The 72,089-nt window shown below is 41.3% G+C and overlaps 1 protein-coding gene and 1 long non-coding RNA gene across 3 annotated transcripts in view; both read left to right on the forward strand.

Annotated features, from left to right (window-relative positions):
• The first annotated feature begins 10,286 nt into the window (after window positions 1-10,286).
• On the forward strand, window positions 10,287-32,941 carry LOC124229775 (uncharacterized). Its single transcript, XR_006885986.1, has 3 exons — window positions 10,287-10,559; window positions 28,072-28,127; window positions 32,861-32,941. It is a non-coding gene; the product is annotated as an uncharacterized LOC124229775 (long non-coding RNA).
• Window positions 32,942-49,514: 16,573 nt separating this feature from the next.
• PDE4DIP (phosphodiesterase 4D interacting protein) overlaps window positions 49,515-72,089 on the forward strand; it is a 137,189-nt gene continuing 114,614 nt past the window's right edge. For both annotated transcript variants that reach the window (XM_046645178.1, XM_046645179.1), the window contains exon 1: window positions 49,515-49,836. In XM_046645178.1, coding sequence (XP_046501134.1) covers window positions 49,696-49,836 — 141 coding nt within the window. In that variant the 5' untranslated portion in view covers window positions 49,515-49,695. The remainder of the gene's footprint in view (window positions 49,837-72,089) is intronic.

Raw genomic sequence — 72,089 nt, forward strand, 5'->3', positions numbered from 1 at the left:
GGAACCAATAAAAGAAATGTTAACATGAACAAGTAACCTTAGTGTACAAAAGGAAACAATATCGTATTTTAGCATCATTTTAGTCCAGATGTATAATAATATCCAAATCTATAAGATCTTTTTGCTTCATTGCTATGTAAACCTTGACTTTGTAATCTCCAACTAAATATTGCAACTAAAATGTACAGCTTTATTGTAATCTCAACAAGAAAGATTTTCATGGATTGCAGTATCTTCTAAGGAAATGTTCTTGGTAGTAATTAAAAGCGCATTCTGGAGAGAGAATGCTTAGGCAGTGTATTCTACAGAATGGTCTTACAAAGGTACTACTTATCACTCCCTTAATTTTCACCATAAATCTAGTTTCCTGTTGTGCAGCCTAAGTAAGTACTCTGAATTCTTTGTCCTTTACTGTAAAGAGAATAACAGCTTCTTTGTGAATGAGAGGGCTGGGTCTCTAACTCTACAGCATGACCTTGGATTGAGAGAAGGTTCAGGAGTCTGTATATCAGTTATCTATTGCTGCATAGCAAATTACCCCAAAACTTAGCAGCTGTGATGGTTAATTTTATGTGTCAACTCGACTGGATCACAAGGTGCCCAGATATTTGGCTAAACACTGTTTCTGGGTGAGTTTGTGATGGTGTTTCCAGGTGAAATTAACGTTTGAAATCAGTAGACTGAGTAAAGCAGGTTGCCCTTCCCAGTGTGGGTGGCCACCATCTAATCCACTCAGATTCTAAGTAGAACAAAAAGATGGAGGAAGGGAGAATTTGCTGTTTCTGTCTGACTCTTGAGCTGGGATATTAGTCTTTTGACCTTGAACTGGGACTTACATTATGGGCCCTCTGGTTCTCAGAATTACACTGTTGGCTTTCTTGAGTTTCCAGCTTCTAGACAGCAGATTGTGGGACGTCTCAGCCTTGGTCATCACACGAGCCAATCCCTTAAAATAGATTTCTTCTCAATACAAAGAGTGTGATTGCCAGGCATCATTGGGGACCATCATAGAGCCTTTCTACCACAGTCTGCATCCATTACCCGAACTCCTGGAGAATAGAGTTTATAGTGGAATTTAGAGTTATAGTGGAATCCTTCCTTTTGGAACGAGTCTGGTACAAATCAAGCACAAAAAGCAAGGAGGAGTGTAACCAGAACTGAGGCTGCAGACTATGCCAGGCGATGGATGTCATGTTAAAGAATTTCATCTGAATCCTCAGAACAGTAAAAACCTCAGACTCTGCTTGCTGAGTCAGCCCTCCAAGCATCCCTGGAAGACACTGCTGGCAGTGACTGGCTCTGGCTGGCTTCTTGGATGCCTTAAGGGTTGAAGGGATTGATTTCTGGGCAAATAATGTAACCTGTTTGCAGCACAAGAGGTGTACCAGTTGAGAAGCTCTGCCTTAGATGACCTGTTGGAGACCACCTTGTATATGTAGTTTACAGTGATGGTCCCTTAGCCACTATTCATTCACTAAAGTTTGCCCAAGAAAGGATTCTAGCTGGTGTATCCATTGTCCCTCATATGCACTACTCTGTAACAGTACTTGCCACCAAATTAGAGTGTATTTCTAATATAAATTAGCAGCGCTGCCCTCAGACTGGTCACGGCTTAGTAGAGCCAGCAACTGGGGGCATATATGCAGTCAAAATAGCTTCATAGTAATATTAATGTCATTAATAAAAGTAGTAACTATTGATTTTTAAATTAATAGCTTTCACAATCATTTTTAATTATTACATCATTTCTTTCCTTAAGTAATAATTAGGATGTTGTGCTTTGAATGATTAACAGAATTTCAGCATGTAAAGTGTATAAAGAGATTTTCATTCAGAATTAAATCTAGAATACTTGCCTGTATTTGAGAATGAATGTTCAGATATTAACAAAAATCTGAAATGGCATACTTTATTTGTATTACTGACATCTTATGCTCGTTAGATATTACGGTAACCCACATGAGCATAAGTTTAGAGATGTAAGAAACAATACTGAAGTCAGTATTCAGCTATTGGGTTTTGTAAAGCTGACACCAAATGGCAGATTTTAGCTCAATAGTGATGCCGAACTTTGGTGCATCTCTAAATTTTAAACCCTCTTTTTACTCTTCTAGTTTGACACAGGGGCTAGTTTTTCTCAGCCTCCAACTTCAGCTCTTCAGTGGCTGCAGCTTTTTCTCTTTTCCGTGCTTCAGTGAAACCTTAAAAGACTTCCGTGTACCTTACCTCCCTCCAGCCCTGAAGACTTCCCTTCCCTTTACCCCATCCTCCCAGGACAGTGCCCCACTCTGTCAGTCCTAGTCTCATAGGCAGAAACTGGATGTCAAGGAGCTCCAGAAGCAGGGCCTCATCCCTAAAAATAAAGCCGTCGCAAACTGAGCTGAAGAACCAGGGTCCTGCCTTCAACTGGGCTGGGCCCCGAGTAATAATACATCAATGAAAGAAAACCAGAAGCAGAGTCTGGCCCTAGGTGAAGGACTGTCAAGAGCCTGGCAAATGGTTTCAGTTATCCAGGTTGAGGTTCAGAGCTGTGACTCAAGTGTTCTGCCCAGAGGATCAGTTAAAAAAAAAAATGGCACAAGGGACCCAAGACTAGTGAGGCGGGCTGGTCCTGTGAGGCAGGTGTAGGTAGAGAGGGAGGAGGCAGGCCTAGGGTGCCCTGCCACTAGGAACCAGGTGAGCTGCCTGAAGGAGCATACAGATGGCCTGATAGATAACATAAATGAGTGATCAGATCAGGTGCAACACCATAGTGGGTAGTGTTGGTGACTGTGGTTACCTGGAGCGTTTATGTCCAGTGTAAGTGCCAAACAAGGTACCTTGTGAGATCAATTCTGTAAGACAGGTTCTGCCAGCAGGTGGCACCTGTAGATGGTTTGCACTGTGGCAAGACCAGGTTTGGTACTTAGGATGCGCAGCTCTTGCCAAAGGAGAGGCTCCAGCTGGATGAAGTTTCCTAAGCAGCTTGAATTCACCAGGGCCTGCATGGAGGATGTAGCATGGCTACTTTGATTTCCAGAACCAACTGCAGTCCGTGTGATTGGAAGAGCAAAGGGAAGGCAAGTTTGGTCTTTGAGTTGAGTGGGCAGGCACCTCAAACTGAGAGTTGGGCCTCAGGGTTTTCTTAAAAGGACAGGCTAGTTACATTAGCAGCAACTCATGACGTAACTTGTTCTTTTTTCCTCCCCACCATCTCCCTTTTCTGTATTTTCTACCATCTCCCCAATGCCCTATACATCACAGAAACTTGCTCTTGAGGCCTGAAACTATTTGGGAAGAAAGTTAGAAGAACTGGCCTTGGCTCAGATAGTCACTTTTGCCTTGTGGCGTCTTAAAAGTGCCACCCGATGTCTGTCAGTTCATAATGCAGACAGCTGTTGCCAACAAAATCAGCAGAACAGAGCACTCTAGAGTACGAGTTTGCCTCTTGTCACACTATGTGGATGAACAACCAGGCCCCGACTAGAGTGAAGCAAGTGAAGTGTTCCCTCCCAGGATTGTGCAAATGCGGGGCCGATGCTGTCTTTATTTAAAATTTTGACATTTTGTTCATCATGGATTTTTTGTACTCATTTTGTTTTTTAAAATACTGCATTAAAATATCATTTACCTTGATTACTGAAATTTTGGCATCCCTTAAATTTTGCACCACAGATGAGTGCCTTCCCCCACCCTAGGTCCAGCCCTGAAACGCCTTCACAGTTGAGCCAAAAGCTTGAATCACTTGTGATTCAGAAGTTGAATCATGGGCCAGCCCGGTGGCATAGCGGTTAAGTTTGAACGTTCCGCTTCACTGCCCTGGGGTTCACTGGCTTGCATCCCAAGTGTGGACATGGCACACCTTGGCAAGCCATGCTGTGGTAGGCATCCCACATATAAAGTGGAGGAAGATGGGCACAGATGTTGGCTCAGGGCCACTCTTCCTCAGCAAAATGGGAGGATTGGCAGCAGATGTTAGTTCAGGGCTAATCTTCCTCAGGAAAAAAAAAAAAGTTGAATCACAAAAGCTTGAAACCAGTTCATCAGCACCAGGACCTTCTAGCTTTGATTTTCCCTGCCCTCCATCTCCTGAGAACTTACCAAGGCCAACAAATAGATGATGCAATCATTATTTTCTGTATATTACAATCTTTTCTGTATATCACAGCTGATTTAGAGTCAGCTAGTATTTCTGTACCTGTTGTTATATCACAGACCTAGCCTAAAAATGAGATACTTTTGTCTAATTTAAAGATTATTTTAGTTGAAAGGAATTGTAGTGATTAATGTTGGGTGTGTTTGTTCTTTTACTGAATTATATCATCTAGAATGGGATTTACTCTTAACAGCCACTAGACTCACTTGGACTTTGCAAGATGTGTTTAAAGGACTGTTGAGATATGCTCATTTTTTATGTCGGATTGCCAGATGTTTGGTATGGAACTGCACAGCTCAGTATTTTGGCTTTTTAGATGCTAAGATGAAAATTAAAACAAAAGTGAATACACAGTTGTTGGAGTTTTCTCATGAAAATTTTTTCTTGATTGTGTGAGGCTTTCTGAGGCTGTATCTCAGTATCTCTGAACCCTGGCCAGCTGGAAGAAACGACAAGCATCTGTTCTAAACTGCGAGGAAACTGACTTCCAGTAGTTGTGATGTAGAAGAGGGACTCTATCTTTGTTGTATAGTTCATGTTTGTCCTGGGAGTGATTGTTGGCTGGGCTGTCCTAATTGTACAGATTTGAGCCACATAGCCGACAGGGCTAGCTCCTGATGGTAGTTAAAGAATTCAATGCAAACACTTCAGATTCTGTTTAATAGTGACAAAAGCTGACCTGGGAGAAGTGGTGTAGTTTTCTAAATCATCAGAGTAATTTAATAATTTTAATTACAATTAGGGGACACAGTGAAATATTTAGGGATGAAGAGTCTACATGTCACTTTCAAATGGTTCATCAGTAATTGTGTGTTGGGTGTGGGGAGAGAGAAAACAAATGTGGCAAAATGTTAGCGATTGGTGAATCCAGTGAAGGGTTTACAGGACTTCGTTGGACTATTTTCCATATGTTTAAAATTTTTAAATTTTTAGCAAAATGGAACATTTTAAAAACATTTAAGTTATAAATAAATGTATATACATATATACTTATATATGTATATGAAAATGTATATATACATATATGTGAAATGTAACATTGATTTTTAAAAACTTCATTTTTAAGATCCCATCTGTAGAGGAGACAGAACACCAGAGAATCCCAGTGTCTGCCAGAATTTTAAATCGAGAGAAATCCATCTTGTTCTACTGGGGGACAAGCCAGTAGATGGTCTGATACACAAACAAAGGCAGAGACCGTAGCTGTATGGCTGCCTTGTCCTCAGCAATATGTTTTCTGATTCAGAAATTCTGAGCGCCACACCAGGATCGTGCGCTGCATTTAGTTATCTTCCCTATGGGTTTCGTAAGAGGCCCAGATTGGCTGATGCACGCTCGTTGGCCTTCGACTGGAACTGCTTGTCCCATCCTAGAAAATGACAGGTTTTAGTGATGGTGCAATTGTCATGAATGCCTTGAAAGGTATTTGTGAATTTATTCCAGTATTTTTTCTGGTTCCATAAATTTATTTATTAACCCTTACATCAGTCCCTTCAATTTTTAAGGCCCTATATCTATATTCAAAGCAAGGAGAATTATCCAGGTAATTTGTACATCTTTCCTCACTCTATGCCTCTTCCTAGAAATTTACATGTCGCATTTCTTGCCTGATTTCCCCTCCTCCAACATCAGATACACATAAATAGTGGGTGTTGAAACGACGAATGGGATTGTATGAGTAAATTATCACCAGCTGTCTGAAGGCTTGGTCATAATTTCTTTCCTTGAGGTTTTTGTTACAGCTGACAGACAAGGCTAACTGGTGAAGGAGATGGGTCTGAATAACACATACACACAGGCCTCAAGACAAGGGGAGGAGGTTGGAAGATACAGAGGGAGGAATACAAGATGGAGGAAATAGCCACTTATTTTTGTCCCTAGAAGTCAGCCACGAAGTGAGGCAACCAGCTTGTTCAGCTTCCTTGCCCGTGCCGTGGTCTCATAAGATAACTCAGAGAGCTGAGAAATGGAAAATCTGGGTCACTGGCCTAGCCCTAGAGAGCAGTTTGGAGCCAGAACTGAAATTGAAATTCACAATTTCCATATAAGGTTGGAATCATGCCTGGTATGCAAACATTAATTAAAAAAATAGCTATGACTTACTGAACTCTTAAAATGTGCTGGGCAATGAATTGAACACTTTTCATACATTGTCTGTTTTATTCCCACCAGTACCCTATTAGGTAGTTATTATCATTAATTTTGCTTTATAAAAGAGGAAGCTAAAGCATAGAGTTTAAGTAACTTGTCAAAATCACAGGGCTGGAAATTGATCGAGGGGGTGGATTTGAACCCAAGTCTCCCTGACTCAAGGGCTAGTAATCTTAACCACTCTGTAGTAATGCCAGTGACATCAGCTACTCTGCACAGCTTTTCCGGATGAATGGGGCCCTAGGCAGTCACTCAGGAGACAGTGGGAACAGTTCTCCTTTTACCGATGAAAATTTAAAGTTTTTAGTAAAAGCACTATCTTTTGCAATCCTAATTTATGATAAAGTTTTGTGTTACTACCATCCTTCAGGCCCCTACTCAGATGCTATCTTCTTTATAAAACCTTCTCTAGTCAAATTTAATTAATCACTCCTTTCTTTGTATTCCTCTTTGTACCTTTACTTAGCCCTTACACAATCTGATTTGTATTGTGGTTTGATGAATGCCTGCCTGGCTTTCTACCCTAGATTTTAAATATGTAGAACAGATGCTGAGCATACGCTCTGTAAGTGTTTGTTGAACTAATGTTGAATTGAATGAACTAAGGTAACCAAATCGACCCTGAGTTTTATGTTTGTGGGAATAAATTAAGTCCCATGAGCATTAGCTACCTCTGAACTCCCACCTGTTCATTTAGGAAATGAAGTCTTTTCCAAAGTCCGCTTTCCGCACCCAAGTATTTCTGCTTGTCCCAAGGGTTATTTCCCAATCTCTCCTGAACCGCTCCTGGTTCTGACCTCTGAGGCACAGCTGCCACTTCGCCTGCTATGTATAGTCCTCGGGGGCTGCCCGTGCCCGGCTCCTGCTCCTCAAAGGGCAGATCTTTCCATTCATATACATGCAGCCTTTTCTCTCCAGGTTCTTTCCATGGCCTGGGGACTAGGCACATCTCTCCAAGCCTCGGTTCTGCCCGTTATTAGTTCCTTTGTTGCACTAATAATACAGATAATGGACTCTATGGGACAGAGTCCATTATGATCTCTATGGGACAGTTTTTCACCACATGGAACTCCAGTTTTATTATACCTGGGAACCTGCTTCTCTCACTGGCCTGTCATTTAGTTTCTCTAAGGCCCCATTTCCTCATTTATAAAACAAGGTTGCCTTGCTGGGACACTCTCTTAATGCCGCTTGGTTTCTCTTCATTGCACTTACCACCATCTGGCATGTTGTAGTTATTTCTTTGTTTATTGTCTATCTATACCAGTAGACTGTAAACTCCGTGAAAGCAGGGTCTTTGCAGTTGTTTTTTTTAACTACTGTGTCCCTAGTGTGTGGAATAGTGCCTAACATATAATGGTCCTGAGGAAGTATTTTTTTGAATAAATAAATGAATGAGATAATATATCAGAATTATTGTGTACCTTTTAAGACTAGTTTTCTATTTCTGCATATATTTTTGCATAATATGTGGAATATATATAGATATGTATCTAAAACATCTTATAACTATTAAATTATTTCTTATCTATTAAAAAAAGAAAAAAAATTAAAATGATAAATGCTAGTGCTGTTGAGGCTGTATAAGAGGATAAAATTAGGACGTCCTTTTACCCTAAAATTCCTATGCCTTAAGTAGTTATCCTAGGGAAATAATTTAAAAGAATAGAATAATGAAGGCAGGAAAACTTCATTAAGGCATTGTTTATAAGAATTTAATATTAGAAACAGCATAATCATGCAATAATAGAATATTGTTAAGTAAACTATGGTTATATTGATATTATAAAATATTGTACAATCAGTACAATAATGAATATGAACACTCCTAACAACATGGACAAATATCTGACAAGTGAAAACAGGAAGACGTAACCTTATGTCTAAGCTGTAATCACGACCATACAGATCAGTATGTAGCACACGTGGCAATGACGAGACGGAACGTGGAGAAATTGAAACAGTTGTGCTGGAGGAGGGGGATATGAGGGAATATTTTTCTTTTAAAGTACAACACAAAAAGTTTGTTCTTTTGACAATAAATGTAATTTTAAAAACAACAAAGAAAGTTCTCAAGAATATGCTCTAGTGTGTTTAAGAGAGAGTCAGTGTTTGGGTTAGAAGATACATTTTTAAAAGATGGGAAAGAAACAAACTTAAGCATTACCTCTGGGTATTACGGGTAGTTTATTTTCTACATACTTTTCTGTATTTTTCAAATGTTTTACAATGAATGTGTTATGAACTTTGTAAGAAAGTTATTTTTAAAATAAATGAGCATATTTTCTAGTCTCACTTCTGAGACCCGCAGTCAATCTCTTAATGCTGTCATTTCTTGAATGCAGCAAGTCTGGCTGTAGACAGAGCTCCTCCCCAAACTCAGTAGCCCGTAATTTGATTTGAGACAGAACTAAATATAGCCCCAATTTTGGTAAGGAGGATGGAAATCTGACTCTGTCCGCCCTTTTTAAAAAAATTTATTTTCTCTGCTTCAGAGGTAGCGGGAGATTCTTTTCAGGACAGGTGGCCTGTGAGCCTTGTCTCAGGTCAAGCTGGGCCTTAAAATGTTTCCTGGAAACATTCTGAGCTCAGGAGCAGTGTGGTCTCAGGTGTGAGCTAAGCGTTGAGGTTGGAGGATTCCAGACTAGGGGACTTTTAGACAGTTTCTCTGAACTCTCAAATGTTTTAATGTTATCCTGCCCTCCCGACCCCTATTCTGTACTGGTAATTAGGGGAACTCATCCAACAGATGGGAGTCAGGATGACAGTTTGCCCCAAGAACACAGGCTCCCCATAGTCTCACCAATACTCAGGCATGCTAGGGGCCTTCCTGAGTTAAGCTCCTAGGACACCTGAGACAATCAGTTTGGTCTAGAGAAGCCTGTTGGTTTTATCTTCAGAGAAGATGTCTCTGGGCCCACACCATGTAGAAGACAATCTGTATCAGAGCCTTAGCAGAGACTCTGAGCCTGTTTGGGTCTCAAATTTATCATCTGTGAAACAAGTGTAACTAAATCAACATTGCCACATGTAGGTACTATAAAGCTTTCTGCAAATCAACAAAAGGTCAATGCTAATAATAGCAGTGATTATGTCATTTAATAAAAAGGTTTTATTTTAGAGCTAAAAAGGAACGTCAGGGCTGTAAGCACTTTAATTATAGCATGTCTGACTTGTTTAAACTTTGTTACATAAATAGATGGTATGGAGTCTCAGGCAGTGCCATCACCAAAGGGCCCTTTTCCATGATCTTGCAACAGTTACGGGGAGATTCTGAGTCCTGATGACCATGTCTTGAAGTTTTTTCTAGTGTTCTGGGAAGTTCAGGAGCCCTCTATTCCCTTGAAGCTTGTGGTAGAGCCCAGTTGCCTTAGCTTAGGAAACTGAGACCCAGAGAGGTAGGTCTGAGATGTCTGAGATGGAGCAGCTAATAAGGCTGCAAGGTTTTGCTAGGATGAGGAATGTTCCTGTCCTCAGATTAACGGAGACACTGACATGTCAGATCTCTAGGAAAATAACATCATGTCCTATTACCATCTAGTGTGTGCATCTGCATTCAGCCAGGATTGCACCTGAAACCTCCCCAGACTCCAACTCTGGCTCCGAGGTTCCCTGTGGATGGGCTGATGCAGGCACACAAGAGAACATCCTCTCCGAATTCTCCCCACAGTTGGGTGGTTTTTTCCAAAGCCCCTCAGTGGAATGAGCAAAGGACAGAGGGCTTGGCACGTCCTCTTGGCGTCCTGTAAGCCCTTTGCCCTTCTGCCAACATCATCAAGGCAGGGAAGACAGGAGTGCGTGTTCAGGCGGCTGCAACCTGGGCGGGCTCAGCCCCAGCACACTGGCTGTCGGGAGCCCCGCCTCCCTCGCGGTTGACAGCTCAGCTGGTGCCGAGCAACTCGTGCCAGCCAGTCGTGTCTCAGCCTGGGAGTGTGTGCGCGCTCCGCCGGCTGCCTCTGGCCCCAGCTCCCAAAACAGCCCCGGGCGCCGCTCGCTCCACGTCCTGCTTCCTGCTGAGAACAGTCCCTCCCTTGTGCCCATCGCACCGTTAGCTGGAGGTTCGGCCACGTCAAATCGGTTTTCCAAAAAAGCAGGGAGTAGAGCTCTTTCTTCGCCCACACAGAAAGAGGAGCTGGGGAGCAAAAAGCTGCTACACTTTGCACTGGAGATTCGTGGGCAAGGCTTCCCCTTCTCCCAGGCTGCTTCCACTCCCGGGTGAGGAGCGCCCTGTGAGTACCGACAGCACCTGGAAAATGGAGCAGACGTGGACGAGGTAGGTGAGCTGCTGCTTTCTCCCCGCATTCCAGATTTGGTGTCCCGTCCCCGCCCCTGCCCCTGCGTCCTTCTGGAGAGGTCGTCCCTCGCCGCTAGGGGCCTTTGACAGCTTCTCTTTTTTATCGCCTTGCTCTCCGTAAATTCCCAGCCCACTTCTCCTGGTCCTACTGCACATGTTCTGCTCTCTGGTGTTTTCCTTGCTTCATGAATCTTCCTTCCACTTCTCCTGATGTTAAAAATACCCAGTGAGGCTGCCTGGAAGTTTTCGCAGAAATGCTTCTCTGTCTTGTCCTTGCTCCACAGATGAGAGCGATTCCGAGGGGTGTTTCTTTAGAAATACCTTCGATTTTCAGAGACCTTGAAAAATTTCAGATTTCCTTCTCCCCCTGCCACGTTCTCCTTCCCAACTTCACCCTCCACTAGTCACACAAAGGCAAAGGACTCAGTGAGTAGAGCCTAGCAATGCACATCTCCAGAGTCTCCAGTTGGAGCTGACTTTGGGAGAGGAAAGGAGAAAGAAAGGGACCCGGGTGCCCTTCACTGTCAGGCTTTGTGCAGGTCGGGGAGAGAGGCTGCTTTTAGGTTAGAGTTTGGAGATGCCCAATGAAATTGTGTTTTCTCAGTCCCCCACTCTTTCACGCAAATATACTTTAAAATGGAGCTCACTCAACGATAAGAGATGATGTCTTGAGACAAAGACTTCCTTTTTGTTTTTCAGTGGGAGGGTGGTTGGAGAGACTGTATTCAGAGGTGTTTCCAGAGCAGATGCTCCTCCATCTCTAGGATTTAGCTTTGCAGAATTGGGCCAAATGAGTGTTCTGAGTCCTAAGAGAGGGCAGACTGCACCAATGCACGAGATAAATTTGGGGCTTCACAGTACTTGTGAAAAGACTTGGGGGAGTTTAGCTGATTGGTCAACAGGAGTGAACTGTGTACTGTGAATTTTAAAGAAAGGGAAGATTAAAGCTTAGAGTATGTTGATAAAAGTATACTGTCTAGATTTACAAGTGATGATTCTATTTTTTGCTGTTTTCTGCTCTCCTCGGGCCTCTCCTAGAGGACTGTCTTCCTTTCTGGGCATCACTAGACTAGAAGAGTGAAGGAGCGCAGTCAAGAGACATGAAAGGACTGAAAACCATACTTTTAGAGGTGACCAAAGGACCTGGCGACCTTTAGTCTGGAGAAGTGAAGACTTAGGGAGCAGAGATGGTAATTGCCTTCAAATGTTTGAAGAGCAGTTGGGGGTAGAGAGGAGATGACTGGAATCTCTTAGGAGGACAGAACAACTGATTGGAGCAAGTTGTGAGAAGGCAAGTGATGGCTCAGTGTAAGGGAAAAGCTTTCTAACAAGTGGCTACCTGGGCAGTAAATAGATTCCTGAGCCTGGAATTGATCAAGCAAAGGCTCGATGACCACCTGAGGGAAACGAGAGTGAGGGTATCAGGGATTCTTGCTCTCTATCAGTGTTTTTTCACACTTTTATACAAAGTATTATTTTTTAACTTTTTTGAACTTTATATTTACACGTAACAATTTCAGACAAATTCAGAAATAATTTAGAAAAATCTCAAGTCGTACGTTTATACTTCAATTATATTTCACAAACTGAGTATATTCATGTAATGGGCATCCAGATCAAGAAAGAGAACATAATCAGCGCCCCTGAAGCCCTCATGACCTCAAAGATAAGCTTTATCCTAACTTTTAACGCTGTAGATTAGTTTTACTGGTTTTGGACTTTATGTAAGTGAAATTATCCGCTGTGTACTCTTTTGTATCTGGCTTCTTTCACTCAGTCTTGTGTTGTCCGATTCCTCCGTGTTGTTGTGTGTCATTGTAGTTCATTCCTTCTTGCTTCTATACAGGACTCTATTGTGTGTAAATGTATCAATGTATCCATTCTATCGTTAATGAACATTTGGGTAGTTTCTAGTTTGAGGCTGTTATGAATAGTGTTGCTATGAGCATTCCTGTGCATGTCCTGGTGGTGAACATATGTACACATTTCTATTGGGTAAATATATAGAAGGAGAATTGCTGGGTAAAGGAAATGCATGTTCAGCTTTAGTAGATGCTGCCAAATAGTTTTCTAAAGTGGTTATAAAGAGAATAGCCAAACAGCTGAGACACAATGAAGAGGTGCTCCCCATCACTAGTCAGCAGGGAAATGCAAATTAGAACCACATGCCATACCACTCATACATATCTCGATGGCTGAAGTGAAAAAGACAGAAAATACCAAATGTTGGTGAGGTGGAAGAGTTAGAACGTTCACACTTTTTTTTTTACTGCTACCCACAATAAGAAATGTATTTACATTACAACCAAGTATGCTCCCATATGTAACTGAAACAAAAGTTTCATGTAACAATACTTAACTTTACCATGTGTTTTTTACTCTGATCTTTTCCACCTTATTCTTTTTCTTTAAAAATAAAATGCTGATGGGACTCAATTTGTTTCACCACCTAATGGGTCACAGATGGAAGAATCCTATAATCATATACGGTGACTGATGTCTCAGATACTTCCTCACTCACGGCTCAGATCAGTTCACAAACATTTATTTAAAATGGGAGAGCCCAATACAGGCGAGGCACTGTGCTAAATGCTGAGGGTAAAGCAATGAATGAGACTAGGTTTCTGCCTTTGGAGGTTTTGCTTTCTCGTTGCCTGTAATTCTCACAGAAAAAGGCTGAGGCAGATGAACACACTGGCTGCTCCGGGAGCACAGTGGAGAAGCACAACTTGGGGGATTCAAAGAATAAAAATTAACTGTAAAATGACTATTTATTAAGCTTGCATTTATTAGTTTGTGTGTTAATCCCTTTGCATACTTTATTTCACCTAATCCTCACAACCCTATGAGGTATGTGGTAAATGTTATTATACTCACTTTTAAGTCAAGAAAATTAAACTTTAGAGAGATTAAATAATTTGCCCAGGTAACACACATAGCTGCGGAAGAGCTACAGTCTGGAACGATCTAATTCCAAAGCCTATGCTCTTAATTGCTTCATTTGAGTTGAGTTTGGTAGGTGACTCAGTTTCTTAGTTGGTTTTGAAGCCAGCTACTGATTCTGACTATTCTTAAGCTTATGAATAAGTTTAAGACTGTGATTCTTGTGATTCCAAGTTTCATTCTTGGCAGCTCTGGAAAGGCCGCTTTCTGAGGGGTTCTTCACATGAGCCCCCATACCCAATCTTGCTCAGTCTACTCACAAAGGACAAAGCACAGAGTATTTGAGTTCTGAAAGTTAAATATCCCCTACTCCCAGTTGTGCATCATCTGCCCCACCACAAGTCAGTGGGAATGTTTTTTCCCAGGACTCTTGCCTGACTGTTGCCAGACTCTAGTTAAATCATTTGGGGAAAGCGTGGTGGAATAGCAAATTTCTCATGAATACATTGGCCCTACAAACAGCTGGTTTTGTCACTAATCAAACTGATATCCAGGAATAGGGTAAGAGTTATCAAAGGAATAAGTTCATGGAGATGATGAGGAACTTGATGATGAGGGTAGTTTCGCCCACCTCATAAGTCTAGTATCAATCTAGTGCTCTAAATTTTTAGCATTCACCCATCTGGACGAGCAACTCCTGAGGTGGTTGTAGGTGTTTCAGAGTCCCTGTTTGTATTAGTTTTCTTTTGCTGCTGGAACAAATAACCATAAACTTAGTGGCTTACAAAAACACAAATTTATTATCTTGCAGTTCTGGAGGGCAGAATTCTGAAATCAGTCTTCTAGGCTAAAATCAAGATGTCAGCAGGACTGTTTTCCTCCTGGAGGCTCTAGGGGAGACACCATTTCTTGCCTTTTCCAGCTTCTAGAGGCTGTCCACATTCCTTGGTTCATGGCATCACTCCAGCCTCTGTCCATTCATCTCATCTCCTCCTCTCATTCACACTCTCCTGTGTGTCTCTTACAAGGACCTTGTGATTACATTGGGCCTACCCTGATAATCCAGCATAATCTCCCCATCTCAGAAGCCTTAATCACATCTGAAAGTCCCTTTTGCCATGTAAAGTGATATATTCATGGGTTCTGGAGATTAGGAATGTGGACTACTTTGGAGGGCCTAGTCTGCCACACTGTTAAATGCTGGAAAAGTCATTACTAATTCTCTTCCCCTTTTAGGTGGAAATGTTCCTGTTTCTAGCATATGGGAGAGCTGAATAAAAGTCAGGTGGATCATATTTGAACCTTATACAACTTCCCTGAACAAATAATCCAAGAAAAAGTGAACTTGAACTATTAAAGGCTACCTGTAAGATTGAAGGTTAGGAAAGGAAAGCAAATTAACTAGTCTGTTTTGTTTTACATTACCCTGTAATTTGATTTAATAAAGTGCAAGCATTAATTGTATTTGCCTGCTGTGGCTGTGAAAATTTGGAAAAGGGAAGTAACATCCGAGAAAAATAGTGATTTGGTCTCAAAATTCAAGATTTATTTTTGTATTTTATTTTTTTTATTGTGGTAACTGGTTTATAACATTATATAAGTTTCAGGTGTACATCATTATATTTTGATGTCTGTATAGATTTCATCATGTTTACCATCCAAAGACTAATTACGATCCATCACTACACACATGTCTATCATTCCTTTCACCCTCTTCTCTTGCCCGGTCAGACATGATATTTGAAAATATGCTGCTAAGAGCAGTGTCAAAGAGCATACTGCCTATGTTTTCTTTTAGAACTTTCACGGTTTCAGGTCTTACATTCAAGTCTTTAATCCATTTTGAGTTAATTTTTGTGTATGGCATAAGATAGTGGTCTACTTTCATTCTTTTGCATGTGGCTGTCCACTTTCCCCAACATTTATTGAAGAGACTTTCCTTTCTCCATTTTATATTCTTGGCTCTCTTGTTGAAAATTAACTGTCCATAGATGTGTGGGTTTATTTCTGGGCTCTTGATTCTCTTCCCTGGATCTGTGTGTGTGTGTTTGTGCCAGTACCAGTTTGTGCTGTTTTGGTTACTAGCTTTGTAGTATTTTTTTTGTAGTATTTTTGAAATCACAGAGCGTGATACCTCTGGCTTTGTTCTTTTTTCTTAGAATTCCTTTGGCTATTGGGAGTCTTTTGTTCTTCCATATAAATTTTAGGATTCTTTGTTCTATTTCTGTGAAAAATGTTGTTGGAACTTTGATAGGGATTGCATTGAATCTGTAGATTGCTTTAGGAAGTATGGACATTTTAACTGTGTTAATTCTTCCAATCCAAGAGCCTGGAATATCTTTCCATTTCTTTGTGTCTTCTTCAATTTCTTTCAACAATGTCTTATAGTTTTCAGTGTGCAGATCTTTCACCTCTTTGGTTAAGTTTATTCTTAAGTATCAAAATTCAAGAATTTTGATTTTGTTTCTCCTCTCCCACATAAAGTGCAGCCTTCAAGTAAGATAGGATGCCCATTTACCATAGTTACATTGAATTTAAAAGATCCCCATTGATAGCTTATTTGCATTTATTCTGCTCAGTATGAACTCTTAGCCTAGAGGAAGCAGGGATATTTATCTCTTTGAATTCACGGTGAGTTGACAGGTAGTCCCGTTTACTAATGCTTAGTTACAACCAGAGATGGCATTTCCCCCCATTTTATAGATGTGGCAGCTGAGGCTGGAGAGACTAGGTCAGTGTTGGAGCATGGAGGTCTGGCTGATTCTGATATCTTTGCTTACCGTGGTGCTGCTGCTTTGCAATGTAGCACTTTTTATTAGGAAACAGCTCGTCTTCATAATTGTATTATTGAAACATCTTTGGATGTTGAATTTCCTGTTTAACATTTGGCACTTCTAGCAATTAATTTTCTGCATTTGGGGATGGGAAATCTCTGTCTTTGCAATTCTGATCTACTTTTAAGTAGGCATATACTTGGTCTTTGGCTTGAGGAATTTATCTCAATCAGTGCTGTCACCCCTACTTGCTTATTTCTCACATACTACGTCAGACTGGACCTCCCTCCCCTCTTCTTCCAGCTTACATGCTAAGGCTGGATTTAAAATACGAGAAGACTGGGAATGGGCTGAGTGGTCCCTGAAAGGATAAGTTAGCTGACTTCATCATAGTGCCCTGTCCATTCTGCGTGGCTCAGAGATGATTTACATAAGGCTGTGTGGAGCATCCATCCATTCAGTGGATGCCCGGGGACACTACTGCTATTGAAATTGACCTTATTTTATAAATAAAATTCCAAACTGGGCTCAGAACATTCCACAAGTTGTCTCTGGCAAAAATTCAAATAGCATTTAAAGTTAGAAAAAAGTCTAGAATAAAGGAGATGTCATGATGACCCAAGGTGGCTCTATCTGATTCTATTTTAAAACATTCAAATGTACTGAGGATTTGTTTTCCTCTGTCTCAGAACATCTTCTGAGTTCTGTGGTCAGCAAGACAAGCATGATCTGAATTTTCTTTTTCTCCTCATGGCTGAAGAACTTCATTAGTCATAGACTGTTTATAATTATAATAATAACAATGACTTGTACTTTCATAGCACTTTAATAATTTCGAATACATTTTACCTTAATCTGTCTTATTCTCTTCAGTCCTTTTATGCTTGCTCCACTCTGCAGAAACTTCTTTCTCCCTTGGCTTCTCCAAGGCCAACTAGGAAGGTGGTAACCTGAGGCTGGTGTCATATCATGGCCCAGGCAGAAGGCATAGAAGGAAGCAACAACTGCTGGTATACAGAAAGCTTTGACTGACAAAGAAAATTGAATAATTTCTAGCATTTCACACAATTTAAGAATATATTTATTTTCTATTGTGGAATATCATTATTCGTAATGTGGAATAGCCTGTCCTGTGTAATTATATGACTTTACTTAATCATTCCCCTATCCTGAGGGCTTTAGGTTTCTAGTTTTTAACTGTTATAGTTAATCCTTGATAAACTTCGAGGGATGTAAAGCATCTTCTTCCATAGGATTATTTTGGAATGCTAGCTGTTCAGAAGTGGAATAACTATGTCACACGCTTCTAGTTCTTGAAAATACATTACAAATTGCTTAGAGTTTAGACTTATGAAACTCATATTAATATAGAGGCTATTTCATCCCATTTAAATATCTTTTTCAAGACCTGAGTCCCTATATTGCAGAAAGGGAAACAGAGGCATCTTGACATCAAGTGGCGTCTCCTGGGATAGACGAGGGAAATCAGGAGCAACATTCGGAGCTTGTATCCCTCTCGAGGGTGAAATGCTTCACTGTTACTGTTAACCTCTCTGACCATATGCAACTTTCTCCTAAAATGGTTTCCAGAAAATTTTAATATAAGAAAATGTGGATATAAAAGTGGATATAAAATACATCAAAATTATGTATATATATTAGGATGTCTATTGCAAGGCAAGAATAAAAAAGAAAATAGATGCTGTATTTTGTTATGGGATTATGGACAATACTGCTTATATGGTGCTTTAAAACTAAGTCAATATATGTTTTTATAGCAGGAAAAATTTGTGTTTATGTCTACCAAGTGACAACTTGTAAAGCATGGAACTGAGTTAGTTTTAGAAAGATTATTCTGTGTATTACTTAGAAATTTCTAGATTATTGGCACCACAGGAGCAGTATTATTGCCAGCAGACCTAGGGAGCTGGTTGTAGTGTCGCTTTACTCAACCTGAGCTAAAATTATTATGAGTGGGCCTTAATATACCAGTTGTTCCCACCCACACCCCTCGCCTTGCCTTTGCTAGGACAATTTTGTTTATCCTTCAGAGGTTAGTTTAAGCATTACCTCCTTTGGGGATTATTTTTGGAACCTAGCTCTGGATATTTTCTGTAACCAGAGCACGCTCTGCCTTCTCTGTTATAGCATGCAGCTAGTTGGTTTACTTGGTATTTTCCATATCCTAAGTTTATTGGAAGAAAGGACTATCTTTTGCCTGTAAATCTGCAGCATCGTATATTGTTTCTAGCACTTAGCAGATACTCGCTTAAGAACTTTCCAGAGGACATTTCTGCAAGGCTCATGTGAATATCTCTTTGGTATGCATCTCCTTATTATTGAATGAATACAGCAGATTATCAAAGCTGGATGCCATTATACATTCAAATTGTATTTATTTGTTGTTTAAGAAATAGGTGTAAAATTCCTATTATGATCTAGACTTCTTAAATGCTGGATACATGATAGTGAATGATATAAAAACCCTGCCTTCAAGGTGCTGACATTCTAGAGGGGTCACCAGGCATGAGTATACACTACCGTTACACCTTGACCTCACAATTCCTTAAGTTTGACTCATTTCAGTACGTTATAAGCACAGCCATCCTTTGTAACTCATCTTCACTCCAAATTCTCCATCCTTAGGATCCTTAACTCTGAAATTATATTCCCTGACCACAAGGTCAAGCCCTCCATCTCCTCACTCTTTCTGAATATTGTTTGCCTTATCGTTTACTCCAGTTCCTCCACTCTCTCATATCTCCCAGGCCATCTGCTCTTCATTCATCCGCCTACTGAGCCTAGACCTCAGGGTCAGCTGTTTGAATGGTTCTCAGCCCTGCTTTAGAGTCTCTTACTGCCTTAACAATCCCCAACCCGTGGTAGCCCTCAGTCAATTTTTTATCCTTTAGGATTCTATAAGCTTGATTTAGTACATTACAAAACCATACTGCGAAGGAAGACTCTAAATTCATTCTTTCTAATCTTGAGCAGGTCTGTAATGTTGTTAAGACCTCTTCCTCCTCCTCCTCCTCTCACTTGCCTCCTCTCCTGACTCTTCCTCTTTCCGTAAAAATGCATTCCTCAGAACCTTTGATTTCAATAACATAAATAAAATTAAGATAATAAATTGCATGTTCAGTGTTTTTTCTATTTTGTAGAATTCACACAAGCATATGGACTGACGAACAACTAAAAGTAAATACAATCAATGTTGCCTTTAGGTGGTAGCATTTTTTATTATTTTTATTTTTCTCTACACACTTTTCTTTTTTCTGAAATTTCTAGAAGGAGCACATAATTCTTTTAAAATTATTAAAAATAAGCATTATAAAGAAAATAAATACTAAGAGATTACGTGAATAAAAAGGTAGGTGGGAATGGGAAGAAATCATCCCTCTCTTGAGGCTTGCTTGGTCTGGGGCTATGAGATAGACTGAGCCAACTGCCTTGGCATACCCCAGCGCCTGGTGAATAGTGGTTGTTAATGAAAACTGAGAACTACAGAATGTATTGCCAGGACCAAAAGTAAAAAGCTCAAGCTAAGTTTTAGAAGTGAGGGGAGACACCATATACCATCCCCGAGTGATGTGACTGAATCCAGGCGGGTTATTTTCATGTCCCTCTTGAAAGAGTGGTATCAGTGTCTGGGCTGATTCAGGGGACAGGGAGGAGAATTTATGAGATAGTTAGATGTCTGATAACCTCATAGGGCAAAGTGAGGGAAAAAGTTACTTGAACCGCCTTTACCTTTTTACAGTATTAAGTGGTTTCTCTGAACGTTGATAGATAGCAGCAAGAAAAATAATGTTAGTCCCCTTTAGGACAAAGACTCAGGGTGAGAGCAAAAGAAGTCATAAAACTCAGAGGAGGTGTTGCAGGTGCACAATGATGCTTGCAGTTCCCTGTAGCAACTGAGGACTTAGCACTCCAGAAAACTACCTCCCAGCGTTCCAGTGGGCTGTGGCCATGCTCAGTGAATAGACTGTGTTGAGTGAAGGGTGTAATTGCAGCCTGTACTGGAGAAAGTGGATGTTACTGCATCGGTGCCAAGTAAGCCCACACTTCGTGGGCAGAGGGAGACGCACAAGTGAAGCTCTCTCTGTTCTGAGAGGCTTTGCCAGTTAAGCATCCTAGCTTGCAGAGGTTATAATGATAGGTCTTGAGAGGAGAAAAATTATAATCTCACTGTATTTATTATGTAATAGTCTTGTGCTCTGCATCTGTGACTTCTATCCTATTTGCATTTGAATATGTGTTTTTGCAATTCTGGTGCCAAATGGGGGGTATTTGGCAATATTTGGAACATGGAAGATAGGCTCAGTGTCTCTCTTGGCAAGAGAAAAAGAGATCTGAAAAGGCGAAGTCTCAGGGCTTGTTCACTAAGGGCCTTTCCCATTTTGATTGAGTCTATCTCCATCACCTCTCCACCCAGTCAGTTCATTCCCTTTGTCCCTTAGGGGCAATGCCAAGCATTATCAGAGAAGGGGTTCAGGGAAGTCGTGAATATTTGGGGGAATTTGGATAGAGAGAGGGAAGTATAAAATAATGCATGACCCACTCTTCAAGAGAGGACCTATATAAAAAGTCATATTTGCCACTTCCCTTTTAGGATTTTAATTCATTAAATACCTGTTATACCTGTATTCAAATACTCAAGTGTGAGCGGTGTCCATCGGGGATGAAGTGGTGTTCCAAGAAATGAGTTTGTGTCTGGATTTGACTCTAAATGTCATCCCTTTCCCACAGCAGCGCTGCCCGCCCTTCCTTGCACCTCACTTTCTCAGGGGTCATTTCCCTGGAGTCAAAGCAGGTACAAAGGAGGCTCCTGGTAGATGTGTGGGTAGAAATAGGGCATATTGGGCAGAGTAAAGGTTTGGAGTCAGACAGATACAATTTTCCAGTTCAGGCTTGACACCAACTAGCTGTACGATCTTGGGCAGATTGCTTCATCCTTCTAGGCCTCTTGCTTCCTCATCTGTAAAATAAGGGTGACAGTACTTACTTTACAGATTTTGTGAAAACTGAATGAGATTCAGGAAAGTATATCAGGCACTCAATGAATTGTGGTGGCCGCATTGGTGGTGAATTGTGCTGGTTGGCCACAGTAATGATGGTGGTCATTTAATGCAAGATTAGTGTTGAGGAAAATTCCAGTGTAAAAAACATGTTTAACTGTAAAGTTATGCATAGTCAAGCCAGAGACTGCTACCTGTAGATGTCTTTCTTTCTAAGTTGGCACTCTTTGTGAAACCCACCATTTAAAGCTTCTCAGAGCCAGAGCTTGACGCATTAAAGAAAGGCCACAGTTCTCCTCCTCTTTCTAGCCCTTTTATATCTGCAAGGGCTGAATGTGGATATAAATCAAAAATGTGAAAAGCAGATCTTTGAACATTAGGAACATTTCTTTCATTTGAACTAGAATCTAGCAACTCATGTCAAAAAAGCTTTAAGAATATTGGGGGCCGGCTCAATGGTGCAGCGATTAAGTTCACACAACCTGCTTCAGCGGCCCGGGGTTCGACAGTTTGGATCCTGGGTGTGGACCTACACACTGCTTATCTAGCCATGCTGTGGCAGGTGTCCCACATATAAAGTAAAGGAAGATGGGCACGGATGTTAGCTCAGCGCCAGTCTTCCTCAGCAAAAAGAGGAGGATTGGTGGCAGATGTTAGCTCAGGGCTAATCTTCCTCAGAAAAATAAAAGATTTAAGAATATGGGAATTAGAACAGAATGTGTGTTTGGTTCAGTGCCTAATACTGGGGACACCCCAATAAACAGCAAACGTCAGCAATCTTCCTGTCATACCAATAGCCCCGCTGTTGAGAAGGCCACACTGAACCTATTGCCTTACATCTTTTATTGGGGGCATTAAATAGAAGAACAATGTAAATTAGATCAAAATATGCTGCCCAGTTTTTTTTTTAAATGGGAATTAACCATTTAGTATAAAAATAGCAAAAAAAAAAAAAATGATATTCACTTGTATTTTCTACCATCCTAAACCTCCAGCCTTTTCACTTCTCCAGATTCTCTCCTATTCTGATCAGTAGGCATTTTGTTGTTGTTGTTGGAGGAAAGTTGGCCCTGAGCTAACGTCTGCCACCAATTCTCCTCTTTTTTGCTTAGGAAGATTGGCCCTGAGCTAACATCCGTGCCCATCTTCCTCTACTTTATGGGATGCCTGCCACAGCATGGCTTGATAAGCAGTGTGGAGATCCACACCTGGGATCTGAACCCCGGCCACCGAAGCGGAGGGTGTGAACCTAACTACTAGGCCACCGGGGCATTTTTTACTGCAGTGCAAATCTTAGTCCTTATCCTTTCTTGCTGACAGTTTTGATTATTTTAAATCATCTTTGGGGGTTCTGAGAGTTAGATAAAGCTACAGGGTTTGAGGAGGGATGTGCAAATGGAGAAATGTTTTCCCTGTTGACGCCCCTTAATAATCCTGTGTGTGGGTTGGATTTTGGGGAGGAAGGCTTGAAGAGAGGGGAAGGTAAAAAGGAAGTTTGAAGGGGGTCCTGAGGAGCAGTTCATGCTGACTCAGGTGGAGGGAACAAAAGGAAAGCCCTGAATACACCTTTCATTTTCCTACTTTGGGGCCTATGCCATGTTTCGTCATGTATTCACATCCATCCTTCAAGGCCTACGTTCAATGTTCTCTGTTTTCTATAGATTTCCTAGACTCCCTCTAATCAGGACAAAATTAATTTCTATCTCATTTATGTTCTGAAATCTGTTTTAAATCTCATTATTCTAATAATTCTCTCTTTGAGTCCTGTCTGCCTCCCCCAGTAGACTCTGAGTACCTTGGTGACAGGGTCTATTTCTTTTTCACCTTTGTATTTCCAGTGCTTGCCATATAAACAACTGCTCAATAAATGTTTATGAAATGGAGTGAAAAACCCTAGAAATAGGAATCAAGGCCTAGATTTTGCTCTAAGTACTGCTATAGCAGATTGTTTTTCCTCCTTCTGAATTTCTGTTTATAATAAGGAAACCTTATAAAAAGAAGTTTGGAAGATAGAAAATGCCTCTGGAAGATGGCCTTTGTCCCCAGGCTTAGAGAAGCTAAACCAGGGTGATGGTGAGTGACGAAGTAGGGGGGCCAGACTATGTGGTGCTGGAAAACCCCAAGTGTATGTGACTGCCCTGGGGAGGGGCCTGAAAAAATACCCACCCTCTTTGGGAGTTTGGACACTCATATGGGAAGAAATAGCCCTGGGTTAATTATCTTACTAGGGGAGACTGAGGAGAAGAAAGCAATGGGGCCTAGACAGGCCTATTTCTGTTTCCTTAGACATAGTCTGGGGGTGACTTTGGACCTGGTATACTAATATCTCATACTGTCCAAAGACTTGCTGCACAACTTGTTCTGTGATGTGAAGTCGTACGATTGTCATCTTGCCATTGCTCGTGAATAATGTGGTCCGTTAACACAGTCCATTGCTCTTCTTAGTCCACAGATTAAATAGGCCAAAATACAAAGCGATAACACCAAATATGCAGTTTGCAAAGAGCAGTCTATGGCTGCCTTATAGAAAATCTCTCTTTGTAGGCTCCATCATAGTGTTACCCTTTGCTAAGGAAGAAGGACCCAAGTTCCCACCCCTCCCCACAATGTTAGGAGAGTCTAGACTAGTGAGACCCGTAAGCCGCTCAAATCCTGGAAAGGAACTGTATCAATGGCCATTTTTTGGCAAAGCAAAACTGAGTGCCTTGGATATTCCTGACATAGTTGAAGCTACCATATTTAGAGAATTACTGGAAGATATCATCAGAGCACAGTTGGACAGCATCCTAGTATCAGAGTGTAGCAGATGGCTTTGAGAGGAGCAATTATGTTCTGATCATTCTCAACCTAATCACCCTGGAAAACTTTAGGAAAAGCTAGTAATATGGGATGTTGAATGTTGATGTATTGTTTGAGTCTAGTATCTTCATAGCTACTTATCAGCAAATAAAAAAAAGTGGGTAATATACCATGCAGAAATTAAATGAGTGAACAGCTGGGGGGTGGATGGATTGTACTTGCAAAATGCTTCATTCTTCAAATTAAGCAGGAGAGTGTCTGGGCAAAAATTAGTAAATCTACTTTTAGCAGAATTGGTATCAGTATTGACAGATTGATGAGTTAGGGAGAAAAAGGATGAGTATAGTTCACTTAAACAGGAAAAGCAATATTTAAGGTAAAAGTGTCTTGGAGGAAAGATTATATATGTGCATCTATGCAGGAGAGCTGTAAGTGCCTTGGTGAACCACATGCTACCTGAGCATCAGTCATTCATGGACTAATGTTAAAAGAAAAAAACTATGGGGTTGGCCCACTGGCGTATTGGTTAAGTTTGGCGTGCTCCCCTTCAGTGGCCTGGGTTTGCAGGTTCAGATCCTGGGTGAGGACCTACACCACTCACCAAGCCATGCTATGGCAATGACCCACGTACAAAATAGAGGAAGATTGGCACAGGTGTTAGCTCAGGGCCAATCTTCCTCACAGACGCAAAAAAAAAAAATATCAAGAAACATTTGAATTTGAGAAACCAGGACAAAGACATCCAAGTTTTTTTCTGGACTAGGGTAATATGGAAGAATTTACCAACATCTATTACTGTTTCTTTGTGTGTGTGCGTGTGGCCAGGCTTGGAGTCTGTCTCTAACATACCTCAATTCTCTTTGCACTTCGCTTTATCAGATGTTGTCACAAATTGCAATCCCTTAGACATATACCCTGTGTTTCTTCACTATGAGCCCCTTCCCTAGGGGAGCATCAAATTCCTCACCAACCTTTTGGAGCAGCTGAGTGAGCCCCACTCTCTGGCAATAAGAGAGGGAATTTGAGCTGTTAATAGAGTTAAAGTGATTTTTAAAAAATCTCCTGAGACTACAATAAGCCCATTAACTCAGTACCCATCCAAAGTGGCCTCACTACCCTTCCAGTTATTGATTCATACAGGGTAAGCAGCTGGCTCAGAGCGGGTGTGGGTCGGGGGGAGAAGGTGAGGTGTCTCGTGGGACCATGCCTCGCCTTGCTATAACCTGCTCCTGATTAGAATGTGGAATCTTCTGAGCAAAGAGGATTGAATGCGATCAAGTCTGGAAAGTTCCCTGGATCTTTGGAAAGTATTAAAATGGGTTTTATGGTTAAGCATCTATTAGAATAGAATTGCATAATTACTGCAAGGACCCTTAGAAATTCATGTACTTCTTTTACAAATATTTGAGGAAACTAAACCTCAGAGAAGTAAAAGTGACTTATAAGCCAGTTAGTAGCTTATCATCACAAATTAATTATTTATGTGCTGTAGCCAATAGTTTACTCAAGACTGTATCAGAAAGCAGAAATGAAATCTGCACTTGATCTATACCAGGGTCACAGCCTCAGAGACCTATAAGGAGCCAGGAAAGTACCATAAATGAGTGCATGAGCTGGGACTACAAGGATAGGGAGTGACAGGGACTGTGGCAAGCTGTAGAACACGTCTGTTCTGTTTAAAGGCGGCAGGTTATCCCCCATGTGGAAAGACAGGCCCAGTGTTGCTAGACCCATTCATTTTCCAAGAGGCATTAGAAATGGGTCAACCTTGTATTGACCAAATGAAACATGTTGGATGGGCTGAATTTGGCCTGAGGAATGACCCTGCTCCTGACGGCAGATGCACAGTTAGTTAGGTCTGTGGACTGAGCATAAGGGAATCCATCCAATGTGTGAATAGCAGCAGCTAAGTGTGAGTTTTTTCCCCACAAATTTTTCAAGACATTGTTCTGGCTGATCGTTTCAACATCTTTCCCCTACTTTATCTCAGCAAGGGGAATCCATAAGCAGTACATTCATCTCTTTCATTGTTAACTCTCAGAGAGAATTTTTAATGACAAGTGGAGAAGGGAAAGAGACCTGGAAGAACAACAAGCCACAAGCTGGTGATCTGCTTTTGAATAAGAAAGAATTGCCAGGTGGTGTATGTAGTCCAATGTGCCCTGTCTGGTACTTTCATGTCCATCTGGAACTTAACAAAGTGAAGATTCATGCCAAGATCCAGCCCTGAGGCAGAAAAGCAAGAACATCAACAATTTCTAAATAAATGCCAGGCTCTCCTCCACCTTCCTGTGAATGTCTTCTGGCTTTTAAAAGGAGAAGCCCTCTAAATCTCTCTCTACAGAATTATTTTTGGAACAACTAACTAGGAGTACTCCAGGATTTAAGGAATAAGCTAAATGTTGAAAGCATCTCTCTGTAGGTTTATTGCAATCATCTGTTTTTGCCTTCTCCACCCTGACAGTCTGTTGTCAAAACAGCAGCCAGCCCTTTTAAAAGAGTCGTCACTCAGTTCATCTCTCTTTTTGACTCACAAGATTTCAGTGACTAAATGCCTCTCGATGTCCCGCAAGGCTTGTTACAGTCTGCCCCCTGCCCAGCCTTCCCACTACTTCCCTGACTTCACCTCCTACTACTCGTCACGGGCTCACTGCCAGCCCCACTGGCCTCCTTGCTGCTCCAGGAACGCGCTGGCAAGCTCACTCCTAAGGGCCTTTGCGTTCGATATTTTCTGCTTAGAAGACTCTCCCCAGATACCCAATGGCTACCCTCACTGCTTTTCAGAAAATACTTGCCTACTGAAAATTGCAATCGCCTCTTCCTCCCCACACCTTAGGCACTCCCCATCCTGTTCCCTACTTTAATTTTTATAGTGCCTGTCCCCAGTTACCATTATACATTTTACTTACTTCTTTCCCCTTACTATAATGTAAGATCCATGAGTGCAGGCACTGGTGTCTGTTTTGTTCATTGCGACATTCCTATAGTTTAAAACAGTGTCTAAAAACACACTAGGTGTGGGGCCAGCCGGGTGGTGCAGTGGTTAAGTTCACATGTTCCACTTTGGTGGCCCGGGGTTCACTGGTTTGGATCCCGGGTGCAGACCTTTGCACTGCTTATCAAGCCATGCTGTGGCAGGAGTCCCACATATAAAATAGAGGAAGATGGGCATGGATGTTAGCTCAGGGCTAATCTTCCTCAAAAAACAATAAATAAATAAAAATAAAAACACAGTAGGTTCTTGATGAGTATTTGTTGAGTACATTTTGAGTTTTTTTCTCCTTCTGTGCTAGGGATGGTGGTCTTCACTGTGCTTGACAGATACACCTATTGCTACTGAAATGTAGTGTTTTAAACATTTCCATTAATAGCCTTTGTCTATTTTCCGTGTCAGGTCTACTTCCTAAACATACCTTGAATTTTTTTGCTTCATCTCTACTATCTTTTCCTTCAGTGAAAACCATCACAACTTCTTGCTCTCTCCATCCACTTTTGTTCCCTCCACAGTCTCACTCAGCAGGCAGAATGACATATCTGAAATTAAATCTGGTCATTTACCATTCATTTTCTCATTTAAAATTCTTCAGTGGTTTCTCATTGTCCTTCACATAAAACTCACTATCCTACTCATCCCATAGCCCTGCATGGTCTTGTTGAAACATTGGGTCTCTCTCTTCCTCTGACAGCTCAAGTTCCTTCCCAACTCAGGGTCTTTGCTGTTCCCTCATGATGGAATATTCTTCTGTTTCCATTTTTCATCTGGTTGATGTTCTCTGCATCTCAGGAATTATTTGTTCAATAGCTGTCTCTACATGTACTTATTGAGGATAGGAACCCTTCCTGTGGGGTGTGTCTTTGTATCTCCAGCACTTACCACTGTCCCTGCTACAGAGCAGGAGCTTAATGAATTCTTGTGGAGAAAGAAATGAAAACAGAACATAGGTGTCTTGCCACCTCAGGGATTGGGGACTGTGTGGGGTGCTATCTCATTAATCAACAATGTGTTTCTCTCCACAGAGATTATTTTGCAGATGATGATGAGGAGATGGTACCCAGAACAAGTCATGCAGCAGGTAAGGAGGCCGTGGGCCTTTCCTTGCTAGATACTCGGTTTCCTGCCGATCGTATTCGCTTGAATTATGGACCCCTTAAATTCATCACGGCAATATCCTCAGACTTTTTGTCAATTTCCAAATTTGCACATACTAGTGTAGCATATAATTCCCCACCTTCTCAGCACAGTGCAGTAAATCATAAAACTGAAATACTTGTGTGAACTCTTCATACTTTTAACAGTTCTGTAGTTGTAAGATTAAAGTCACTTGTAAAATGATTAAAATAGATTCTACTATTAAAATGAAATCTCTACTCTTAAATGTACCATTAAAATGGGTAATTAAGTGTCACCCGTATAAGTGAGATTAAGTGAGAAAAGCTCTTAGTACAGAACTTTTCAGGGAATAAGCACCCAGTAAATATTATTATTATTAATGTATTCGTAATAATATTATACCGTTACCACACTAACATTAGCCAGGGATCTACCTGAATGACAAAACCAAAGTGAAGACAGTTCTCTTTGGGGGAACATTTTTCACAAAAACTTTTAATCACTGAAGGGTTTTACTTCATTTGCTAAGTGGTTTACCTTTTTCATACCAGCCTTGAAGCGCAGATGGTTCATATGCACAATGTAGAAAAAAATTTTTAATTTGAATGTGTTAAAGACTTCAGAGTCCCTTAAAATTAGCATTGGTAATGGTGTATATTAAATCTACAAATCCCAAGGGCCTACCATACTCATTTTGAGCATCAGGATCCTCCATTTTGAGGTCAGATCAAAGGACTAGGGCAAAAATGGAAAAGGAATAGACAAAATGGCTACTACAGGCAAGATATTAGGGTGGGCATTTCATTTATTGTTTTGTTTAATCCATATAAAAGCTCTGTGAGAGAAGTATTATTATTCCCATTTTTACTTTTTTTTTTTTTAAAGATTTTTTTATTTTTCCTTTTTCTCCCCAAAGCCCCCTGGTACATAGTTGTATATTCTTCATTGTGGGTCCTTCTAGTTGTGGCATGTGGGACGCTGCCTCAGCGTGGTTTGATGAGCAGTGCCATGTCCACGCCCAGGATTTGAACCAACGAAACACTGGGCCGCCTGCAGCGGAGCGCATGAACTTAACCACTCGGCCACGGGGCCAGCCCCCCGTTTTTACTTTTTAAAAAATTTTTATTATTATTATTTTTTGCTGAGGAAGATTCGCCCTGAGCTAACATCCGTGCCAATCTTCCTCTATTTTTCAGTATGTGAGCTGCCAGCACAGCATGGCCACTAACAGAGCAGTATAGGTCAGCACCTAGGAGCTAAACCCGGGCCACTGAAGTGGAGTGCACTGAATTTAACTATGAGGCCACCAGGGCTGGCCAATTATTCCCATTTTTACAGAGGCAATGAAGCTCAGCAAAATTAAGAGATTTGCCTAAATTCCCACAATTAGCTAGTGGTCAGGATTCATATGCAAGCTTCATAGTCTCTTCTCTTCCCATCATATGCCACTAATCTAACTGTAATGTATTGTCATTCTGTTTCATCACATTTTCTTCCTTTTAATAGCCTATTTAATTTCATCTAAATGTAGAAGACAGAATTCTTTCTAATTTCTCTTAATTAAAACATTTGCATTTACTTAGAAATAATCAGAATATCAACAAAACAGGTACAACATTATTATTACTATTATTATTATTATTATTATTTTGCAATCACAGAGTGTTATACAATGAACAGAACAACAACCATTTTGTACAAGCTGAATCAAAGACAGTTGAAGATGGAAAAAATACCACTTCCATCTATAAGTAATTTGTGCTGTGCACCGATAAAACCTACTTTAAATTTCTGTGCTACTTTAAGCCCCTATGCTCCGCCAGGCAAAGTTAGCGGCTGTTGAAAATACCATTAAGGACAGGGCTCTCTAAGGACACACTTGATAGCATGCTAATTTTACAAAAATGAAAAGACACTATACAGTGTCCAGTTTAAAAACAATCTATATGGCCTTACATTTCATTTTTTTTCTTTTAAATCAATAATGTAATGGGAGTTAACTATTTTTAGACAAGAAAAAAGCTGCACTGGAACCACCCTATTTATCATCATTATTTTCTCCTTCATTGTCGTCTTCATCTTTCTTTTCACCATCATCTTCCTGATCCTTTTTGTCTTCCTCCTCTTCCTTCTTTCCTTTCATTTTTTTTTTTAAGTAGAAAATGCTTTTTTCTGAGCATTTAAAAAAATGCTGAGCAGTTGAATAAAGTATCTGAGGATTGTCCCCTGTGCTCCTTCTGGCGAGTTTACAGAAAGAAAGAGGGCAGGAGGGAGAGCAGGAGGATGCTATCTCCCATGCCCTAGGTTGTCTTTTCATTCTGTTGATGGTTTCCTTTGCTGAGCAGAAGCTTTTTAGTTTGGTGTCATCCCTTTTCTTTTGCTTCTGTTGCCTTTGTTTTGGCGCCCATGCATATATAGTCAATTAATTTTCAACAAAAGAGACAAGAATATACAAAGGAGGGAGGAATTGAAAGGAAGGAAAGAGAAAAGAAAAATGAAAAAAAACAAAGGAAAGGAAAGGACAGAAAAAGAGCCTATGATGACTTTTTGTCTCTTGGCTCCTTAGGATCTCCTTTGCCCTTATGTCCAGGTCTGTCTAACTCTTCCTCCATGAGGCACAGAGTCACCCAGAGCCCATTTTGCTCTCACTTGCACTGACATTGTCTACAGAGCTAAGTATTGTAATGGCTGTCATTCTTTCTGACTTAAAAAAGAATTGTTCAGTAAGAAAGGCTCATTGTGAACACCGTGCTTCTTCCTACCTTCAGGCTCTGAAGAGGAGGAGGCATGATATATTCAAGGAACTAAAGAAGAAAGCCAGTAGCCAGCGTGCTCAGGGTTTAGTTGGGAAGCCAGAGGTGGGACAAGGAGCTGGTAAAGTAAGCAGGGGCAATACAAAGCCATTAGAAGTAGGTTTTTGGGGCCGGCCCTGTGGCCGAGTGGTTGAGTTCGCGCACTCCGTTTCAGCGGCCAGGGTTTCACCAGTTTGGATCCTGGGCACAGACCTAGCCCCACTCATCAAGCCATGCTGAGGTGGCATCCCACATGGCACAACTAGAAGGACTCACAACTAAAATATACAACTATGTACTGAGGGGCTTTGGGGAGAAGGAAAAATAAAAAATAAAATCTTTCAAAAAAAAAAAAAAAGGCTCATTGTTTCCTCTGTCAGCCAAGAAAAGATGTGTTCTTCTGTATTCTCTACCTGTGTCTACAAACTTGAGCCCACCTCAGTTTGAGGTCCTCTGTGTACTATGCTTGAGAAAGCTCTGATGTTTTCCTCTTTCACAATGTTTCTTCTCAAAGGCGCGCAGAGGCTTAAGTAGCAGCTTAGCCTGTGCTAGCTTCTCTGGGGCAGTGCTTCCTTTGATCAGTGGAATGGTCCTGTCTCTGCCCCTTTGCCTGTTTTCCCCTGACTCTTGGGCCTGTTACAATCCCCTTTGCTGCTAAAATAACATAGCGTTAGCATACCCTTAGGAAGGTTGAGTGGAAAGAACATAGAATTGGTTCTGTCACTCTTTAACAATGTAGTCTTGGACACGCAAACTTCTGAACCTTTATTTACTTGTTAGTAAAATAGTTTTAATAATCACATCAGTCTGTTTCCCTGGTTACAATAACTTTATAAATGAAATGTTTCATGTGAAACTATTTTGTAACCTGGAAAGCCTGCTAAGATGTTGGTTGTCACAATAATGGTTATTATTTCTAAATGATAACCTGAGAGATTCTCTATAGAGAGATTTTTAGAAATACTTTTTAGCTAGTAACTTGATTTAAAAAAAAAAAAAAGAGGCTATTTCTGTTATCTTTAGTCACATGATGAACCGCTGTAACACTTAGTGGCTTAAAACGAGGTCAGCAAACTGCAGCCCAAGGGCCAAATGCCAATTCTTATAATTAAAGTTTTGTTGCAGCATAGTCATGCTCATTTACATATTTTAGTGTCTGCTTTGTGCTACAAGGAGAGGGTTGAGCAGTTGTGATAGAGATGATATGGCCTAAAAACCTAAAATATTTATTATCTGACCCTTGAAGAAAAAGTTTGTGCACCCAGGGCTTAAAACACAATGGTCCATTATTTCTCACAATCCTGTGTGTTGGCAAACTGGGCATTTCTTCTCCTGGTCTCACTTGGGATCACTCAACTAGCTGCAATCCTCTGACAGCTTGCCTGGGGCTGAGGGTCCGAGAAAGCTTTACTCAAGTGTCTGGAAATTGGTGACTGGCTGTCAGCTGGGACATCTGCCCCCTGCACTTGGCCTTTCCTCCTCTAGGAGGGTAGACTGGGCTGTCTCACAGCCTGGTGGTCTAAGGGTTCTAAAGGCGAGAATAGAAATGCAAGGCCTTTCAAGGCCTAGTCTCTGGAACTCATACTGTGACATTTTCCTTATATTCTCTTATTGAAAGCAAGTCACTAGGCCAACCCAGATTCAAGGGGTGGAGAAATAGACTCTACTTCTTGATGGAGAAGCAGGAACATCAAATTACAGAGGGGTGTGGACATAAACTAGTGTGTTTCACTGAACACCATTATTAATATGATCTACCACAGGCTCCTTCAGGTGAACTGTTTCTATGTGGCCTAGAATTGGTTTGCATTTTTCAGAAGCCAAATTCTGCTAGACTGTGCACGTTGGAATGATCATAATGCACCATTATATAAAATTTTTGGTTGTTCTGTTTCACTGGCAGCTTTTCTTAGCGACACTAAAGATCGAGGCCCTCCAGCGCAGTCGCAGACCTGGAGAAGTGGTGAGAAGGTCCCCTTTGGGCAGACACCTTCCTTGAGAGCATTTGAAAAGCCCCCTCAGGTGCAGACCCAGGCTCTTCGAGACTTTGAGAAGGTAAGTCACGTGGGTGGATAATTGTTATCCCAATTAGAAGCAGTACCATGGGATAGGGGTGTCTTATAAAACTATGACCCATGGCTTAGTCTGGATTAGGGGCATTCTTATCATAATGGTGTCTCTTTTAAGAGCTTGTGTCCCAATAAGCATATGCAGTCTTAGCTATGTGCTGAGGGCTGTGGGTCATGGACAATTGCCTGTACCAATAAATCTGTCTTACCCCTTTTACCCCTGGTTTACTTCTTAGATAGATTCAGGAAGTTTAAATGACACCTTGAAAATCTGTAGCTGGACTGTAGTGAGCCCAGTTGGCTGGCATTATATTCTCTGTGGCTGGGTTGGACCACTCCAGATATCTGGGTACTGTCTGCAGTATGAGGTGGCTCAGCCACACCATTTCCATCTCAATGAGAATCTGGCATTGCTGCTCAAAACTCCTGATTCAATTCCTGAAGAGCTCTGTGTCTTGGTATGTTTATCTTTGGGTATGGCCAAGAGCCAAATTACTGATCATGTCATATAGATCCCTAGCTCCCTGTGCCCTGGATTGATCCCAGGACATCTTGTACAATAGAACTCATCTACTGTGTTTTATATGGCCTGGAAAGTGCACCCAGGATTTCTTAGCCCCCTGTGTACTAAAAAAGGAAACAGCTCTCTGGTGCCCCCTGGGGGTTATCCAGGAATCAGGCCACACATGAGTACTGTGTAAATAAACCCTGAGATATGTGGGTTTCTTTTATTCTTAAATTGATAGCTTTTGACACAAAATTACAATATTCCATTTTTAAAAAAGGATTAACAAAGCAGTGTTGACGTCGGTTTACCCTGTCTTCCCTCAATTTGTAAATAGAAATATTTCACTAGGACCTAATGCACATCCTACCAGACATTCCCATGGACAAAGAATATGCTCCATAGAACACATGCCTGAGAACTAAACAGGCTCCTCTTGGGTTTTTGCTCAGAGTTGTCATGGATACTGTTTAAAAAAAAAAAGACACAGAGTTTGCAGGAATATTAAGTGGCTTTTGAAGACTAAACCTCTGAACAGCGGTGGTGCTGGCGGCGGGAAGAGGGGTGGGAACACCCCAGCTTCTTCCTCTTTTTTCACCTTTGGCATCTGCTGCAGCGCAGAAAGGGCGAGCAGAGCTGCAGCACTCCCCGGGGCTGCGTGGGTGCTGTCTGAAAGTCAATCTGCCTGCATGCTCCTTTGGTTGGGAGGTGGTTTGGAACATAGAAGTGAGGGGTGCCACCTCCACTGATGGACTGAATGTCGGATGCTGTGGTGGGGAGAGAGAAGACAATAGGCTGAACTGGGCAACAAGCAGAGGTCAGCAGTCTTTCAGGTGTGGAGTTCTGGATCCTTTTCTCTTAGCATCAGGTCTAATATCGCAGATTAGGCCTGACTTCTCATTGCTGGGAGCCACTGACAGAAACCCAGCCAGGACACAGAGAAAAGCTCAGTGAGAGATATTTAAAACTCTCTCCCCTATGTGGTAAGTATAAATAAATAACCACAAGGCTGTGACACACCTTTTTGTCAGAAAAGTCATTGCCAGGGCTCATAGAAATTGTGACTTTTTCAGAGTCAGAGTTCATGCACCATGATCATACATCCTGACAGGTTATTGGTCAGAAAGATTTTGACATGCCGTGGCCATGTGTTAAGAAAAACTTCTTCTTATATGCTGTCTCAATGATCACACCTCGCCTCCCCAGCATCTCTGGGGTGACGGAGACTATAGCAGCACGTGGATGATACTAGCTAGCGCATGTTGATCACTTTCTTTGTGTCAGGTACTGTTCCAAGTGTGTGCGGTATTATCTCATTTAATGCTCACGACAACCCTGTGAAGAAGGCATGGTTATTACCCCAATTTACAGCTGATGAAATAAAACCAGAAAGAGTAACAAAGGAACTTACCCAATGTCTCATAACGTGGGCCTGAAAATACTCGTTGTTTTTGTGACCTAAAATAGTGACTACTTTCTAGGTTGGGGAGCTCAGCTGGTGAAAGTTTGGTGGTCGTGGGACTGGAACCACGAGCTCCTCCTATGTAGGTGGGCACAGAGTGCAATTCTGTCTTCTCTAGATAAGCTGTAAATCCACTTTTATCTCCCAGTAGTCTCCATGCCATGCTTTTTACTCCATTAATTCTGAATTGCTTGCAATTCAAAGCTGTTTCATACTTCCGAGTCTTTGTTCCAACTGCTCCGTCTGCCTAGAATACCTTTTCTCTCCTATCCTTTACCTAGTTAAAGCCTGCTCATCCTTCAAGTTTCAGTGCAGGTGCCATTTTCTTTTTTTAGGATAGCTTCCCTGACCCTCCAGTCTCAGAATATCCACCCTGACTCTAAGCTCTTCCAGGGCAGAAACACTTCTTGCTCATCCTTTTCTAGTCTCTAGAAGCGAGCATGATGCCAGTACATAGTAAGTGCCAGACAAATGTTCATCAACTAAATTAAACTTGTTGGATCTGTATTTGTATTTCACCTGGCCTCTTTTCCTCCGGCCTCTTCTGTTGGATTTGTTTTTTCCTGGTCTCTGCTTAGTATTCACAGTAAGTTAAATGCTTCTAAGGAGTGTACGGACATATTAATTGGTTAGAATAGGAAACTGGGAAGTCAAGAAAAGTACATTTGTTTTTAACGATGAGTTTAAAGGAAGACGATTTTCCACTTAAACTGGGATGGTAAAATTATAAAAGTAAAGTAAGAGAAAGCTGCAGAGACCTTTTGAAATATTTGACAGGATTTATTAAGATCATAAGAGTAGCTAATAATAATAGATGATATTTACTGAATGTTTTTTATACACTAGGCACTTTTCTAGACACTTAATGTATTTTATTTCAGCTATTTTTCAGTTCATTTCCCTAACTTATGAGATAGATATTCTTATTACATCCATTAGACCAGTGAAGAGACCAAGGCTCGACTAACTTGCCTAAAGCTATAAGGTCTAAAGTAACAGAACCGAGATAATGCCAGTGATTGCTGAGGTTCTTGGGGAATTGGAGCACCATTCAGAGGAGAGGTTACGTTGGTGGAATGTGTGTGGTTTGGTTTTCTACATAGAATCAAAATGGCAGATGCTACAGAAAAGCCATGGAGGGGTCGGGGTCCGTGGCTGTAAGGTCTGGAGGGAGCCTCCACTGCCCTCTCCTGTTTACACGTTCTCTAATAATGTCGTCTTTAACAAGGAAACGCCAGCAAGACCAGCTGCAGTGTTTGCCTAATTATAGTCCGAAGCCAGCTCTCCCTGGCAGTCTGGATCCAACCACAGTGAGTCAGCCTGTTGAGGCCCCACCCATCCTGGCACATTTTTCCCCTTGGATCTTGAAGCCTGTAGGGGGAAAATAAAAGTCCTGAAAGGGACTTTTCTACCTTTATGGATATTTGAGTTATCACAGTCCGGGTTTCCTGTTCTAGTTTAGATGAATCTGGGTCATGTCCCTGCTGCCTTTGGGTCCAGCAATTTCAGTGCTTTTTAAGTGTTTCTCTGAAATTACAGCCTTGGAAAATGAATGCTACCGGTGAAGTGCATTTTCATTTTTTTTTTTAAAAATGGCATTTGTGCTCTCCAAACAGCAGTGCCCCAAGCATGCTGATTTTGTTTTCACTGGTGTCTTGAGACATTCAAAATTTATTAGGTGAAAAGGGAAGGAGGAGAATCTTAAACTTTCAGCAGTCATAAGCACAGGATTTTCTTCTTTTTAAACATGGCTTTTCAGAAGGATTCCATACAGTCATTCCACAGAATTTCAGCAAAATTTTCACTCCTTAAGCAACATTGCCAAAAATATGTATCAAATCAATCATCTTTTTCTTAAGAACTATGAGTAAAAGGAATGATTCTTACTTCTGTAGAGGATATAGAGGAGTATACAAGTTACCAGTCTTAAAGAGCATGTAATCTGATTAGGGGCAGAAGAAATCTAAATTACGCAAGATTTAATTTATATAACCCCTAAGGCAACAGTGGAAGGGGTAGCACAAGATGAGAGTAATTGCCAAACAAATGTGTTTTTAAAATCTAAATATTGGGACAAAACATTTTTCCTAATTCACAAAGTTATACATACCAGCCCATGTTTGGTTATATAATTAATAAAGCAACTTTGTTAAAAAAAAAAAAAAAGGGAAATCACAGGGGCCGGCTGGGTAGCATAGTGGTTAAATTTGCGCACTCTGCTTCAGCAGCCTGGGGTTCACAGGTTCAGATCCTTTGTGCGGACCTATACACTGCTCATCAAGCCATCCTGTGGCAGCATCCCACATGCAAAATAGAGGAAGATTGGCACAGACATTAGCTCAGGGCCAATCTTCCTCAAGCGAAAAGGGGAAGATTGGCAACAGATGTTAGCTCAGGGACAATCTTGCTCACCAAAAAAAAAAAAAACTGAGATCACAAAAATTTGAAAATGCTGAAAATTCTGAAAGGTATGGTTACTCCCACGGAAAAGAGCTGTCACTGCCATGGAGAAAATGAAGCTCAAATGAGAATAATTCTTCTTCATTTTTAATTATCTCCTTTCTGTTTTCTCGTTAGAACTGTTTTCTTTTTTCCTCACTGTGTGAAGAGAAGCTCCATCTTTCTTCCTGTGGACCTTGAGGAATTTCCATTCCAATAATAAATTTTTAAAATAATAACAAAAATAATGATACCAATGTTTATTGAGTGCTTCAGTGTGCTGGGCTCTATGAGTGCGCTTGACTTGCATTATCTTATTCAGTTCTTTGAAGTTAGTGCAACCGTTATCTTCAGATACAGAGAGGGAGACGAAGCCAGGGAAAAGACTAGTGACTGCTAGAAAGTGCTAGAGCTGGGATTTCAACATAAGTGTCCTGATTCCAGAGCCTGAATTCTTAGCCACAATATTCTTATGCCTCTCTATGGGCAAACCTGATCCCCGTATGCATTTGATTATTCATCCGCTCATCCACTCACTATATGGCTTCACCCTGCCTGTGTGCCAGGCCTTGTTCTAGCTGTTACATGCACGGTGTTCAAGTATGAACGTATGCAAAGATATGCGTTCAAGGATGAATGTTTATTTCGGTATTCTTTATGCTAATAAAATATTAGAAATAATCTAATGTCCATCAAGGTGAGGATTCATTATTTCAATTATGGTATACGCATGCAGCAGAACATCAGAGAGCAATGTACTACTGACTTGCAATGGTGTCCGTAATAACAAGCTTAGGATTAAACAACAAAACAACAACAACAATTTGACTGAATATTACATAAAATAAGATCTCGTTTTTAAGGGAGAAAAAAAATAGAAATGTCGGGAAGGATATGCACCAAAATATTGACAGTGATTATGTCTGAGTGGTGGAATTAGCTGTGATTTTTGCCTTCTTTATAACTTTCTGTATTATCTAAATTTTAATAATTTGTGTTCATTTTAGTCATCTAATCATTCAACAAATGTTTCTAGATCTCTTACTATGTACAAGATAATGTCTCAAACACTGAAAATACAATAGTGAATAAGCAAATATGGTTCCTGCCGTCATAGAGTTTACAGATTCACCAATTAGAACAGATTGGACTCATTATTATGATGAAAGTAAAGGGTGCTGCACAGTATAGCTGGGACTCCTAACTCAGGCTGAGGGGGTAGGAGGATTCAGGGAAAGTTTCCTAGAGGAAACTATGTCTAACCAGGGACTTGAAGGAGGAATAGGAATTAGCCACTCATATGGGCTGGGAGTAGGAGAATGAAGAATGTTCCTTACAAAGGAAACAGCATGAATCAAGATTCAGATTAAAGAAAGAACCATAGTAAGTTAATATGTCTTAGAGCATGGGTGCAAGGAATGTGGAGAAGAGTTGAGACTGGAGAAAAAGAGAGAGAGAGAAGCCAGCATATGGGGCCTTGCAAGTTACATAAAGGTTTTTAAAATTTTACAGGAGCTCATAGGCGAATGGCTGAAAGCTTTTAAACAGGGAGGTAATATGATCAGATTTTTCTTTTAGAAACATCCCTTTGGCTTCAGTATGGACTCTGGATTGGAGGAGTCAAGTCTAAGCAGCGAGGAGGCTGCTGCAGCGTTCCAGGCAAAGGTAGGTAGGGCTGATAGTATAGGAGTGAGAGACAGGGAGAGATAAAATACAAAGAGATTCCAGAAGCAGAAGTGACAGGGCCAAGCTATTGACTGGATGTAGAACCAGTGAGGGAGAAGAAGCCCAAAGATGATCTACATTGCTCCAGTCCCATCCCAGGCTGGGATGTCACCCATTGTGAACTTCCAGAGTACCTTGCACTTTCCCTTTAATCGCATGAGTTGCTTGTTCAAAGTCTGGCTTTTCTGTTAGAATCTGAGCTCCATGATAGTAGGGACAGGGTTTCTCTCGTTCACTAATAGATATAGCGATAGCGGAGCGCCTACTACATTGTAGGCATGCCTATTTTCTTCTTTGTTGTGTTTTGAATGAATAAATGTGAAGCTTTCTTGCTTGAACCGCTACTAGGTGGTGCCATCCACAGAGAAAGGGAACAACTGGTACAGGCGCGTGCAGTACTTTTATGGCCGTTTATACACTAGCAACAAAAACCAAAAACCGGTAATGTGATTTTCACTTTTGGAAGAACAATAAGTAGATCCTTTCTGCTCTTAAAGAACTCTAAATCTAATTGGTGAGACAGTCAAACAGATAGCCCCAATAATAAGGGTAGGTACACAATGCTGTGGAAGCACTCAGGAGGGGCCCTCACCAGGGTTTAGGCTCAGATAGGCTTCCTTTAGTAGGTAATATCTAAATCAAGTCCTTAGGGGCAAGTTGGAGATAGTTAAGTCGGAGCTGAGTGGGAGGTGAAGAGGAATGACATTCCAGGCTATCGCTGCTACCCGTGAAAAGTCCTGGAGGAGCAGAGAGCACAGTGAGTTCAGAGATAGAAGGCTTTTTGTCATGACTGGAGCACTAGAGTGTGGACTGAGGTTCAAGTTGGCTGCGTCTCCCCTATCCACCCCCTACTCCTGGTCAAAGCCTTATTGTTGCAGCCATGGTCGCCCATGGTATCATTGTGAACTCTTAGCTCTTATGCTTGGAGAAAGTCCTAACTGGACCTTTGAAATCACCTTCTTTCCTAGAGAAGGATGGAGAAAGGATTATTGAAAATCCAGAAAAATAGGTGAGGCCATAAATTGCTATGTGCCCCCCTGAATACTAGAAGCTCAGCAGATAATCTTCCTGGGTTGAACCAATTGTGAACAAACAGCACCAAGTCTGCTGGTGTTGGTTGGGCCAAACTCATGGTGAATCTAATTTGGAGACTATGAGTCCTTGGGAGCTCCCAGCATCAATGCAGTTCAACTGTTGTTTCTACCATGGAGCTCATGTAACCGTCTCTGACAGCACTATTTCTGGCTGGGCCATTTATTTTTGGTGTCCAGGGAAGTTGTTATTTGTTTTGTTTTGTTTTTATATGGTTCACAGTGCTCTGATATGATGATGACGATGACACCTTGTTATTCCAGGATTGGGGGTGGTGTGGGTGTGTATCTATGGTGGGGGAAGGCAGCAGGAACGTCATCTAAATCCTATCCTTTATCCACACGGTGATGCTGCCTAAGATGGGGTTTATTTATCAACTTGATGTAATAGCTCTGTTGTTAGCTCTTCTGTCATCAGTCCAGTTATTTCAAGAAAAGGCTGTGTAGAGGATAGATATCAATATGCTTCTGAGTTTTAGGGGAGAAAATGGAATGACATTAATATTTCAGCGTTTAAAAGACTCTCGAACTTCAGGAATTATGTTGGAATTTCAGAAACAGAGTTTCAGAAGAAAGATTTCTTTATTGTGCAACCCAAGAGGAAAAATCCGGGTCTTTGTAGAATTTGCCATATGCTTTCTGATGCAGGCTTCAACAGTTAACTTTTGGAACGCTGGGCAGAAACCCTGTGTGGAAGTTGTGTTAATGAGTGGAAGACCAAGTTGATTGACTTTGACTGACGTTTCCTTGTTAGAACAGTCTGCAAAAGTTGTGCATATTCCTCAGGAGAGCCTAATGAGTATGTTTTTCCTGTGTCAAAATATAGAGTGGATCATATGTTTTCTTTGTTTAATCTGAGGATTTTAACGAAGCTTTTTAACTTGCCAAAACATAGAATCCCGTGAGGATTTATATACAGAATGTTTAGAAATGATCAGTCTGAATGATTTGCTTTTAACTGAATTGAATTGAAGTTTGATCTTTATCATAAAAAAATCCTTTGTAAAAGGCAAAGGACTGGGCAAGTTACTTCTCCTAGCTTGGGTTTCTTTCTTCTTTTTAAAATAACAGCTTTATTGAAATATAATTTACATACTATAAAATTCATCCTTTTAAAGTGTACAGTTCCATGGTTTTAGTATATTCACTAAAGTGTAAATTTAAATTCATTTACATGAATTTACATTTATGTAAATATACATTCATGTGAAATAGTAATAGTAAATAGTAAATTCAGTAAATTGTTGTGCAGCAATTACCACTATCTAGTTACAGAACATTTTCATCACCCCAAAGAAACCTCATACCATTAGCAGTCACTCCTCGTTCTCCCTACCCCAGCGCCTGGAAACCACTCATCTACTTTCTTTCTCCATGGATTTGCCTTTTCTGGACATTTCATATAAACGGAATCATACAATGTGTGACTTTTTGTGCCTAGCTTCTTTCGCATTAGTATGTTTTCAAGATTCATCCATGTTGTCACATGCATCAGTATGTCATTCCTTTTTACGGATGAATAATATCCTACAGTATGGATATACTAAACTTTGATGAACTCCATTCATCAGTTGATGGAGATTTGGCATGTTCCTACTTTTTGATTATTATGAATAATGCTTCTATAAACATTCACATGCAAGATTTTTGTGGACGTATGTTTTCAGTTTTCTTGGGTGCATAACTAGGAGTGGAATTGCTGGATCATATGGTGACTCTGTTTAACCTTTTGGTTATTTATCTTGAAAGCTATATTTTATATAGGTTCAGGTGGTCAGATCCTCCAGGGTCCCAAGGAAGATTATTTATAGTGAAGGTTACTTTTTGAAAAGATCCAGGGACCTAAGGTAGAAGTAGAAGTACGTAATCAGTCACAAGGGAATCCCAAGTTCACAGGAGTCCCCTACTGTCATGATTAAGGCCCTGAGGAGTATGCAATATGGGTCGGACTCTTGGATGCTGTAGTCTGTGCTCCTCCACTTTCTAAATGAGCCACTCAGCTAACTTCTGGATGTCTCACTTTCCTCTACAGTAATGGGGATAATAATATGTAACCTGCTTACCTCACAAGATAGAATGAAACAATATATGTGCAAGTGCTTTGTAATTGTCAAGTCCTAGCAGGTGATTGTTGTTGTAAGGACAGTGTAATTGTATCCAATTAATTTTGTAATACAAGTCCAAGTCATTAAAACAGCCAGGAGTTAAACTGTTATTCCTGCAATTTAGATTTTATCAGAAAAGCCTAGGGACTCCCAGACGCATAGATGTATTATAAATAAAATATTTATATGTGGGGAAAAAACCCTCCTCGCCCTCCTCCCTGCCCCACCCCTTCCTGTCTACCCCTGTCCTCCAATCCAAAATAAATTAGGTTCCTGGGTTGGATTCCACTGGATGCTAAAGAGCAGGAAATACTTTCCAGCTGCTTATGTGCCCTTCCCATAGAGCTGTTTTGAAAATATGACAGTTAGCAAAGTTAGAGGTTAAATCGTCTATTGGGGATCATCCTTGGGTCCCAGTCATCATTGCTGCTTTTGTCTTGAAAATATGACATCCTTTATGCTCACTAATCTCCTTTTCCTCTTCCTGCACAAAGCAGCTGACTCCCACTACCTTTTAGGGCTCTGCTATAGGAAAGCTGGTGGGGTGTTCTGAGATTCTTCAAAAGCGGTAGCTCTCGTCGGTGCTGCCTTTGGTAGTCTTGTTTCTGTGAGAAAACATGTTTTGAACACAGAATCTCAGGATAGTTTAGGATCTTAAAAGTTCTCTTGACCTAACTCCCAGCTGACATGTGAAGACTTCTAACAATATCGCTGACAAGCTATTCTTTAGTTTTGGTTGAGTCCCTTTTGTGACAGGAGATTTACTATCTCATAATGTAAGTGCTCAATAAATATTTGACGTATGAATGTATGGCTGAGGTGTGGCAATAAGTTCATGACATCCAACTCTGCTGGAGAATTTATCCTTGTATCTAATTGGTAGCTGCCTCCCTCTAATTCCTAGTTTCCTTGCTCATAAAATAGCTTTTTAAAATTATGAGCTGTTTCACAAACAGGAATGTACAAAAAATAATAAAACACTTGTCTGTGTATCCAATATCTAAATTTTAACAAATATTATTTTCACTTTATTTGCCTCAGATTCAAAAACAAAAGTTAGCATTACAGGTACAGTTGCAACCTCCTTAGCAGCCTACCCAGATCCCACTCTTCTGGCTCCTTCGCTACGGTTAATTACTATTAAGTAATTTTCCCAAAGTTACACAATTGGCAAATACCTAGGTCTCCTTAGTTCAAAAGCTTTTGCTCTCTCCACAATGCCGCACTGCCCCATCTAGATGACATGCATAATGGCGATAATATTTATTGCCTATTTGTAAATGAACAGTACAGTGTCAAGGTTACTTAAAACACTATTCTCTATTCACTATTCACTATTATTTATTAAGTTTACCATATTAAGTTGCTTAAGGATATTTTTATTTTCATGAACTGTAAAGGTATGAATTATCACAGATATCAAATTAGTAGAGCTCACGTTGCAGAAGTTTTATTATACTTGAAAAGAATGTGTCAATTAAGATGATTAATCATTTTTAGTGGAGTGGAACTTTATTCTTGAGAGAATGGTAAGAGATTATTATGTTTTCAAGCATTTCATTATAAGAGCTCTCTGGGGGGGTCTGAATATGTTAAGCAAATGTGAAGCTGAGATTTTTTGAAAGCTGACTTTACAGTTGGTTATGTTAATGGGGCATGACATACAACAGCTGGGTTGTAATCCTCCTACTATTGTTGGCATTGATTGAGTCCTTATTAAAGTCTTATTTCCAGTCTAGACTAATACATTAAGAACTGGTGGGAAAAAGAAATTAAGGAAAGAGCAGGGGAGAGCTATTAACATTTGGAAAAATATTTTGAGAGAAGAGTAAAGATTTTGGATGTACTATATAAAAAAGAACAAAGACGGAAACCCTGTGCCTTGCTCAAGAACCTTCAGTGTTTCTTTGTTTCCTAAGCAATACAGAGCCTGTCAAAACATATAGGCATGGGAGCTTCCCCCAGAAGGTCTAGTGTGCAGCCCAGTATGTGCATATTTGTTTGTTAAAGCTATAAAAACCAAACGAGTAAAACAAAACATAAGCAAAAAACAAACCAAACAGTCTTCTTAGTAAGCAGTTCCTGGCCCTCCCCTGCGGCCTTTCTCCTCACTCTTTGTCCAAATTGAGGGCCAGGATCTGCCTAGAGGAACAAACTCAGGCTCCTCACCCTGACACTCAAGATTTCCCTAAAATGGTTCATCACTCCCATCATGTCTGTTCCCCATTACAGGACAGTATGTGCCGTTTGTTTCCATCCAGTCAGCCCTCTGCACCTTTGCTCAAGTCCCACCTGCCCAGATGTCCCCGTGTCCTCCCCTTAGCCTACCCAAACTCGATTCATCTTTTAAGGGAGCTAAACACCAGTTCTCTGTGGAAACTTCCCTGACAGCCTCTCTTTCCTAATTTCTATAGTTTTTACTATTTGTACAGTTCGTATTGTCCTTTGGTTGTAATTTGTTGTATATTATTTCCCATTTGTTCAGAACTTTTATACAAAGTTCAGATTCTGCATTGAGTATAAAAATTAGTCTGTTAGAATAATTTATTTTACTTATAAAATAATCTTTTTTTTAAAGAGGAATGCCTCTAGATATGCTCTTCCTCCTAGAACAGCTGCATAATTTTGTATACAGATTGGGTTCTATTAGAATTAAACCCAGTGAGTTCCAAGTTAACAGGTTAATTATTCCTCAATTCTTTTATTCAACAAATATTTATTGAGCACCTGTTATGTACCAGGTACGATTCTTGGTACTGATGATGTAGCAGTGAACACAACAGGCAAAACTCCTGGCTTTCTCATGGAGTTTACAGGCTAGTGGGGAGAGACAGACAAGAAGCAAGACAAATAAGTCAACATAATATTTTGGAAGGTGATAGTACTATAGAATAAAAAAAACAATTAAGGGAGATTGGAGTGCTGACTGAGCATAGGGTGAGTTCCAGTTTTAAATATCTAGAGAAAGCGTACCATACAGAAGGATCAACAAGCTCAAAGGCTCTGAGGAGGGAGGTGCTTGCTGTTTTTGAGAAATAGCAAGGAGAAACTGTGGCTACAGCAGAGTGTGTAAGGGAGAGTAGTAGGAAGAAAGTAAAAGAGAGGGCAATGAGAGAGCTCCAGATTATGTAGGGCCTTAGGCCTTATGGGAGAGATCAGCAGGAGTTCCATTTCAGGTATCACGAGTATGAGATGTCTATAATCAAGGGGAGATTTCTACCAGGAAGTCAGATATAGATTGGAGTTCAGGAAAAAGGTCAAGATGGGCCTATAAACTTAGAAGTTTAAGTGAACAAAAATCATTTTTCTACAGTAACCATTCTAGCAAATGTAGTTTCTTTGGAGCTATTAAAACAAATCTTTCTGTATTATTGGAAAGTTATAACAATAATATAAGCAAGCTAACCCATATTTAACAAATCAAATCAGCAAAAAGTAAAATATTTATGAGATACTTATCTATTCATTAATTCAACACATATTTGGAGAGTGCTTCCTCCATACTATGCAATGAGAATACAAAGACACAGAATATGGCTTGCCAGCCCTCAAAACACTCTAGTCTGGTTGAGGTGACTGTAAACTGCATGGGTGATAGATGTTATTGGAGAGGTCTTGGTTGTTGTGGGAGCTGAAGGAGGATAGAAAGATACATAAGTCATTGACTCTTTCCTTGGGCAACTTCCAGACTAGTTGGAGAGATGTAAACACATGAAAAGTTAATGTAAGCTTTAACATGAAAAGTAGCTCTAAAAGGTGTAAATAACCTTTCAAGACAATAAAAAGCAGTATCATGAGGCAGCATGTGAACGCTTGTCAAATGTTAATATTTGCCTTAGGAGTTCAAAAGAGGAAGGAGTCTTTCTAGGCGGAGGAAGCAGGGATGTCTTTGCATGGGATTCCAACTAGGCCTTGAAAAAGAACCAGGGTGTCTTGAGGGGATGTGAGGGGTTTTCCTTTTACTAAGAGTGATGAGATGCCTGTGAAGGGTTTTAAGTAAGGGAGACAACAGGATGAGATTTCAGTTTTGAAAACTTTACTTTAGCTGTAATACAGAGAAAAGATGGCTGGAGTGAATTCTGACAGTCACGATAGAGACTGTTGCAAAGGTTTCGCTATGTGGTTTGTTGTGAGAATGGGACATTCCAGTTGAACTATCTAGCAAACGTTTGGATGTGTAGAGCTAGATCTTGGGTGAGGGGACTCAGTTGGAGACTTGGGGCTTGTTCGGGAGGCAAGAGTGATAGCCCGAAAAGTGGATAAAATCTCTAAGGGAGAAAGTGTGAAGAGAAAAAATCAGAAAGCTAACGACTAACCATCGTTTAAGCACCTGCTTGAAGGAACTGGCAAAAAAACAGAGAAAAGAGGCCACAGAGATAAGAGAACAGGGAATCGCTGGGTACAAGAAAAAATAGGCATTAATGTGTAGAAAAAGATATGTAGGTTGGATGAGAATACCCTGCATTCATATGCAATTTTACTTTGCATAAAAGTTTTAATAAATTATATTATGAAGGAATCCAAGTAGACATCAAAAGCGTGATTAAATACTAATCTAGACTCTGGCAGCCTGGTTCCCCTCGTGCAAAATGGAGGTGATAATAACTAGGTTATTCCTCTAGGAGCTTAGACCAAGAAAAGAGCCTTAAAACTCACCTAGTTTCCAACCACTTCGTTTTATAAATGAGAGCAGTTAGGCCTCCAGAGCAGTGCACTTCCAAGGTCATTCAGCTATTTAGTAACAGAACTGGGACCAGAAAAGGATCTTCTGAGTTTTACTTTAGACTTTTCTCTTCCTGTCTCTAAGCCTAAATGAAAATAATTTATTCTCAGAGCACAGATTTAATGAAAATAGCTAAATGAATTTTAAGCATTGACAAATAGAAATGGCAAGCAATAGGATATATTGGAGTATATGAGGAAGTCATCCGGTGTAAACCTAATTCGGCCTGACTTTGTTTTTTCCAAAAGGGCCTGACCATGGCCGTTGAGCGTGCCTTGTATATCAGCTTTAAACATTTACTACGGCAAGAACAAAGGCCCTTGAGATAAAGGTACAACTTCCCCCCACATTGGCATTTCCTTAAGGATAAGCATCTTTCCTTAGGCCAGGAACTGATTGCTGTGCTCACCTTTGACCACCCAGCTCACCTGTGACCACTCAGCTTGAGACAACAGACCTGCCACCCTGCTGTGTTCACCGAGACAGCAGACCTACCTGCTATGTCCATCAATCGCTGTGCCGACAGAGCAGTCTCGCGACTATTGTAAAAGGGACATTTCAATCATATGTGAAACATCCTCTCTGGGGGTATATAACCACTCTGTGCACCCCACTTCTTCGGTGCCCTTTCTTCCTTGGGGAAGAAAGGCCCTGGGCCATGGTCCTCACATTTTAGCTCAGAATAAACTCACCCAAATTTTCATTTATAGATTGGTTATGGATTATTTTCGTCGACAACATGTAGATTTTTCTTTTAAATGAGGAATATTTTGTCTTAAGTCATGGTCTAGGGTAAGAAACGTGTCGCCTTACTTTAATCCAAATCTATTTGAGAGAATGCCCATTTCTAATTCTGCTCTCCTGGGGCCACTTTATTCACTCAACTTTTTCTATCTGTCAAAGCAAAGTGCAAGTTCAACTCCAGGTGAAGCTTTCTCTCATCATCCCAGTAAGAATTAAGCACTTTTTATTCTGGATTCCCATAGATTCAGTTTTTTTCAAACTTTAGAATGAAGCTTATTAGTGGGTCATGAAATCAATTCAGTGGGTCACTCACAGAAAGAGAAATGGAATGGATGATATCTAAGTGTATCACCATGGTGATGGTAATATCACTTTGTGAAACTTCCACTTCAGTTATGTGTGTGTGTGTATGTGTGTGTACTGGATTGCAGTATAAAATGTAAAAAGTTGAATAACACAAGCTTGGAGGATTGTAGTGTAAAACACATACCTATGTGTGTATAGCCACTTAGCTCTTTGAGGGTTGGGACTGTCTTCATCTTTATATTTCTCAAACCCACCATACTACCTCAGGAGATAGTGATTGGAATTATTATGTAGAGTTAAGAAAGAATTAGATGAAGGGAGAGCAGAAGAATTGGGGAGGAATAATTGAGTACTTGGGAATTAAGTGTAAAGTTTTTAGTCTCCCTTACATTAGATGTTAATGTTAATTTTTTTTGAACCTAGTATTATTCCAGCCGAGAACCCATGTTTGGTGTCTGTGCTGTGGGGTAGTCTCCCAGTCACCTTCAATGTCCCGTGTGGTGTGGTATAAATAATACTTCCTGCTAATGTTGCACCTGTCATTCAAGAGTCTTAAATTGCTTTCGGAGCAGAATCTGGTGATGAGTGCCCAGCTCCACTTGGCAGGTGCCGGAGTTAAGAACCAGTGACTGGCTGAAATCTCTGGGCTCCAGGCTGACGCCTCCCTCTCTCTTTCCCTCATCCCTTGCGGAGAGGAGCCTGTGACCCTGCCTCTTTGTGAGCTTGTGTGACTGGTAAACAGAGTTTGCAAAGATTCTACTGAACTCTAAGATTCACTCTTTCTTTTAGGGGTGGCTGTAGTGTGTATGAGGGGAGGTGCTTGGTAATAAAACCTATTTATTTTACTGCCTCAGGGACTGAAAATTCCAGGGAGGAAAATGGGGAAGGAACTGATTAGAGGGGAGCGTCTGAATCCTCAAAGGAAATTAGAGACCCCTGCGGTTAGTAGTTCTTTAAGATTTGCGCCTGACAGAGAGGGGCTATTTGACATGTGGTCACCATTTTGTACACATGTGCTCTTTCCTATAACAACTTATTTCTTTCTTCTGGCCACCCTTCTTTGGATTTTATTGTGCAAATCTGCCACCAGGAACTTAAATACCCATTCACATCCCCCACCCCCTTCATTTCCTTCTCTTTTTTGCAACCTCCCCATCACCTTGAATTACTCCATTCCCTATTTCCTGGAAGCTTCTCGGGATCAGTCCTCTCTTTTTTCTGAGAATCTGTTAACTGCCTGCAGTTGGACCTGGGAGGCTCTGGGAGGGTGACAGCCGAGTCCTGGCTTGGAGTCAGGTTACACCACTTGTGTCTGAGTTCATGCAGCATGTTCCTCTGTCAGGGATTCCGCAAATATCTCCCGGAGGTAAAAAAGGAAAGTGCGCTGTGCTCCAGCACCCAGAACAGTGAGCCCAGTCCCAAGTCCCCGAGAGAGCGCCAGCCGTCAGGGCCATGTCGCAGTAGCCTCAGCAGCGTCCCAGCCGGCTCGCTTCATGTTGCCGTGCAGCTGCACCAAGTTCCTGGGGTGAGGGTGCGACTGGGCATGCTCCTCCCCATGGGTTGCCCACCATGTCTAATGGATATCGCACTCTGTCCCAGCACCTCAATGACCTGAAGAAGGAGAACTTCAGCCTCAAGCTGCGCATCTACTTCCTGGAGGAGCGCATGCAGCAGAAGTATGAGGCCAGCCGGGAGGACATCTACAAGCGGGTGAGTGCAGGGGCTATGGACTCATCGCCGGCGCGGGCTGGTGGCGGACCCACCGGAGTCATCGATATTCCAGGCTTTTGCTAGCTCTGCTCCGCTAATTAGCCAGGGAGGCGGGTTCCAGGCCCGGTCTAGTCACCTTAATGCTGTGTGACCTTGGACAACCCATTTCACCTCTTTTGTGCCTGTTTTCTACTTTCCTTCTCAGTAGAGAGAGGAAGCTGGATTAAATCAGAGGCTCTCCAACTCTGGTGTGGAATTGAACAGAACAATCACCTTGGGAGCTGGTTTAAAATGTAGATTCCATGCCTCACCCACAGGGATTCTGATTTAGTAACTGGGAGCTTCAAATTTTGCATTTTTACACAAGCCCCAGAGATGTCTCGGGAGCAAGTAGTTTCCAGATCACGTGTTCCGCTAGAGAAGTGCCCCTTCTAGCTCTGGCTCAATGGGGATGGAGAGGGATGCTCTGGAGACAAGGGCAGGGGCTGAGGACATTTCTGTTCCTTGAGAGATTTTTGTTTGCTTTTGAAGATGATTATGCAGATCAGCTTTTAGGACAGAATTTAGGCATTTCAGTCTTAGGCATAGTTCACCTTAGAATGAAGAAAAGGGTACTGATGGAATAGGAGCTGGCCTGAGGCGGGATGGGAGGGGGAATGGCAGCTTCCCTGAAAGGAAGGGCTGTCTTGCTTGATGGGTGAGTGGTTGGGGTGGGGAAGGAAGATGGAGGAGATTGGCTTAGTTGGGGGTGGGGCGAGAGAGCACCTTGGTAAGAGGACATTAGGCTATGGCTTATAAGGATTAAGCTGCCTAACTGATTACCACAATATTGATTTCCTTAGCCTTCTTAGTGTCTGCACAAGCTCTGATGTAGCCTGAGTGACCTGGAGCTGGTTGCCTCTGATTTTATCAGAGATTCTCAATCTCCAGCTCTTTACACCAGAAGACTATACAAAGATTATCATTGTCTATGTGTGCTCTGTCCTGTTGAGAAGCTTGGGAAGCATTACAGGCTACTAAATATCTTGTTTCAGAGGAGTAACTGGTGTCTATGAAACCCAAATGAGTGTTTGGTAAATTCAAGTAATGTGGACAGCTAAGTCTGGGAGATTTAGCCCTATTTTCTTTCTTTCTTGAATTTCCATATTTTAACTGGAATTTTCCTGAAATTGGTCCAGAATGACCTTTCCTCTTGTATGTGGCTATATAGTGAGTGTGCCTCAGTGGGGTCGCCAGGGGTCAAGGAGGATATTGCCTAGTGAGGGTTGGTAACTCAGAGAGATGGAGAGAGGGGCAGGATGAGTGACAGTATTTGCCTCAGGGTAGGAATAGTGAAAGAATTTGTTCACTACGCAGAGGGAGGAGCATTTCCTCATTAACTGTTTCCAAAGCAAGGCAGAAGGAAGGACAATTTCTTAGACAACTTGAGAGAAAGGATATTTTTAGCTTGAATCAACTGACTGCTTGAATCATCTGGTCTCACCCTCTGCTCTGCACTGGCTAAGGAGATAGTCTTCAGGGAATGCTTTGGGTGGGGTGTGAGAGGACACCATTGCTGTCCTGGAGAAGTGTGATTAAGGAGCTGGGGGGCAGTCACAGGACATTGTCATATGCAGAGGTGACAACCCTTTTGTTAGACTACTATTGTCATTAGTCCCATACAGGGAGTAGACATGGCTCTATCTCTTCCTAGTCTTAAGTGCAGAGGAGTCAGGCAGCTACTGGCATCATATGATTTGAGAGGTCTCAAGCTACTGTGTCCCCTCCTTTCCCTTCTCACCAAATCTTTGTTCAGTCCACCTGTCACATTACTCATTCCATTTGGCTATGATTATTTGGGGAACACTAAAGGCTTAGGTTAAAATGCTCTTATTATATTTTGGAAGCATAACACGCAAAGCCATTTTCAATCATTAACATCACAGTTGAAATTAGTTTATCACACTACGTAGAGATGAGGGATTAATAGAAACCACGGCAGTTCCATTTTGATGGAATGGCAAAGGATTAGAAAACGACCATATCAGGAGCCCTGGACAACTAAGGGACCAAGGCGAGTTACTTAACCTCTCTCAGCCTGTTCTAGCCCCTGTAGAACTGGCATTAAAAATAACACACAGCACCACCGGCACTGAAATTCTTTGTTGAGAGTATGGATAAATGGCAGCCATAAAGACTGAATAAGAAGTCTTATATCAAAACACGTTGTAAACCTCACAGCTTCATACATATATGAGGGGATAGTAGTTACATGCCTACTAGTAGTGATAGTATGATATTTAAAAATGAGGAAGAGGTTTAGCTCTTTTAATATCACCCTGAGATATTCCCATGAATGTGTCTTAACGTTCATCCTTTTTAGTCACATTGTGATTCCACCAGGTTAGAATGATTAATTAGCAGCAATGTTGGTGAAGAGACCTTGAGAGTGACATGCCATGCATCAGATGGTAAGTCAGGTGGTTCAGATGGGTATTTAGAGCCCTGTTCTGTGACCAAACTTATCTTGATTTTTCTTTAGTTTTGGAAGGATACTTCTTTAAATATAGTAAAAACATTAAATCACATCCAACTGAGTTAGAATCTGCAATAATCTGGGTGCTGCATGCATGGTTCTCTTAAAGAAAAACACTGTTTATGAAACATATGTAATGCAGGTCTATTGTGAATAGTAATTATTTTATCATCTTATGAATTTTTGCTACGGCAGATTTTTGTTGAGATATTTGTACTTGAGTGAAAATTACGTCTTTGTGAGAGACAGTCAAGCATTTCACCATGATGGCTGCAGGGAAGGGCAGTATGGGAAACTTTAGGAGAAAAGGCCTGGAGAGAGGGTTCAATCTTTCTCTTTCCAAGTGGCAAGTCTTCCTTTAAAGACTTGATTGAGGGAGAGACTAAAACAGATATAATCCTTAATTGTAAAGGAAGCTGCAAGGATGTTTAATTGTATGAGAAGTTGTAAGATAGAGTTATGTGAAAACCTACAAGTACCAACTTCAAGCAAGTAAGTAAAAAAGGAGTTAAGAGTTTCTGTCTTTTAAGCTGTTCAGAGAACTCAGAAATAATCTTAGGACTCATACTAGTAATGGGTTAATAAAATAGTATTAAATTATACATAAAAACTGGTTCTGTGAGATTGGCTACTTTTCTGTTGACTGTTTAAGTTAAACTATCCTTTAAGCTTCAATATTTGTAAGTAATTTAAAACACACACACACACACACACACACAGGAGGAGGCTGCTTACACTCAGCACAGATAAACTGAGGCATACACCTGTATGATTAAGTACCACTGCCCCCTCTTGGTAGCAAATATTAATTGTAGGTTCAGTTTTTTGGGAAGACAATTTTGAACATGTGAAGCAAGGAAAGGAAAAACCATTGCACAACATACAGCTCCTGATTCAGGAGCAAAGTAAAGTGAGAAAGTGCTGAGTGGTCCACAGCTGAGTATGGCCCACTCCTAGGGAGACTGGCTTGTTAGCATTTCTGGACTGCAGCTGCTCTGGTAAATAATTTCTGGGTGGCAACTTAGCTGACTTCCTCGTTGCTGTTGATTATCTAATCCAGCATATTCTCATGATAGCTGAGGATGCCGCCATTAGAAATACGCCTGACCATGGAATTTATGAAATCCACTGCTGTGTGGTAAACACCCAGTCCCCAAACAGCACACACAACCACCGTTCACTGTGTGTTTTTCCCCATGATGACTACTCACTTGTCAAACTTGTGTGAATTTATTATCACCCAAGGCTGCTTTAAAAAAGATTTAAGGTTCCATTCTAAAAATGGAATTTAAAACCTGACAGGGCTAGATCCAATAACAAAAGCAGCAGGAGAAACTGAATGTTGTCATCCTGGACCAGATAGAGTCAATGTTTAAATATGACATATTTGATGGTAGAAGGTTAAAGTGGATCTGTCCTTTAGATGGGAATTCAAAGAGTTGTGTTCCATTCTTTTTATGGTTCTTAAACTACCTGACTTCTTTGAGCTGTGTGGTTTCTCATCTTTCAGATTGGATAACACTTTTCCTGAGCAAACTTTGAAGCTTATACATAGCATATTTCTGCTACTCGATTTTAAAAATCACGATGAACAGCCTACTGACTTTACTTGCAGTTTTCATCATTTCTACTACTCTGCTATCACTGGGTATAGTAGTTAAGAGGATGAACCAGAGAGACCTAAGATGGAATCTTGGTTCTACCACTTGCTATCTGTGTTAACTTGGGCAAATACTGTAGTTTCTCTGTGCTGAACTGGGTGTGGTAATAGCACCTATTTTATAGGGTCTGGGGGAGGAGTCAGTGAGCCAATTACTTGAAATCAGCACAATGCCTATCATATTGTAAGCCCTCAAGAAATATTTGCCATTATTGTGACAAACTGAGATGATAAAATTGTCCAGGTAAGTCCAATTACTGGACACATTTGATCTGGATGATTTTTTTATTCAAAATCAGTTTTTTTCCCCCTCAGTAGTGGATTTGGGGCCATTTGTCCTATTTATCTCAATTCTCCATTTTAGTTTGCCCAGGTATAAATAACATAATATAATCTGTGTTCCTATTGCAGCAAATCTACTGTCGCCCTCAAACACAAATGTTTCTTCAAAGAGAATAAATAAGAAAGGCTGGATTTGTTAAGTTTCTTTTTTAAAAAATAAAATATTGTATTTAGTAATGGTACAACGTCCTTTGCTTTCACAAAAATTATTATTATTATCACTGTGATTGGTTATAATTCAAAATTTTTTATCTTCTTGGTTTAATACTTTGTGCTGTAGTTTGATCTGGCTCTAAATTCAGCTTGTTTTTTATTTTTTTATTTTTAAGACCTAGCTTTTTTTAAATTGAGATATAATTGGCATATAACACTATATTCATTTCAAGTATGCAGCATGATGATCTGACATGTGCATATTATGAAAAGATCACCACAATAAGTCTAGTTAACATCTGTCACCACACATAGTTACAAATTTCCTTTCTTTTGATGGGAACTTTTAAGATATACTCTCCTTATTAAATTCCTTTGGCTCACTGGTTAATTTTCTTTAGTCCTAGCCTGATTTCTTTAGGCTTTGGGCAATATGATGAATAATACTGTACGTGCAGACTTACTGTGCTAAGAAGCACCCAAAAGTTCAGTGAGGTCCCAAGGAACTCCATCAGGCTGTATGAAACTCTCCTTGAGCCAATGGAAGGCTATTACAGAAGGACGAACATCTTTGAGGGATATCACAGTGTAGGGACACAAGTTTTGGACTCAATCAGAAAACCTGAATTCTGAATCTACTTTTGCCTACTGCATGTCGTTGGCCTTGGTCTCAACTTCTTTGGGCCTTAGTCTCCTGAAGTGGAGGCACGAATTCCTGCCCTGTCCTCCTCTCCATAGGTAGGCATGTTTTAATGTGTTAGATACTAAATAACTATAAAGGATTATTGCAGTCCTGTGTACCTGCAGACACATACTAGAGAGTATGCACCTTCTCAGATTATTATCTAAAGTGACCGCAGCAGCTGCTGGTGGGGTGTGGAATAGTTTCTTCTTATATGTAACAGAGGTGACTCTGCTTTTTTACAATTGGATATCTTGTTTAGATAGCTGCTCAGGTTACCCTCACCTGGCCCCGCATGTTTTACCTACATGAACTTTAAGAAATGTGTATAGTAGAGAGGGGAGAAATATAAGTAAAGAAAGAGAAGTAAGAACTACTTTGGCCAAACTATTTTTACACAGTTCCCTGGAAGCCTGGTATGAACATAGTCTGTGTGTGTTCATATCTGTGCACACTATGTGTGCTAACTCCTCATTCTCACCTTCTGAGGTCTTTGAAGCCCTGCTTGTCCATTTCCTTTTCTTTTTGGGAGTGGCAGTAGGAAGAAAGTAGAGAAACTCTATTCATTAAATAGTTGCAGCCAATATTTGTGTTCTTGGTTAAAGATTTTTTTAGGGGCTGGCCTGGTGGCATAGTGGTTAAGTTCACACACTCTGCTTTGGTGGCCTGGAGTTTGTGGGTTTGGATCCTGGGCACAGACCTACACACACATCAAGCCATCCTGTGGCAGTGACCCACATATAAAATACAGGAAGATTGCCACAGATGGTCACTCAGGGCCAGTCTTCTTCACCAAAAAAAAAAAAAAAAATTAAAAAATGTAAACTTCAGACCTATTAGGATGGCTAAAAAAAAAAAAAACCCAGAAAATAACATATGGTAGCCAGGATGTGGAGAAACTGGAAACACTGTATATAGCTGATTGGAAATATGAAATGGTATAGCTGCTGTGGAAAAAAGTATGGATATGCCTCAAGAAATTAAACATAGAATATTAGATGATCCAGGAATTCCACTTCTAGGTATATACCCAAAGGAAGTGAAAGCAGGGACTCGAACAGATTTTTGTACATACATTCATAGCAGCGTTATTCATAACAGCAAAAGGGTAGAAGCAACCTAAGTGTCCATTGACAGCTGAATGGATAAACAAAATGGGGTACATAGTACAATGGAATATTATGTAGCCTTCAAAAGGAAGGAAATTCTGACACATGTTACAACGTGGATGAACTTTGAGAACATTATGCTAAGTGAAGTAAACCAGTCACAAAAGGACAAATGTTATATGTTTCCACTTATGTGAGGTATTTTGGGCAGTCAAATTCATAGAGACAGAGAGTAGAGTGGTGGTTTCTAGGTACTGGGGGGAGGGGGGTGATTGGGAGTTATTGTTTAATGGGCACAATCAGTTGGGGAAAAGTTCTGGAGATGGACATTTGCACAACAATATGAATGACCTTAATGCCACCTAACGATATACTTAAAAATTGATTAAAATCGTAAATTTTATGTTATGTATAAGGAAGAAGGGAAGAAGAAATTGTTTCCTTTAAATACTTAAAACCTTTTCTTCCATCCACTGGGGAACAAATCAAAACTAAATTCTGGAGCCTGATTTAATTCTAATCCACTTTCAGTTATCCCCTTACCTATGTCTACATGATTCTGCATAAACTTATTAAAAGCCACGTCTTCTTCCTATTAGTTAAGTACATCCAGGTTTACACACTGATAGAAGTAGTATGATATACTTGAAAGGATAAGCATTCTGAATTCCTGTCTCAGATGTTTCCCTCATTTGTATTATCATCGTGGCCATTCGTTTACTCATGTTTGCACACATCATTCATTCATTCAAGTGTCTATTGACTATCTACTATATATGAGCTACTGTGTTGGATGCTGGTAGAGAAAGATGTCAACAAATAAATAAAAATGATATAATAAGGGCTACCAAAGAAGTATGTGTAACTTGCTTTATAGTACTAAGGAGAATGGCAAAATCCACCAGGAAAGGGCTTGCCAAGCATATGACATTTGAATTGAATCTTAAAAGATAATAACACAACAAAGAATGGGGAAGAGCATTTGAGGCAAAAGAAAAAGTATATATAAGGGCACCGAAGCATGGAAAAGCATTGTGTGCTTGGCGGTACTTCAAGCTGTTCAGTATGGCTTGAACTAGTGGTATCGAGGACTTGTGGTGGTGGTAAGATGTGACTGGAAAGATAAGCAGAGGACAGATCATAGAGAGCTTTGGATTTATCCACTCATCCATTAATAAATAGTAATTGGGTGCCTACTATATGCCAAGTATTATGCTGGAAGTTGGGACTTTAAAGATGAATAAAACACAAGTGATAGAATGTGGTGAAAAAGCAATAATAGAGATGCACACAAAGCATAAGGGAACTCATACGGCATCTCTAACTCAACTGGATAGAGTAGATGGAAGGAAAATCTACAAAGGATTCTTTGAGGAGATGACCCCTGAGTTTTGTCTTCAAAGAGAAGTAAGCTTTAGTTAGTCAGTGGATGGTGGGGTGGAAACAAAGGGCTCTTGCCAGAAGCAAAAACCTAGAGACAAGAAACCATATGGGATGTGTGGAGAATTATAAGTGATTTTCTGTTGCTAAACTTAAGTACTGGGTATAGAATGAGGCTGAAGATTATGCAGGGCACAATCCTTTGTGCCGTTTTAAAGAGTGTAGACTTTATCCTGAGGTGATAAGGAGCCATTGATAGGCTTTAAACAGCAGGGAACAGGCTAGATCCTTCTGGTGGGTGGGGATGATGGACTCAAGGAAGATAAGGCAGGAGGACAGACAGGCCAGACAAGAGATGATGAGGACCTAAATGAGGGCCCTGGCAATAGGAATAGAGGGGAGGGAACTGATCTGCGAAATATTTAGGAGGTAAAATACCTGTACGACTTGGTGATTGATGGGGTGGGAAGACTGAGGGAAAGCAATCAAGAAGACTGCCAAGTTCCTAGCTAAGACAAGTCACTTTTTCTGGGCCTCTGGTTCTTATGTATAAAATGGTGGGCTGGACATCTCTCCCAGCTCCAGAGTTCTATGATGTTGCAGCCTCTTTGGACTTTCACCCTGAAGTAGGGAGTTGCTTCTCTTCTCCCTGTCTCTCAGCTCCTCTGATGCCTTCTCAGTAAGGGAGGCACCCGCAGAGCTGAGAAGGCTTTAAAACCGCCAGCCTGTGTCAGGAAAATCTAGTGCTGTTACCAGGTAGCTGGAGTTATAATTAGCCCAGTTGCTAGGGAAAAACTGAGATTCTGTAAGGTTGGACTGCCAGAAACAGCTTTTCCTTACTGGATGAATTTGTTTGTTTGCAGGAACAAAGTGAATATGGATGGAGTGTTTTTAATGTGTTTTTGGAGAATTCAGTTTTTGCCCAGGGTGTGAAATACGTTAAAAGCAGAAAATAGGTTTGTGCTAGGGCTACTCAACATCTTATCTGTGGTAGGAGGAGTGGGCAAAATTCTGCTTTGATATTATGTGGCTAGCCGGAAAGAGACTTATTTCACCTGAAGGAGGCAAATAAGAACATAGCATCATGGTTTAGAGCCACAGAGGGTGTTGGAGACAGTCTGTAGACCCCCTTCACTTTTTATGTGTGTGTGTGTAAGGAAGACAGATTGTCCCTGGGCTAACATCCGTGCCAATCTCCCTCTATGTTTTGTATGCGAGATGCTACCACAGTGTGGCCTGGCAAGCGGTGTGTAGGTCTGCACTTGGGATCCGAATCCTCGAACCCCAGGCCGCCGAAGCAGAGTGCGTGAACTTACCGCTACGCCACTGGGCCGGCCCCATCCCTTTCACTTTTTAAGAAAGCATTTTATTTTAAAATAAATTTAGACTTATAGGAAAGTTGCAAAAATAGTATAGAGAGTTCTTATATACCATTCATTCAGCTTTCTCTAATGAGTACGCCTTTCATTTTAAAGATAATGAGACTGAGGCCCAGAATGGGTAAATGACTTGCCTAAGGTCACACGACAAATTAATGGCCAAATTGAAACTAGAATCCAGGAGGTCTTGCTTCCTTTCCAGGCACTTTCAGTGACTTCCTCGATCTTCAACAAAATCAAGGAATTTCTATGCTTGTCAGAAGTTTAAACTTTTTTCCCTTTTGCCCTCCTGGGCTAAAATAGAATACGTAAAGCAGGAGCTAGAGTAAGTCACAGATAAATGATTCTGTACCCTGTGCCTCCTGCCAAAAGAAAATATTTAGTTCTTCAGCCTGCATGCCCCTTCCCCAGGAGCTTCATCTATATGTTCCTAAAAGCCACTGTGAACTTTTTTTTTTGGCATTGCTTCCTCCTCTGGTCCTTGCCATCTCATCTAAGCAAGTTCAACTTCACAGAGAAATGAGGCTGTGTTGTACTTGGAGAAGACACAGCTTGGGGTCTGGTGCAAACTGGAAATGGGCCCACCCTATCGTATTAAGTAGCAGCTAATCCACCCACACACCAAAAGACTGATCCGACTTGGTACATGCCGTTCTGTGGAGAGCTAAGTAATAGGTGGCTTTTTGCCAAGTAACTTTAGAAAGGACTGTCGGCTACGCTGGGCAGTTACCATCCCTATTATTTGGAAACTTGGCTTGAAGAGGTTGGGAGTCAAAGAAAGGCACAGGCTGCCCTGTAATGCCAGCTTTTCATCTCCCAACCTCATGCAAGTCCCCCCTGCCATGAAGGGCAGGAAGCCACATTTTTATGCACACAGGGTCTCAGAAAGCCCACATGGAGGCTTGAGAAGGAAGCCCTCCTCCGAGGCCCCTCAGGCAAGTGGAGGGAGGCTGCCATCCTGAAGGCCATGACCCGGAGCTGCAAGAGGAGAGTCCAGGCACTGGCTGAGGGCCAGAAGTAAGCAAGTCCTTCCAGGTCACTTTTTCTTGATGGGTTTCAGAGCTTCTCTCTGAGGCCACATGAGTGTCTTTCCCTCTCAGAGACTCTCTAATGGACCTCCCTGTTATCCAGATTCTCTCCAGTTAGGCTGAGTATCTACTCAATGCAAACATAAACCTTGTCCTGCCCACCTAGGACAACTCAATTGATGATAAGGTGTGTTGTCATGACTCTGCTCCAAAGTCAGGAACTCCTGAGTCCAGAGCTGGACCCTAGGGTCTTCCCAGCACACAAATCAAATGAAGGTAGTGAACCTCTGGGGCTCAGAGGAGCAGATCCCTTAGAGGTGAGGAGCAGTCTCTCTTCTAAGTCTGGTTCTTTCTCTCCGACCCCTTCCAGTCTGTGGGATTGTGAAGAAGCCGAGCTTGCTACCAGACCGTTTAGAGCCTTAGAGGACTGAGGCAGAGGCAGGATAATAATAACTGATCTTTGCCAGCTTCTGTGAAGCTGGGGGTGAGAACCATAGGGGTTCTGTTAGCTGTGGAAAGCTTGGTTATGTAGGACCACCTAAAGGGGCTTGCTTGAACTGCTCCAGCTAGAGGGTGGTGATGTCAAATAGAACTGGAACTCCACCTCAGGCTTTCTCTACCTTCTTTTGGCCCTCAGCTGCTGACTTCCTATTTTCTCCCTCCTCTCATTCCTCTCCTGTTTCCCCTACTTCTTCAAGGTGTCAGGGTATGTCATCAGTGCCTAAGGGTCTTGATATAAGAAGGAGGAAAATAAATCGTCCTGAGGAAAACAGCCAGAGGACTTCTCTGTCCTTTCTAGGCTACTTGTCTTCAGGAGAGGTTTCTAGATCCAGGTCTTGTCCAAACTTCTGGTATCAGGATTCTCCCCACTCTTAGGCTCTTTCTGTCCTTTGTCACATATCCTTTCTCCTTTCCCCAATTTCACATATACACATGGAAAAGAAATGCTAAACGCTTCCTATTTAAACCCTGTGGAGGAGGAAATCCATTTAGTGTTTACTGTGTGCCGGGCACTATGCTGTGCATGTTATACATATTTAATCTCAACCACATAATAGCCCTATGAAGTTGGTGTCTTGTCCCCATTTTCGCGGACCAGCTTTTCCATTAATAGCCTCAGGGAGTGTACCTGGTGTCCCAGCGGCCCCATGGCCTAAATTCTTCGGTTAATAGCAAGGCCTTGGCACATTCTTTAGAATTTAAAGTTAGTCCCTCTTTCAAATGCAAACGATGTTTTTTAGTGAATAACTCTACATTGTGTTAGGGTTTGACTAAAGAGAAAGATCTCTAGTCAAGGATACCCATTTTCATAGTCGCTTTCGCTGAGATTGTGGCAGGAAGAAGGCGTTGTCTCATTGATGTATCTGCAGTAAAAGGTGGCATTGACCTCATTTTTACTTGTGAAACAGGTGCAAACTGCCACGTGGAATGTAATAGACACCAGGCTGTCCTTATCCCTGTGCACTGCCCTGTCAGACTTGTGCTGAGTCTGGCCTGAAGCTCCAGAAATTCAGAGGAAATTGGAAAGTACTCAAACCAAAATAAAAATTAGAAAATGAGGCTTATGAGAAGAGGGCAATGGAATTGGAATTTTCACTTTGGGGAAGCACAGGGTCAGAAGTAACCTAATAGATGTTAGGTACTTGAAGTCTCTGTGTGTGACAGATGGTCATTAGCTTTGCCCTGTTTCTGCTGAGAATACAAATAGATTGATCCTAGTTTAAACATAAGCATGAAGCCTCATTCATTTAAAAATACTTTTTGAGCACCTACTGTGTGCTAGGTGGAAGTGGTTGGAATGTAAATCAACAAAATAGAGAAACATTCCTACCCTCATGGAATTTATATTCTGGCATGAGGAGACAGACAATGAACAATAAACTTTATAAATAAATAAATATGTAGTCTGTTGGAAAGTGGTAAGTCCTCTTGGGGAAAAAAAAAAGAAAAACATAAGAGTGGAGGGCAGGTTGCATATTTAAAAAGTGGTCAGGGGAGGCCACATTTAGAAAGTGATTTTAAAAGCATATGTGCATATTTATTATCTCACTGTTTATGTGGGCCAGTAATCCAGGCACAGCTTAGCTGAGTTCTCTGCTTAGGGTTTCACTGGGCTACAACCAAGGTATTGGCCAGGCTGAATTCTCATCTGGAGGCTTGACTGGGGAAGGATCTGCTTTTGAGCTCATGTGGGTTCTTGGCAGAATTCATTTCCTTGTGGTGGTAGGACTAAGGGTTCCAGCTTCTTGCTGGATGTTGGCTACAGGCTGCCCATAGTTCCTTGAAGCCACCTGCTTTTCCTTGTCAGGTAGGCTTTCTCCCCATGGCCACTTACTTCATCAAGTCAGCAAGGAGAGGCTCTAGAGCAAGGCTGCTAGCAAGACAGAGACTTAAAACTTAACATAGTCACAAATGTGACATTCCATCACCTTTGCCATATGCTATTGGGGAGAAGCAAGTTACACATCCTGCCCATACTCAAGGGGAGAGGAGTACAGAAAAGCATGAACATGGGATCATGGACAGCCATGTTAGAATCTATCTACCATATGATCCTTCCCACTTTTTTTTTTTTTGGCAGAGATGGGATGGAAAGGGAAGTAAATAAACATGAGAGTGACTAATGGAGGAAGATTTGTTCCTAGGTTTTACCTTTAGAACATTAATAGCTCTCAAGGCTGACCTGAGACAATGAAAACATCCCAGATGGGTGGTCTCTGTGCTGAGCTCCTTGCTCACCCTTTGCACTTGGCTGTTTGCATTGCCACTTCCTTTATCATATCTGTTTTTCTTTTCATCTTTCTGTTTAAATCAACTTTACTAAGTGTATAGTGTGATGAATTTGAATAAATATATACATCCATGCAATAACCACCACACAATCAAGATTTAAAACATTTTCATCACCCGAAAAAGTTGCCATATGTCCCCGTGATACCAATTCTCTCATACCTCTGCCTGCAAGAAGCCATTGATCTGATTTCTGACTATAGTTTAGTTTTGTCTATTCTAGAATTTCATATAAATGGAATCATACAGTATAGATTCTCATCTTTGGCTTTTTTCACTTAGCATAATGATTTTGAGGATCATCCATGTCGTTTTTGTCAGTAGTTCATTGCTTGTTATTGCTGAATAGTATTCTGTTGTATGAATATAATGCAATTTGTTTATCCATTCACCTGTTGATGAATATATGGATTGTGTCCAGTGATTGGCTATTATGAATAAAGCCGCTATGAATATTCATATATAAGTCTTTATTTCTCTTGTGTAGATATCCAGTAGTGGAAATGTTCAGTCATGTAATAAGCATATATTTCAATTTATAAGATACTGCCAAACTGTTTTCCAAAGTGGGTATGCTACAGAAAATGATTTTTAAGCAACAACTTGAAGGAAATGAGGAAGTTAGCTAAACAGATAACTGGAGATAGAATATTCCAGGGAGAGAAAAAGAGAAAAGCCATGGGAGCTGAAGCAGCTTGAGAAAGGGCAAGAATGCTGGGAATGAGGCCCCAGAGGTAATGGGGCTGGTGTACCTCAGATAGGCCCTTATAGATAATTTTAAAGACTTCAGCTTTTCCTCTGATTGACAAGGGAAGCCATTGAAGGGTTTTGCACGGAGGAGTGCAGATTACAGCCCTATCTGACTTTGAAAAGATTATTGTGGTTACAGTATTGTGAATAGGCTGTAGAAAAGTGAGGGTAGAAGGCAGAAGGGCTATTAGGAAGCTATTGCAGTAATCCACAATCCACGTAGAAGATGATGGCGATCAGACTAAGGTAGTAACAATTGATGTGAGGGTGAAGGTAGCACCAGCAGGATTTGCTGATGGACTGGATGTAGAATGTGAGAGAAAGAAAGGAATCAAGGAAGACTCCAAGGCTTTTGGCCGAAGTAACTGGAAGGATGGAGTTACCATAATTAAATAGGGAAGGATATGTATAGAGCTGGTTTGAGGGTGGAGAGTGGGTGTTTAATTTTGGACATTTTGTGTTTGAGAAATTTCTGGGACATTTCCAGTGGCAATCTCAAGTAAGCAGTTGAATATATAAGTCTAAAGTTCTGGGTGAAGGGTTGGGCTGGAGATGTAAATTTGGGAGTTGTAAGCATATAGATGACATTTAAAGTCATGAGACTGTATAAGATCACCAAGTGAGTTACATCTACCAAGGGGGAAGAGAAGAGGATCAAAGATTTAACCATGGGTCACTCTCACATTAATAGTTTGGGGAAAGGAGGAAGAACCAGCAAAGGAGATAGAAAAGCTGCAACTGGTGAAGTGGGAGGAAAGCCAAGAGTCAGGAGTCCTGGAAGCCAAATAAAGAAAGTGTATAATGGAAGAGGGAGGGATCAACCTTTTGAAATGCTGCTGCTAACTCCAGTAATGTGATGACTAAGAATTGACCTTTGGATTTTACAACATGAGTGTCATTAGTGATCTTGATTAGAGTAGCTTTGGTGGACTGGTGGAGGCAAAAGACTGATTGCAGTAGGTTTAACAAAAAAATCAGAGAAGAATTGGAGTCAATGAGTATGACTGATGATGTTGAGGAGTTTTGTTGCAAAGGAGAGTGAAGAAATGGGACGGTAAGGGTAAGGGGGTCCATAGAAGATTTTACTACATACCTAGTAAGGGTGTGGGGTCCATAGAAGATTTTTAAAAAGATGGATGAATAATAGCTTGTTTGTATACCAGTAGAATTTTCCAATAGAAAATGAAATATTGATGGAGGGGAGAAGGGGAGACTTTCTGGATGTTATTTTTGAGAGGTAAAATAAGGCCTAAAGCGTAATGAAATGTTTGGCTTTAGATAGGAGCATGGATAATCAATCTGTAGTCACAAGTGAGAAGACAGCGTGTGAGCATAGATGCTGGTAGATATGCAGATATGGTGGTAGGAGACTGTCAGAGTTTTCTTCTATTGTTTCAATATCCTCAGTGAGGCAGGAAGCAAGCTTTCTTCTCCCACTGTGTATTTTCAAACTTGTTCCTAGAGTGAGTCACTCTCCTTCATGTGTACTAATTCCTGCTGACACATCCTTGTTTACACCTGCAATGTCTGTATCCCTTTTCTCTGCTTATCCAAACCCTACTCAGGTTTCAGAGTCCAACTCGGATTCCTCCTGCTCAGGTGGGCCTTTCCTCATCACCACTGAGAGAAATCACCTTTCACTCTCTGTGCTCTTCCAGCAATTACAGTTCAGATACATTATTTGGCATGTGTTTAATCCCTGGCTGGCAATTATCTCTCCATGTATCTCTCCTTTAGATTATAAACACTTTGTGGGTTGGATTGATCTCAAACCTTCTCTGTGCCCTTCAACATAATCTTCAACATTGTTGAGCCCATAATAGAAACTCAGAAAGTTTGTGTGGATTGATTGCAAACACCCTAGAAGTTGCAAGTGGGGCTCATCTGTACCGAAAAGGTGGAAGGGGAGACCATGTTTCTATCCTTTGCTGTGTCCTCCACCTGAGAGGCCCAGAAGCTGTGCTTTCAAGCACCCTGCGTGAACTTCCAACTCTTCTTGGAGCTGAGCCATCTCTCCAAGAGAAAGGCCAGCAGAAGTAGGAAGCAGACAAATTGAGAAAAGGAACAGTGGAAGAAGAGGAAATTCTTGACAGTGAGAATTGTTTAAGTGTGGGTTGTTTTATTTTGAACAACATCCATTCCTTGGATAAATGTATAATCCTCTTCTACGTGTGGGACCCCTGCTAGCAATGGGGATATAATGGTGAGAAGATGGAGCAGGTCTCTGCCTTCCTGACACTTACAGTTTAGTGTCTGAACATTGTTTGAATAGTCCTGTGATCTGACTCCTATTCAGTGTCATGCTTATTATCACCCCCCAAGATAGTTCTGCTTCATTTATTGTTCGCTGGAGTCAGTTCTGTGTTTTGTTGGTTGATGAATGCCATCACCCCATAAAACTCTTAAAGGGGTTCTTATACCACAGGCTTAACTGTGATGCAGGTCAGGGCATGTCTTCGTGTAATGTGCTTAAGCTAGTAGATCTTTTGCCTAACATCTCATAAAGCAACGCTGTCCAACAGAAATATAATGCAAGTGACAGATGAAATTTAAAATTTTCTAGTGGCTATATTAAAAGAAAGTAAAAAGAAACGTGTAAAGTTAATGTTAATAATGTATTTAAAATATTAGCATTTCAGGGGCCATCCTGGTGGCACAGTGGTTAAGTTTGCGTGCTCTGCTCCAGCAGCCCAGGGTTTGTGGGTTCAGACCCCAGGCATGGACCTTCACACTGCTCATCAAGTTATGCTGCGGCAGGCGTCCCATATACAAAATGGAGGAAGACTGGCAACAGATGTTAGCTCAGGGCCACTCTTCCTCACCAATAAATAAATAAATAAATAGCTTTTCAATATGAAATCAGTCGTTAAAAATTGAGATTTTATGTTCTTTGGTTGTGGTTAGTCTTCAATCCAGTGTGTACTAAGTCTTTGACGTGCTGACAGCATATTTCACTTTGGACCAGTTACATCTCAAGGCTTCGATAGCTACGTGTGGCTCGTGGCTGCCGTCCTGCATGCTGTAGCTGTAGACTCTGGTCTAAGCGTTGTCCGGGTCGCAGATAGAGGCAGAGCTTCAGAAGAGCCGCCTGCTCACAGGACCTGGCTTCAGGACACAGCTAGGCTTTCAAGAGGAGTGACAGCCGGGTGTTGGAACTTAGACTCCAGTTTGTAATGTAAACTTCCATGTAAGAAAAACTATCCTGGACATTGTAGGACACCAATGAGTGGCTTTATCCTTTTTGGAGAATAGATCAAAGCACCAATATCAATCCAGAATTGAGAGCTGAATTTGGGGATAAATGTCAGATCATGTTAGATGTCACAGAGAATTTAAAATATTTAGTAGGCCATTAATTTTCTATGCACCAATTTATCTATAGAAAAATTAGTAGCTTTTTAGTTTATACTTTTAAACTCCACTTAGGCCCCGGTGCTATCCTTGCTGCCCCAAGAGAAGTCACAGAAAGCGCAGGATGGTTGCCCTGAGCTCCAGCTCGTAAGTGCTGAGGGAAATAATCGTTCCGAGCATCCCTCTCAGCCCCTTCCATGGGGCTAGGTCCTGTCTCCACGCAAGGTGTCCTGGGGACTGCTGGGCTCCAGCCTCACACCCGGCTCTCACAGGAGGCCTGTACTTTGCTAAATTAAGCCCAGTCAGGCCTATTTGTAAACAGAGAGCCTCCAGCCAAGTGAGAGAGATTGTGCTGCAAAGGAATGTGCCGGGGAGAGGGGGAGAACCACTGAGATCATCGGTATTTATGTGTATGTTTTCACTTACCAGATCAACAGAGGCTTCTGGGACTCCACCAAGATTTTAACAGGGTGACTGAGAAGGCTTCAAGTTGGAAATCAGTGTGAACACCATGGAGTGTGTATACTGGGACCTCTGAGCTCAGAGTCTAAATAAAACAAGCCCAAGACACCTCATATATTTCCCCATATTTTTAAATAGACTTTATTTTTTAGAGCAGTTTCAGGTTCACAGCAAAACTGAGCAGCAGGTACAGAGATTTCCCATATTGCGCCTGCCCTCCACCCCCACACGCACAGTCTCTCCCACCATCAAAATCCAAGGAAACCTCATGTTCATGTATCTTTTTCTCTTTTTGTGAGGAAGTTTCTCCCTGAGCTAACATCTGTGCCAATCTTCCTCTTTTTGCTTGAGGAAGATTGTCCCTGAGCTATCATCTATGCCAATCTTCCCCTATTTTGTGTGTGGGACACTGCCACAGCCTGGCTTGATGAGCAGTGTGTAGGTCCGTGCCCGGGATCTGAACATGCAAACCCCAGGCCAGTGAAGTGGAGTGTGCCAGTTTAACCACTGCGCTGCTGGGCTGGCCCCATTTATTCATTTATTTATTTTTTTGTGAGGAAGATTGTCCCTGACCTAACATCTATTGCTGACCTTCTTCTTTTGGCTTGAGGAAGATTGCTGCCGAGCTAACATCTGTGCCAATCTTCTTCTATTTTATGTGAGATGCCTCCACAAGGTGGCTTGACTAGCGGTGCTAGGTCCGTGCCTGGGATCCAAACCTGTGAACCCCAGGCTGCTGAAGTGGAGCGTGTGAACTTACCCACTATGCCACTGTGTAGGCCCCTAATCTATCTTTGCTTGGTTTCCTAAACTCAGGGTTGACCAGAAATAGCTCCCTCTCCTTACAATTCATGCATCTTACTGCCTTTGGGGAAATGAGTGTTTATTGAACATTTACTATGTATCAGGTATTTTCATTTACATCTCTTCATTTAATTTTCACAATATCCCTGAAAGGTAGTGATTGATGCTTGAAGGAACTAAAGCTTAGGTAAAGAGATTTACCTCTAGAGAATACAGAAGATGAAGTATGTGGAACATGTGAAACTGTAAAAAATGGCTAAATATCTGCACTTTCATGTGATTCAATCAGTAGAATATCAGAGTTAGTATTTGAACCCAGGCTAGTTTAGTTCTAAAGTCTACACTCTTTCCATTATTCCATACCACTGCCCTAAGGACCAGATTCTTTATTTTCCCTTGGCAGTGCTGTAGTTTCAGATTTCTATCCCTCCTCACTAAAAGATTAGACTGGGTTGTTGAGAGGAAGGGCAACCCAAGGGATGACGTATCTTGCATTCGGTCTGCGGGTGTTTCTTTGGAGGCTGAAGCTGGGAATTACAGGATGGACCTGCATTGATTTGTGTATCTGCTGCTATTTATATCTGCCACCTGTGAGCATTGCCATACAGTGATCTGATTCTGGGTCTCTTCTGTTTATCACACTGTGCTATAAACAGCTGTTGAATTGCCGCCACCCCCCCCCCATCCCCCCCCCCCCCCCCCCCCCCCCCCCCCCCCCCCCTGCCGACACCCGGCTGTAAATTCCCTAAGGACTGAGGTGGGGAATAACGATTATGTTTGCCTTGCTCTTTCTAGTACCCTCTTACAGTGCTTGCACATCCAGAGTAGGTGCTCAGTAAATATTTGATGAAAAAAACAAATGCTACTATTGCACAAGTCAGCTATCCTGTCCTCTACCCAATGAATACCCTGTCTGTCTCTCATTCTGTCTGTCTCTCTCCCTCGCTCTCTCTCTCTCTCTCTCTCTCACACACACACACACACACACACACACGCCCTGTGTCTGTCCAAATACCTGGTCACCTTAGAACTAGTCCATGGCCTCAGTACTTTAGCAGGTGTGGATGTCTGTGTTTGTCTTCTCAAGGTAAACTGGGCTGGGAAGGGAATGGCATTGTTTTCAGACCTCTACTAAGGACTGACGTGGGTTGGGCTTGAAAGAGTGACTTGAAGAGAGGAGTGTTGCCATTTGGATGTGGATCCTTGTATTTTGTATTGTATAAACAGAAACTTTTCCACTTGGTTTTTTTCCATGTCTTTGAGGGGCTGGACACTAAAGCAGGCTCTGGCAGGAAGGTGCCTGGCCTTGTAGTCTTCTGGTTACCAAGGCTGAGGACACTGCCCTACTGTCCTTTCCCTGTCAATGAAGGCCATTTGTCACATGTTAGGGCAATCTGTGTGTCTAATTCGGGGCTTAACTGTACTAGTAGAAGACGGAGAACCTGAAATTTGTAGAAAGGCAAGGATTGTATTTCTGAATAAAATCTTTCCTCCACCCTAGGGTCTAAGGACTTTAATGTTTTGCATTTGAACATCTTCTGGCTAGACAGCTATATCAACATAGAAGATGAGCAATGCATGTGGTATTATAATTCTTATGGGCAAAAGGGAGAGGCTTTGATTAAAATTAATTGACTATATGAAAACATAAAGCTTTGAGGGCGACTAGTCTAATGTCACACAATTAGTTAATGACAGAGCCTAATACTTAGACCCATTAGGGTTCTATTTTGCTTTAAAAGTGGGTAAATGGAAAGAAACTTCATCTACAAAAGAACTCACTTGGAAGCTACTAAAATGTGTTTCTAGGGATTGTGAGGGATAAGCCCCTTGTGCCCTGGTCAGGACAGACAGATCTTATGAAAAGGAAGAGGATGCTGGAATCCTAAGCTGTATTGAGAATTCTAGTGACTGGAGTTGCCCTGGGGCAAGTTATTTTGTTACCACCCAAGATGGGGGGGGGGGGGTCATCCGCCAGCCGCAAGGCATGCCAATAGTGGAGAGGCAAGGTGGTAGGAGAGAAAGGGTTTTATTACAGCTTGCTAGCAAGGGGGAAGATGGCTGACTAATGTCCGAAAGACCCACCTTACAGAGCAAAGACTACAGGCCAGTTATTATAGGGTGCTGGTCTTCAGGTGAGGGAGGCATCTGGTGTCTGGTTGGGGCAGACATCTGGTCGTAGTTCTGAGAGTCTTTTGTTTTACTGGATGTGCATCAGAGACTGGAGCAACACCTTCTACCCTGATCTTTCAGTTGTCATTGATGATGGCTATCAGCATAGACTCTCTGCCCAGGGGTCATCACATTCCTAAGGAACTCAAAAGAACAAAGTTATCAACTTATACCAGCTGGGAGGGGCCATAAAAATCTACAGAGTATGTCTGGGTTAGGTAATCAGAGGTCATTCAAAGTTACAATATGGTTTCTGTTCCATAATATGGCTTCCCTTTGGTCAACCTTGTATTGAGCCAGTATCAGTTTCTCCTTTTTATGCCTCAGTTTTAGCAATCTTTTATCTTCATTGGGATAATAATATACCTCTTGGAGAAGATACCTCTCAGTTTAAAACAGAATAAGTCTTTTAAAGGCTTCAGAAAGAAAGCTCTTTGCACAGTCACACAGCGTTATCCTATCCCCCTTTTTACTCACTCACACGTATTGTCATTCCACTTCTGCCTGCCCTTAGTCTGTTTTTTGGTTGGTTCACTCATTCAGTGCATTTACTGCGCACAGAGTTACACACAGAGCACATAGACCAAGGTACATGAGGGCCCCAGCTTAGTCACAGCTGCTAGTTATTTGAGTTAGTCACTGTGCTGGGTTCTTTACATAGGTTGTTTTATTTATTCCTCCCTACAACCCCTAAGGTAATTTTTCTAACCCCATTTTATAGATGAGGAAATTAGATTCTAAGAAGTTAAATAACTTCCACAAAAAAGGTCACCCAGCTAGTAAGTGGCAGAAAGGCCTTTGGGGCTCTACTGTTCTGAGACCTGTGTCCCAGCCTCACAAAGCTAAAAGGCAAGGGCAAATCTGGCTAGTTCCACCACACCATCATTTTTCTGTCCCTAGGGAGTCTGTAATTTAAAAGGGTAAATAAGACATGTAGAAATGCAAAACCTTATATGATGTGTCAGTATTGAAGTACAAAAACAATGATGTTATGAAAAATCAGGGGCATAAGAAATGACTTTTAATTGGGGGGAGATAAAGTAAGTCTTCACAAGGGACATGGCAGTTAAAGATGAAGCTGAAGGGAGAACAATGACAAGGCACTGAGACAGCATAGGTTGTGTGTGGGAAATCCAGTTAGACTGGCAGAGTATGATGGGCGATAAACCTGGATAGGTAGGGTGAGGTCAAATTTAGACTCTATTATCAGACTCAGTTGTGTAAAACTTAATTGCTGTGCAGTTCAAAACCATTAAAAGCGTTTTGAATAAAGGGAGTAAACTTATCTCTGACTAAATTAGTAAACGTTTAAATGGTGGAGAGACTGAGGTTGGGGAGACCAGTGAGGAGACTATTTACTCTGATCCCAGTGAGAAAGAAGGAGTACCTCATAGCGTACTAACCGTGTGGCTTGCTTGCAAGGAAGGGCAGGATTGGAAAGAGATTTTGAAATGCCCAGTGCTAATCTCTGTTAGAGAAACTTGAAGAGAACGTATAGTTTGCTCTGTAGTTCAGATGTAATAATAATGTTCCTATGTGCCAGACACTGTTCTAAGTGCATATGTGGTATGCAATATGTAGTAATTGTTGTCATTTAAGTATTATAACTTCCTAGAGCTTTTAAAAACATTTTCATAATAATTTAATTAAGGTAAAATTCACACACCATTATAACT

Source organism: Equus quagga, chromosome 18, assembly GCF_021613505.1.
Source record: "Equus quagga isolate Etosha38 chromosome 18, UCLA_HA_Equagga_1.0, whole genome shotgun sequence".
Lineage (NCBI taxonomy): Eukaryota > Metazoa > Chordata > Mammalia > Perissodactyla > Equidae > Equus > Equus quagga.